The following is a 66911-nucleotide window of genomic DNA, read 5'->3' as shown; positions in this document are numbered from 1 at the left end:
ATAGTGTAAATAAATTCAACTGTTATCATCAGAAACTTCTTAAGTCCAACACTTGAATTGTACTTATAAGCATATTGGAAGCCTTATAAGTTGTCCATGCTAAAATCAGATCTCTTACTTTGTCAGACCCTGAATAAGCATTTTACCTTGTGCATCTTTCCTTAATTGCATATGTTAAAGGAATAAATAGCCAATAACATGACAAATGTGAAAATATTAAAGGATGAAGTTTAGTCACGCTTAGCCCCTTTAAATAGAATATGGGGGGCTTGGTTACATATGGCTCATCTTTTGTATTAATGCTTTCACATACTTAAGCGATACCATGAATATTAAATTAACGAAGCATTAAGGACACATTTAGGCACCACACAGTAATACAGTAACACATACAGCAGACTTCAACGCCTGACAAACTATAGTACTCCCACCCACATTTTAGCCTCTAAGTACCTAGTTAGTAGAACTTTGCTAAAATATTATTTGTACCAACTTTTTTTAGTCTCCCGAGTAGATATGAGACTATGTTTAGTTACTCACTCTAAGATTTCTTAACTAGAACTCATGCAGCCAAAAGGTAATAAAAACTAATACAATAAAATTAATATGAGAAACAGTGAGAAGCCATACGGTGTCTGATCATGCCTATCAGATAAGACTCCATTCGAGTGAGGTGCCGAACTCCTATCCTAACAAACAGACAAAACCGAAGTACGAATCAATCTGACTATACAAAATCCATGCAATGATGTCAACACCAATTGAGCACATGATAAGACACAATGCAAAACCTACCTGGTTTTGAAATTGCTCATAGATGGCCAAGTCAGCTGTGTTTTTAACATGACCATTCCCATTCGCAGTCACCCCCGAACTACTCCCATTACTCACAGCTTTATCAGTGGACTGCCCGTTTTGCGGCTCCGCCACTTTCTTTCTACCAAACTTGGCATCATAAAACAATTTAAAATCCTAGAAATACACGTAATTTTAGCTGAGATAAACCCACGAATTCTTGATTCAATCCTATCCATCAGATCAAGAATCGCAACTACTAAATAACCTCACCAAGAAAATTTAAACCAAATCTACTTGAATTCTAGCATATACCCAAATATAGAAATACGGCTCCTTCAGTTTCAAGTTCAAGCTCAGAAAAAACTTACAGCTACTCTACTCATTGTTTCCGTCAAGCGCCAACATTTTCTCAGAAATCAAACAGAAAATGATAGAGTAGTAATGAGTACCTGGAAGGACCAGCGAGTGGGTGCAGGCTCCTCGGCCATTGCTCAAACAAATCTGGAGTAGAGAAGAATGAAAAGTTGAAAAGAGGAGAAAAAGAGAGACTGGTTAGATTCCTCTCTCTCTCTCTCTCGCTCTTGTTTGCTGTCAATGTGCTCATAGAAATAGGTAGAACGAACAAGAAACATGTGTAATTTCTGTATTTAATTATTAAATCGAAAAACTTTCGCCAAACAAATTTAAAAAGTTATAATTGGAAAATTATTTGGGCCCCGGCCGAGCAAGAAAATAATTCACGACCATTATTATTAATTTATTACTGAACCAAAAATGCCCACTCTATATATTACCAGAAAAGAAAAAAAAGAAATGGCCACTCTACAGTCTCTAGACTCTAGCTAATTATACTTTTTATATTTAAAAAATTAAAAATAATTATACTTTTGCAACTTAATTCATCCATCAATAATTTTAAAATACATTTTACTTTCATTTTCTTCCTAAAACATACCTTCATTTTAATTACGTAATACGATTGTTTGCAGAGGCTAAAACCAATTAAGGTGGGCCTCCATCAACAATCTCTATCCACGACTTTATAATCAATCAATGCTATTAATGTTAAGAAATCTCAAAATCAATTATGTTCAATGACAATTTTTCCAATCTTGGTTAGTTTATCAATTTCCTCTCCTAATTCTTTCTTATTTTTGGTTTTATTCCATTACAAACATGATTTTGCTCCATTAACATAACATTATCTATATCCTCATTTCCAAAACCAGCAAAAAAAACCACAGAAGTTTGTTTTCGGAATTCAGACAATAAGACCCTCATCAATTAATTTTTTATTATAAAAGATTTGAAATATAACAGCAAGATAACCGTAACTCTTTTTTTTAATTAATTTTCTTTAATAAATTTTTTTGGGCCAAAATATTCTTTAATAATTCAAAATGGGAAAAAAGTGAGATTCAAGTGCATTAGACTATCGGTAAAAACTAATGGGCTAGAGTCAAATCTATGATACATTATGGGTGCGAAATTTATAGTGAGGGTTTTATACATGGTCTTGGTCTTTAAGTAAAGTCATATTTTTTAACTGTTGGATTAAATTGGTTAGTCTAATCTACCGGTTAAAAGATAGAGCTATATATAAAGTCCTCATTGAGCTAGAAATATGATAATTGGGCCAACAATATTTCTTATTGAGCCACAACATAGCCCAACTACAAGCAGATTCCTGACCCAAGACAAAATAAGCCCATCCCACAGGACCCAACAAAAAAGAAAAGAAACTCAATAAAACCACCTAGAAGTAATTTAAATTATAATCACCATATCACTAATTGACCAGAAAAAAAAAAATGTATATCTCTAATGGGCTGTCACTTCAATGAAACAAGTATTTTAGCGGTAGAGATCTAGAAAGTTAATTATTTTTACAAAGATATTACAAAGTTTTTTTTTTTTTTTTTTCATTCACTAGGGAGGGTGAGGGGAGAGTATTATATTGGATTGCCTCAAGATTATTTTCTACGTAAATCGAGTCCAGGTAGACACTTGTGGAGGGGAAAGGGAAGAGTTTGGTCAACAGTAGTGGAGCCAGGATTGATGTGTGGAGGGGCTGAACCGTAATACAATTATAGAAAAAAAAAATTTCAATCTTACATCAATAATATATATATATATAAAAGAAAAAATTGACATTTTTTAGAACTTTGTACTTAATTTCATGTATCAAAACGGAAAAGTCTACTGATAAAATCTCATTTCCCTTTAAACTATTTATTTTCTATTCCCTTTTTTTTTTGTCAAACTATTTTCTATTTCCTTGGCTCATCGGTTTGATTATTAGAGGATTACTACTTCCTTTTTTTATGTCATTGTGTAATGGGCCTACAAACAATTTACATATAATTATAAATGAAGTTATTTATGGATTGCAAATTGGAGGGCCATTAGAATGGTTATATGATTCGCATTGTTAAATATATGAACTAAAACCTAAGCTTTACTGTGTTGAGAACAAATTGTAGAGAGGCCAGGGCCATCTTAGGCCCTAGAGTACCTCCGCCTCTGTTGGCCAACTTTCCTACTGTAGTGCTTGCCACCCTATGTGCATTAAAAATGAATTATTTTTTCAAAGAAATTAGTTAGATAGATTGTGTACGTGTTCAATGAACTTGGGGAACCAAAAGAAACGACCAAATTTAATTGAATGACACCCAATATAAACCAAAAGTGGCCAATCTAAACTTATCATTTTTCTTTTCCCACGGCTGATTATTAAGTTCACAATAAACTTAAACTTCATAGAGATGGACCAAACAGATGGACGAACCTACCCCAATGAAGAAAGTCAAGAAGTTGAATAAAGTCTTAGGGTTCTTTTGGAAGTGATTTTGGATAAGCTATAATCATTTTTGGGTAGAAACATCTAGAAAACATCTAAAATTACTCTCCCAAATGAGAAAAAAGCACTTTCTAACTAAAATCTACTTCTAGAAAACCTTAATGCGAAGAAGCTATCTGTACCTGATTTTTAATTTTGGTCAACAGAAGCTTGGGCGCAAAAAGTTTGCATGCCTACGAAAATAAGCACCATCCATTAAAGTAGTTTAAAGGAAGCCAAAGCATTGCGCAATGTATTGAGTAAGAACCAACTCAAAAAATGGTGCAAAGCTCCTAAGCACCAAATGGCAACCTGCTGAAGCCAATACGATGTATCTGTTTTGGAAGCTCCTAAGTCCTGCGTTGTGTGCATAACATGGGTATCTATCAGTTGTGGTCATTGTGTCGGTAGAAGAAAATGACATTTCTATGTGGGGCTTGCATTATTCTCCAACATGAACTCCTTCCTTACTCATGATGTTTATGTGTGTACACTGTTACTTTTTTATCCTTAAAGGTATGTATATGTGTGTGTGATGTGAGCCCGCTTCCGTCGGCCTAGGGAATTGCATCCTATTGGGAGTGACTATTTCTCCACTCTCGCAAGAAAGAATTAGCTGTCAATCGACATGTTCGTTCCATAAAAGAAAAAATATACCCTCTTATAGATACAGAATCTCACACTATAAATAAATATCTGAGAATGCTATTTTACCAAATTGTCTGTCGGCTCAAGTTGATTTTGTCCATAAGTACTTTTTTAGATATACAAATCTGACAAGATAACACTATCCTGGATAATCGTCGTTACAAATTAGCCCTCTCAGAAGCAAGTAACCCTCAAATCTTAGCAAAACCTGATTTCATTCAAGCTTATAGGTCAGCGTGGCGATTTGTTTCTTAACAGATATATATAGTTTTCATTCCTTTCCATGCAAATTGTCTTACAATTGCTTCGTCCCTGCATCAATGAAGGTATTATTTTCTCAGGCAAGGGTGGACCTCCGGAGTGCCAAGAGAGACACAGAGACATAGCAGTGACAGATGGATATTATATCAGAGAGAGAGAGAGAGAGAGAGAGAGAGAGAGAGAGAGAGAGAGCTATTGAAAAAAGGAGCTCAAAGTGCACTCTTATTTTTCTGTTTTAAGTAACTTCAATTATTGTACTAATCGCGTGGTGATCACGTTCTTCTTTTTTCCACATCAGGAAATTTTTCTGTACACATAAAAATCTCGAATTATCTTTCACATTATCAATGTCTATGCAACCAAACAAACTTAAACACAGGAGGCAAAATTTGTGGCAGATATTCACTGTACATCTTGGTCATCATTTTGAAGGAGATGTCAGACTTTGAGCACAACTCTCCAGGATCCAACTGACTGTTGCAAATAATAAAGTCCTGTTTGATGGTTTTTGCAGTGGGGTGCTGTTAGGTTGTCACTGTAATTTTGCACTAAAACAGAATTTAAAAAAATTCAAACAGAGACAGACATGTTGACTTGAACATGATATAAAGCATATAACCCTACCAGAAAAATATGTGTAGTTGCTAGAAAGGAGAGATCATTATTGTTGATGATTAAGTTTCGCAAACAGTAATTAATTAATTAAAGGTGTATTTAGAGGGAGGAGAAACATTTACATGAAACGAGGATAGCACTATTTTGTTATTCCGGCCAATCACAGTATGCCACACATTAAAACTTTGCCCCATACAAATTTTTCTGAGAAAGGAGAGATCATTATTGTTAATGATTAAGTTTAGCAAACAGTAATTAATTAATATTAAAGGTGTATTCAGAAGCTAGGGTTTATATGTACCTGCAAGGCTGCAATTCTGCAAGGAATATCCAACTTTTGACGCATTATCGATGAAAAAAGCATACAAATTTAAAGGGTTGTCTAATTTTGGCAACCAAAAACTATTCTACTTTTAGTACTCAATGTCCCCTCAAAGCTGAAACATCACTAGATAATGCGTGGAGTTTACAGATCACATATATATATATCGATATAGAATACCATCGAAGTTTTCTTGACGCATCAAAAGTCTTGTCTAAATAATTTTTCAGACCTTGCATACGTCGCCAGATATTTTCATTTAGTTTTGTTTTAATTTGCCATTACAGCAGTGGATTGTTGTGACCACATCTGCACTCCAAATATCGTGCGTATTTAGGCAATATACATACACATTACATACGTAACTATATGTATGCGGTGTATTTTATATTGTAATGGCCGAAACGAAACATAAGTATACGTCGATCGATGGATAAAATTATTACAGCAATGACGGCATTGTGACATGAAACAAAACCAAATTGTATCCCTTAAGTCAATGTTTATAGGGTTGTGAGCAAAGATTGATGCCATAATTTTCTTATTAATATGTTTTTAGTAACCAAGATCGATCTCACATTTGTTAATCACACTAATTAAATATGCAGTGTACACAGTTATATTATGACTGACAAAATGTCGACCAAACAAGTCGAAAGGTCATTTCAAACATTTTAAAAGCTTTTCTTCAATTAAATTTTTTTTCCCTGGGTCAAGTCGGTAATGCTGCATGTTGTCATCGGTGATAAGACGCCAATGGATAGAGTAATGGTGGGTCTTATTCTGTGTGAGGAGCATCCTATTTTGATCATGTCTTGAATCTTGAATTTCTCCCCGTGAGAGATATTTTCTTTCTGATATTTGTCTAACCCAACTTTTTTATGTTGAGGGATAAGCTAGCTTTTTCAGTCTTTTACTTTCACTTCATATGGTACGAAGCTTCTTTATAGTACTAGTGCACATGCTTTTATTTGTGGTGGATGTTGACTTGTTACACAAGCTAACCAATTATTGAACAAAAGGTAGCATGGTTAATTCATACTTTGTTTGCAGATGATTGCACGTATTTAAAATATCATGAAAATGTTGCCTTGGAACCAAGAAATATCAACCCAAAGGTGACAAATTAATAATGAGAAATGGAAGTGCCTAAATCACTAGCTGGCACTTGAGCAACCCTTTGGCTTCGGGCACATTTTGGTTGAGAACTCGAAATGATTGAAATGGCATTCTGAGAGAAAAAAAAAAAAAGGGTTCGATAGTGATGTATAATGAGATGCGTAGAGCTTGGAATTGTATGGCTTCATGGCCTTGGGGCCTTGTCATCACCTTGGTTAATTTGTAGGGTTTTGTAGCTGAGATGAGAGTGAGTCCCTGAGAGTGACAAGGCTTTGTATATATCCGCAGAACTGTGTAGACCACTTCCTTAGAGAATCTTCTTATTTGTATGGGGAAGTGGGGACTCCAAAACCCATGAATTTATGTTTAAATCATTGCTATTATCCTTTTATGGGGCGTGCCTCTCCTTTTTCCTATAAATGGAAACAAAAGAGCACTAGGTTTCTTTTTCTACTTTTTCATGTTAAAAGAAAAGGTTTAGTCTGATCTCCCACTGTCAAACTCAAGCGTGAACGACTAATGAATCCAAGTGTACGTGATATGATCCATTCAAATAGTTATTTGACATATTAATTTTTTCCGAGGTTTATAGCTTCGATAGTAGATAACTTATTTCCACATTTATTATTGACTCACGTCTTCTTTATTCTCTACCGTATGTTAACACATACCCCAAAAAAAAAAAATTTAAATAAAATAATATGCATGTTGTAGTAACAAACCCTAAGCTCTGAAGGCCAGTGAAAAAAAAAAAACACAGCCTTAGCATATGGGGTTTTGGTTTGAGGCCAAACCTATGCCTATCAATCCCTTAACTTACTCACTTTTGCCCCAAATCGTGGAACGTGTGGATCTCTCGACAAATAGTTACACACTGTTCTGGGCACAATATGCATCGCATCAAGCGATCAAATAATAGTGTCAATATCATGTTGATAGTTATGGATGGGCTCTCAATGCATGATGAGACAACGCCACTACTTCTCTCTAATCTTAGTTTTTAATTAGCTTTGAACTTGGTTTATGAACCCCTTTATGTTTATGGATTCTTATTAGTCTTTGTATAAATTAATTTGCTTAAACAAATGATTGGGGTGGCCTCTCAGGCACAGCAAGGAACGGAGCTCCGAGTATTGGCATAGACTATGGACAAATGAAAAACCTAATTTACAAATAGGAAAGCATTACTTTTGCTTCCAAATGACTAGATCCTAGTCACCACTTGCATAAAAAAATTTAGTGTGTGAGTAGCTCTCGAAATTAAATATTTATTATTTTACAAAAAATAATGTGTAGAAATAATATATGTGCATCAAATGATAAAAATTAATTTAATGAACCTAAAAATTGATTTGAGAAAATGAGATACGATCTCGGTTAAAGTCTCTCCAACAAAGTATTTGTAGGCTTCAATTTGAAGAATATTGCACACGTGCAGCTCCTTGTTAATAGTATATACTTTATGTCATCCTTGCCGACCCAACTTCCTTCCTCTCTCTCTCTCTCTCTCTCTCTCTCTCTCTCTCTCTCTCTCAACAGTTTCCTCAAAGGTTCACAGTTCACCAAGCTTTAGTTCATTCACTCACCTAAAACAAAAGAAAAAACAACTCCAAATCCCCACCATAAGCTACTGTGCATTATTGACTTTCGTATATATATGATGGGTATATATTATAAGTTTTAGACCATATGAATAGAATTCACATCACATGCATAAACAGGTGCAGGACCATGATTTTATTATGTAAGGAGGGCCAAAAGTAAGACCACAATCCACAATGGGTGGAGGGACCACAGGGTTAGTTATGGATATCTCCCCTAAACTTGGCCATTTGTTTTGGCCTGTGAATAGTTTCACTTCCACCTTTCGATATAAATGAATCTCATCATTATAATATAAGGATGTTCGGTTTCTCAACTATGATTTTAATAATCGGAATCGTTTGATTTTTAGGTTTTTTTTAATGATTGTTTATGCAAAACATCAATTGAATCGGAAATTGTTTACCCATTTGATTATTCATATAATTGTTTCAGTTTTATCTAATGAATTGCATTTCTTTTGCACATTAAAGTGATCAAATAACTTCAAATTTAAATTATTTTTTGTAAAGATTACTTAAAATATACACGGTTCGAATTGTTGAACTTCGAAATAACCTCAGAAAATATATATGTGCATTTTTCTTAAAATAATGACATTTTTAACATAGAAAACTCATATATATAATGGATAAAGTTGATACATGTAAGTTGTAACTAATGGCCGTTTTGTTCCCCGTATTGCTAATGGAGTTTGCGGATTGCATTGCATGATTCAATCTTCGCTAGGAGGGCTTTTTGTTTTGGTTAGATGATGGTATTCTTTCCTATCATGGAGTTTATATTTATGTTTTGATTATCGACTCTTTTGTAGTATGTAGCATGTGTGGTACTCTTTTTATCTTGTAATTTGTTTCTGTAGTTTTTCTCAAGAAGGTTTTAACGAGACCACCGTTGACATATTGGTTTTATCATGTACATGTTTTAGTATGTGTGGTATTTTTTCCTACTCCTATCAATTTATTTAAGAAAACTTGACAATGGTATGTTCTTGACATGGTGGTGACAAACTAGCTTTAAGTATAGAAGGTGATTTTTTTTTTTTTGGTCAAGATAGAAGGTTGATTATTAAAGATTATATATTTTTACATCTCATCTCTTGAACCTATTCGTTCTAAATCCAAAAATGAAATGACCCCTCCCTCCGAATTCCTTCAGGTTGTGAGACACATTAAAATTCAATATAAGTCCCAAAAATGCAAATAAAGAAAAGAAAAAAATTAGAAAAATTAGAGGGAGGGGGCGCCCCTCTACCATATCTGTACAAATGGGCAATCCCGAGACTCAACATCTTTACATATGTGAAAATAGATTATTCAGATTTAGAATACCTTTTTTATAAATCACGACATACATGTAACACTACCAATTTCAGTTTATCTTCGGAAACTTGACTGAGTGCTTCCAACATAAGGACATGAAGATGACAAACTGGCATTGGCAGAAGGTGGTTCTTCTTGTTACATTGAAACCAAGAACAAAAGAAAAAGAAAGAAAGAAGAAACCAAGTCAAAAGAAAAGGGACAGAAGGAAAAATAAAAGAAAGAAGATGATCGATAACAACCTATTTGTTTGCCTTCTATGGCAAACTGAGCAGCTAGAGTCAACTTTTTCACAGCTATTCTGAGCTTTGAACAAAATCTACAACATTTTTTTTTCCTAAAATTGGGAATTTGACATCATTGGCACAGATTTCTCGAACAGCCCTAGCCTATAATCAGCCAGCCTTGACTTGTAGGCGGACTTTTTGTATTCACACCACGTGAACTCTTTGTACAAGCTTTCTTCTCCTTCTGCCATAAGTGACGGCAGAGGTGCTATCTTTTCACTCAAAGGTGGCCCTCCAAAGAAGATCATTGAAATCCTTGAACTTGTAGTGTCTGCCAAAACCCTATGCTTCACGCTCTTGAACCTTCCATTGCTCATCACCTGCATCAAAGCCACTTCCAAAATTAGTGAACACACATTTTCCACACAAAAAACAGTACATGAAGGGCTCGTCACCTTCCATGTGTTTCTCTATAAAATCATTTAAAAGTGATTTTGGCATATCTAGAATCACCCCAAAACACCAAAAAAAATTACCCCAAAAGAAAATGGCAGAAGAGGAAGTGATATTTTGCTGGTGGGATGTTGTGAGAGAGTGTTTTGGAAGGAAGTAAAGTAAAGAGGCAAAATGCAAGTTGGCTGCCAGAAGTTAGGATTTGACCATAATTACCAAAGCAGAACAAATAATATGTATAAAAACAAAAAGTGAAGAAAAAAACAATAATTCCATTTATATTGGTACCTGCAAACAATCACCAACATTGATGAAAAAGGAGTTCTGATCAGGCGGGACAGAAACCCAAGTCCCATCCTTGAGACTGATTTGCAGGCCTGATGTGTTGTTTGATCTCAGGACAGAGATGATCTGTGGGTCTGTGTGCTCCCCAAAGCCAATCAAGTTTCGTCCACTCAATGCCTGAAGCTCTGGGCATGGCGGATAGTAGTTTAGCCTGAAGCAACAGTCGCTCTTATCCTCTCTCAGAAGATTGCTCAGCACATTCCTTGGCTCAATCCCCAGCCCATCAACCATCAATTCCAATACCTCAAAGGTCATCTTCTTCACCGCGCAGATATAATCTAACACTGCATCACTGTAACACGAAATGAAAGCAAAACCAATGGAACAAAAGTTAGATTACTTTGTATACGTTTTTGTTTTGTTTCTTTGTAAAACAGAGGATTAAAACAGAGTGAGAAACAGAGTCCTCTGTTTTCCTGTTGAGAGAAGTTTACCGGAAAATTTCCGGGTTTTCTTTGAAAATGGAGAGGGACTTGGGGGAGATGATATCAGGATTGGTGTTGAGAAGGATGTATTCAATCCAACCCACGTCACCGTTTGGGCCAATTCTCTTGCTTCCGTAGCCGAATGGATCGGCAGGGCCTGCCTTCTCTTTCTCTGACTGGGGTAAGTTAAAGAATTTGAGAGCTTGGGCTTCAAGCGTGGTCATGAAGTCCAATGGCACTCCATGGTTGACCAGCTTGAACAAGCCGTAGTCTTGACAGGCCTTGACTATGTGGTGTTTTGCTTCAGGGTCTGAGAGGTCCACGACTGGAATTCCAGTGAACAAGCTGGTGGGCTTGCACGCTTTGATCAGATCAGATAAATGGTCTAATGCCGCGGGTTGAGAAAGAACCACCATAGCTGATGTTGCTGCACAAAGAGATGTTTGTGTTTGGTTTTAGAAAAGAGAGAGAGATGTGGGAAGAAGACGAAGAAGAAGAAGAGGGGTTTTAAAGTTTGGTTTGGTGAGAATGTTGAGAGAGGGAGGAGGGTGATGGGTTTAAATGGGGAAATGGCTTTGCTTATTATGCATGATGAGTATTGAGGGGCAGAGGCGTTAGGAACTATAAGGAGGAGCCATCTGGCTTTGTGTTGTGCGTCCGCTTGGTGTGGTGTGTTTATACTATCGAGGGAGAGAAATTGCTTTTCCCATTTCCAATTTCTGATTTCAGGAAACACAAAACAGAAAATTATTAGGGAAACACAAAACCTCTCTTTGATATATAATAATATTTACTACATAGAAAAGGACCATCCGCATTCACTTTTATAATAATTATATTTATATATGATATATACTTGCACGAATTGTTATTTTGAGTCATGAAACAGATTCATTGTTACATGAGAGAGAGGGGGATGATGCATAAAATTTGCACTCGCATGAATTAGTTTGAATTTCATTAGCCTTCGAAAATAGTATTTACTTATATATTTTGTTCGGGGAAATTTTATTTACTTTCTTACACGAATTGTACTAGTAGATTCCATTTACTCTTGTTGTAATATAATTATATAATTTAAAAGTGAAAAATATCAACTACGTCGTCTACTTATATTGTAACAGGTCTTTGTTATATTGAAGGTTTTTATATTATGTTATAATCCTTTTGGGTCTCAAAGCAATTAATCATGTGATGGTGAGCGTCTGCTTACATAGACACACATAATATAATTATTTGCTGAAAAGAAAAGATCTTGAGTTTGATACATTGGAGCGAGATTTGTGGCATGGGAACCTATTAGAAAAGAGATTATGGAAGAATTGTACCAAAAAGATTCTGTAAGAAGCTTGAAGTAACAACGACACTTCTTAATTTTCTTAACCCCAAAAATAAAAAATAAAAATATATATATATAAAGAAAAAAAAAAAGCAATGCCTCTACTTATTTGCTCTTTTTATTGTCTTCTAGCTTTAATAAGAGCTTTTTACAAAGGGGCTCATTTCAACAAGCAATAATTGTATGAGTCATTATATTATATAGTGAGGGCCTTATATATGACCTTTAGGTAAAGTCATATCTCTTAACTTTTGAATCAGCCTAATTCATTTGATCTAACGACTAACTAATTTGATTCAACAGTTAAAAGATAAGATCTCATCTAAAGGCCATAATAAATAAGGAATGTCACCAAGTCATCATTCCCAAGTTAGGAGACTGGTTAGGGTAAAGAGGAGCTAGCCTCAATTAACCGAATTTTTTGCTGTATTGCACCTAAATATGATGTGGACTTCCATATGTGAAAGTTTCCATTGCATTATATTAGTATGTTGGATGGGGAAGGCAAAAAGATGAAAGGATAAACTTTGATATATGATCGCTTAAATGCGGCATCTTAAAAGGGAAAGGAGAGCCCCATGTACTGCCTCCAACATAGATTTCCAATATTATTACTGCTAAACACTAATTAACTATGAGTTAAAACCCTAACCCTCTCTCTATCTTTTTTTTTTTTTTTTTTGTGAAAATAATAAAAATACTAATTAGTAGAGTGGTGGGGATGAGGTTTTCCAGTGATAATGGGGAACTCATGAATTATTATTGGATGGGGCATTGGCAAGTGCCCAAAAGGTCCTAATGCTATTCCTGTGACATGCATATAATTAAAAAAATATTATGAATGAAAGGGATGTAATTTTTTTTCTTTTTTTTTTCTTTTATTTCTTTGGAATGAAAGGGATATAGTTGACTTTAACAAATTGTTTTCTGCAAGGTGCTTTTCATAGCTTACTATCATATCTGCAATTGTTTTTACATATATATAAAATCAAATTAATGTTTTATGATGGTAACAAGTATCTTGGCTTGGTATTATAAATTCCAAACTGCCGAATAAGATTTATATATATGCATGAATAATTGAAAATTTTATTGTCGTTGTTTTAGTTTTCATTTTTTATTGTCCCATATTTCGCAAAATATGCCATGAATGACAAATGTCTCAAATGTTCGACATGAAAAAAAAAAAAAAAGGGTCCGGTTTTTATTTTATATATTTGATATAGATTTTGTCAGATTTTATAGAGTCCAATCGCATGACTTTCTTCAATAAATCATACATGAAACTAATTAAACTCAGTTTCTTGAATTGACAAATAATTGTATGTTTTTGTTTCTTTTGTACAGGAAAAAATTAAAAAAAAAAGGTGTGAGAGTCGATCGAACATCTAATGACGTGGGTACGTACAAATAATTGAGTTTGTGCCAACAAAGGTTGGTTGAGTTGGTAAGGATCATTCTCTTCACTATCAAGGCTTAGGTTTGAGTTCCGTTGCCGATAATCTCTTTTAATGGGTAATCTATAAAAATATAAATAAATAAAAAAGACTAAAACCTCCTAAATAAGTCCTCAAAAAAACCTTAGTATGCCTAATCTCGGAATAAGGTAGCCTCCCCTCGTCATAAACTTTTTGCCAACAGACAAATAATTGCGTTTGTTGATGTCTCTCATTGGAAAATTATTGGGCATGCATCATGCATGTGTGAAATAATACATAAAGTTCTGTAGGGTAAACCACATATAATTGATCAGTTAAAATTAGAATGAACATTACACAAATAGTAAAGCCAAATTTTCTAAGTAAGGATCAAACTTGGAAAGAATGGTCCAGAAATTGTCACGTAGTATCACCAAAAACAAAGAAAGGTCAAAATGATTGCTACGTATACATTCCGAAATTCTCAAGACAGATTTTCACTTATCCACTGACATAGTTGAACAAGAAAAAACCTATTAACTATTAGCTGGCTGGCTCCAATATGCTAAGTTGTCGACTTCATTATAGTTGAGAAAGTAAAAGTTTATTATTTATATATATATATAGCTACTTATAAGAAGATCAATATCTTGTTAAGAATAATCGACTAAAATTATTGTTAATATCACCCTTGCACATAGAAATTTGTGAACTTTAGTTTGATTCAGGTAATTTTTGTATGTTTCAGTACACACTTTCGATTTGGAAAGAAAAAATTATTAAGTTCTTTAGGTACATATTGCCAAACAAATACAAATGCATCTGGTTGGTCAAAGAACACAAGAGACCCCTTTGAGTTAATGGAAGAAAAGCTATCGTACTGTTGCAATCAAATATATTGAGGACAATGGAATAAGTACAAACATAATTTAAGGGTCGTTTTAATTTTGTTTCGTAATCGTAAAGGTTCTGATTACAGCACTGATATTCTTTGCTTGTGTAGGCAAAAGGATATTAGCGTGTGGAACAACGCCTTTTACTAAATTCATCGTCAAAGTCAAACTAAATTAAATAAAAAGTCATGATCAAACTCCTTAATTTAGCCCTAAAAAAAACCTGAAAATAGAGCTCCATATGTAAATTTTATCTAGAGCAGTAGGCTCCCATTCCCGTCACTCAGGAATCTTCTTTTTTATTTTTTCTGAAACAATAATGCAAGGCAAGAAATGACGTGTCATGAAGAAGGTGGAGACACGAGACATGAGACATAGAGATAGAGATTAAACTGCCTGCATTATGCGTATGGTTTATACAGACTTTTTCAAGGACTGACTGACTTGGATATAGACCTATCTCTCCAGTCTCTGCAGAGACTTTTTATCTGCATGAGAGAGTAGGTGGTGGAACAGTCAAGGTCCCTAGTCGGGGCAATGGACGTTAAATCTTGAGAAAACATATCGAAAAATAGTGTAGATGCAATTAACCTGATCAACTCTCACTCCTCACTGCCAAAAAATGAGAGAGAAAAAGAGCTCTGAACTATGAATCTAGACCGCATAACCTGATCCAACTATGACACTGCCCTTGGAGAAAAAGTTGGATTGTCTACCCTTTAGGTTTTCTATTTGTATCCAACTAGCTTTGGGACTTGGCTACAAAAATTAATTGTTAAATATTTATATTGTCGGACTAGGAATTTAAACCGCATGTATAGCAATGACAAACACGATCATTACTGGTTAAAATTTAGGACATAGATAATGTTTCCCGTGAGTTTAAAATACAACTGAGATTGACAAGGCGTTTGAATTGTATGGTATAAGCTCTTTACTTTTCGAATGTGATTCCTCTTGGTTTCTTTTAGGCATTGAATTGGTTTCATAGGGCATGTATGACAGTTTGAGTATGACTGTGTGACATTGACAAGCCGCTGGGGTTACAGCTGCCTATGGCCCCCGCCTACTAGATTCCCTCTTCAATTGGCAAAAAACCATAAGCCCATACATCTCCTTCTGTGCAAGTGCTTTTCTAATACTTCTCTACCAAGCTAAAGCTTATAGCTATGGTACTAGCTAGGGCATGTATCTATCAGCGGTACACGTGGTACTATTTCGAAGCTTGATGATAAAACATACTTAGTGTGCCACTGACACGTGGAGGACCAGGGTACGACTACGACTTGATTGTAGCTGTAATGGCGTCCAGCTTGGTCATCATCAGTCAGAGTCAGCATCTCTCATTAACAACGTACACACATACATATACACTCTCCTCCCATATATTCCTCTATCTCTCCTTACCGTCCGTCTCTTTTAGCTGTGAATCGACAATAATGGGAGAACCTATCTATATGTGTGCCAGCTTCTAATATGCCGCCCATGCTTTCCTCAGCTCCCACGCTTACAATGAAATACGTATGGTCTCTATCTATTTATGTTGGTTTATGTCAGTCATATATGTATGTGAGATGTAAAATATTTATCTTTCGTGTTTATGTCTAAAGTCATATATGTATGTGAGATGTAACATATTTATCTTTCGTGTTTATGTCTAAAATAATATCCTTAAGGCATTCAGAGTCCAAATTTCTAACATTTACGTTGGAATGGTGATTAAGGTGGTTCCCTAAAAAAATATATATTAAGAAAGGACTCAAATGTTATTTTGGGCTAGTAAACGTTGTTAAATACCCAAAAAATCTCATACGTCCTAACAAAATAGTGAATTTGACTTGTGACGCCGTTCTATTTAAAAAGGCAAGTCATGAGCTCAAATCAGAAGCCAGCAACCAAACCTATATTTTTTTTAATTTACCCCAACTCTTCCTCAATCGCCATCGCTAGCTGTTCTACATCATATCATGAGTAATAATTTCTTTTTCTTTATAGGGAAGGAGTAGTTACAACTTACAATGCCCACCACAAAATAAACAAAACCAAATTAATTACAAAAACAAGGAATCAACCTAGATCTACCTCTAGGAAGACAAAATGGACTGAGTCTATCGATTATAACATATAATTTATAGTAAATTAATGGCTTAGAATATCCCTCCAAGCTTAGACAATTCCCACGTACAACGATATGCAAGCTTACAAAATAATATTTAATAAAAACGTTTATTCGAAGACTAATTGATAGCAGTGGTTGATGATATAACACATACACTTAAACTAGAGGCTTAGAGGAAATGACCAAAAAGACTGAAGAACGATAGTCAAAATGCCTATTTGTCAGAGATAGCATAAATATTTGTGGTAAATTGGTCATTAACTTCATCTAAGAGACTCCAAATTGTGATCGATAATTTTCACTGGAAAAGTACGAAATTAACGCAGAATATAATTGCCAAAATATATGATTGATGTTGTCTCATATATGGGGGAAAAAAAAAAGTGTACATAGTGCCCCTGCCAGATTCTTTAGTGATTTGGAATATTGCATGGTCAGTTGACACGTGGGAACTTGGAAGAACAAGGCTATTTTGGCACGGGAATCTTACAGTTCAATTTTATTAGAACACTTTCACCTATTCTACCATAGCAAAGAGTACGAAGCAAGTAAGGATAGACACGAGAATAATGGTGTTCTTTTGCTTTCCCACTCATTGTCATGACAAGCAAAAGTGATATGATCACTTACATTTATGAGTGGTCTAAACATCGCACACCATGACTTAGAAATTATTTAATTGATATATATTCTACGAAGAAAAACATTATAAATATGTGAGTTTTGTTTTTTGGATTGATTGAATTATATTATGTGAAGTGTAAAGAGAAGTTTTCCATACAAATATAAGATATATTATGGATATACAATATTCTCTCATCTGTACAGTTGCGGACGTTAATGTAAACGGGGAGAAACTAAGAGAGTAATAATAGAAAATACATGGTATCCGCATAATAATAACATTCAGACGTCTGCATGAGTGAATTTATGAATGGGTATGTATAATTCTTTTCTGTTTATACAAAATATATCTTTTGGTAGTCAGATTCATTCAAAAATAATGACTGAGTTTTTTTCTTTCCATTTTTGGTTGGAATCTAGATTTGTTTGTTGGGCTATTACCATAAATGGTATACAGAAAAACATTTATAGTTTCCCCTCTTAAATCTCTGATTTCTCCAAGTGTAGATCTGGATTTGTGACAGGTGTTAGAATGGTTGGAAGTTGAAGACATAACCACCCACTGAAGAAGAAAAAAAAATCTGCAATTTTGTACATTAAGTGCCTGGGCGTTTGGTAGAATATGATATAAGCTCTCTGCTTCGATACCTCGTCACCCTATTATTTAAAAAACCCTAACCCTTTTGCCCTGACATTTAGACAAAGGAGACGTAGAAGGGCTAAGGCCATCACGTGTATTGGAGCAACTGTTGGATTTTGATTGGGCATTTGGCCGCTGCACCTCAGGGCTGCTGAGGCTCGACCTCATGCTCCTTTAACATTTTGTTCAACCCAAAGCCTGTCATCAGGCCCTGAAACTGAGCTGATCACCTAAACTTCTCAACAGTTATGTATTTTCCCACACATTCTGCAACACCAGACAGGGAAGGAAACCAACTCACTTCCTTGACTTCTCCTCTGCCTTCTGCATCATCAGATGCATTCGATTCTGAAACAACATGATTTTCTGACAGTGGTTACTACTAGAACTACACAAGGCCTTCCTCCTTGGATCCTCTTACATTACACATGATATATATTAGACAGATATATCTTATATGTTTCTTGGTCAACAGACATGTATTTTGTGTTACAGAAAACAAAATCCTAAATTAGTCAGACACAGTTCTGAAAATATACCAGTATAATCTCCACCAAGGAAAAAATTTAACATATATCTGTATACATATGTACACGAGTATATTCAACATCCAAAAGAAAACTATATATAGGGATACTCTTATTGAGTCTATTCTGCATTGTATTTCAATGATCCGAATTGTCTATTATTTAGATATTCATTTAAAAATTATCCCTGTAAAAACTCAATCCAAACCATTTGATCACTCAATATAATGGTTATTTTTTTTAATTTTTTGAAAGCACCGTATTTGTTTATTTTGTTGGTCACTATACCTTAATGGTTTCTAATTTGTCTATTTTTTTTTTTTTTTTTGCAAATATAATCTATGAAGTATGAATGAAGACGTGTGAAATAGACGGTCGAATCGTTGAAATGAAATTCATAGTGGACACCCCATAAGCAGAATTTGAAGAATCCCTCAATAGTTATTCCCATCAACTCTTGTGAAAATGCTATAATGAGGGGGTTGTGGGATCCCACTATCCAATAAATATAATCTATGAAGTATTAATGAAGACTTGTGGAATAGACGGTCGAATCATTGAAATGAAATTCGTAGTGGACACCCCATAAGTAAAATTTGAAGAATCCCTCACCAGTTATTCCCATAAACTCTTGTGGAAATGCTATAATGAGGGGGTTGTGGGAGGGGTTCAATCCCACTATCCAATAAGAGAGAGAAAATATTGTACGTCAACCCCCTCACCAAAATTCCCGTCATTGTAGCATCTCCCCAACTCTTGATCTTGTATTTACCATGAGGACAGCTAGCTATTTTCTCCCGTGGGTATAGCCGAGCCCATCTTTTGGTGACAAAAAAAAACACTGCAGCTGGTAACATTGCCCATCCTAAATGCCTAAAGCCCACTCCATACGTATATTATTAAACCATGCTTCTTCATCTTCATCTTTTTAATTTTGTATGTCAATGTAACTAAAGTTATGTCAGCCTTTCAACCTACCAAAATATTTAGACTTGGCACATTTTATCCAACTAACTCACAGTCTCATCCAGTTAAATTCATGATTTCAGGTTTGGATTGTGCCTTGACCATTCTAATTGTCTGCTCTACCTTTTATTTATTTATTTATTTATTATAATTTAAAATTTAAAATTTATTTAATTTTTTAATTAAAAAAATAGCCGAAGCAATTCAATTATCAGGAAAGGGTTACAACCAAATCATCATGAAGATGAGTCTCCAACCAAGGAGGAGCCTTCTCCTCCCAAATAGTAATAGCGTTACACCTCAAAGCAAAACTAGACAGAGTATATGCAACACGATTTGAGGGATGGCAAAATCCCTCTTGAGACAGTCACATTTTGAAGCTTCTTGGTACTTCCCCCGGATAAGTCGACATACATTTGCATTTGCTCATATGCTAACACCAAAAATGTATTATTGAAGGAAGAAACAAAAGTGTTGTCTTTGTTGAGTGTGTTGTCCTTGTAATTACAATTTCACAAACCTGCTGGAAAACAAGAATTGCTTTATATTTTAGAAAATATGCCATCTGAATCTTAGTGCCCGTTTGATATTGTTTATTTGGAGTAATAAGTGATTTTTTAAAAAATTTGGGAAGCCGAGACCCATTTGGTAAACTATGAGAAAATCATTTATTGTTAAAAATTGTTGTGAGAGAAAGCTATAAGGGAAAACAGCTAATGAGATGCTTCTGATTATGGAGGAATCAGTTTCGAAGAGGCGCTAGGTTTAATGATTATGCAGAAATCATTTTCTAATTATGCGGGAATTAGTACCAACAACACTTTTAACAAAAAGTTTACCAAACGTCAAACTGCTTTCTCTCACAGCAAATCTAACGGTGATTATTTTCACAGCACAACAATGCCAAACTAGCCCTTACAATTCAATTTTATTAGGCAGAATAAAAATTTTATAAATTGGTTTGGAACTTAAGTATTATTGGACATAAATTTGAAAGTGACATGATCACTTACATTTCTAATAAATAAATTTGTGGTCTTAACATAACACACAAGAGTCTTTTGGAGCAGTAGGCACAACAGTCTTGGGGCAGTAATGATTGTGTTTTTTTCCATTATTGGTTAGAATCTATATTGTTTGTTGGACTATTACTATAAATGGTATTATTTAAAAATAAAAATAAAAACATATATTTCCCCCCTTTGCTCTGACATTTATTTAAAATGCCCATCACGTTGCTTTTGGATTGGGCATTTTGTTCAACCCAAAGCTGTCATCGGGCCCCGAAACTGAGCTGCTGATCAGCTAAGCTCCTAAATAGTTATGTCATCAGACCTTGACTTATCATCATGATTTGTGACAGTTGTTAGTGGTTATTACACTGGCCCTTCCCCACGATATATACATATAATACACAAATATCTTATATGTTTCTTGGTCGATTGAGGACATCGAAGACCTGTTCAAAGATAAATCTGGTTTTTGATTCTCTTTTCTTGGTCGTTTGGCAAATGAGGTTGTGCACCGACTAGCTCGTTATGTTTTATTTAGTAAAAATAGAGTTGAGTGATTTAAGGAATCACCTCATCTTATCCTTGATATTTTACTTTTTTTGTTATAATGATAGTTCTTTTCTGTTTACTTGCAAATATATCTTTTGGGACAGTGCGCAGCACAGCACTCTTGGAATTTATTCAATTTATATAAGATTCTTTCATAAATCTATATATAATGATTGTGTTTTTTTCCATTTTTGGTTGGACTATTACCATAAATGGTCCCATCACGTTGGTTTTCTTCTTCAACATTTTGTGACAGGGAGGAAAACCAACACACACTTCCTTGACTTGTCCTCTGCCTCAGCCTGCATCATGCATTTGATTCTTTCTGACAGTGGTTAGTGGATGCCATAACTACACAAGGCCTTCCCCCTTGGAACCTCTTACATTACACATGATAACATACATATAATAGACAAATAAAGAAAGTAGAAATTTAGCCCATCCTTATTCCTAAAGCCCACTCCATGCTACGACCCCCCAACTATGGTTTATAATGTCGTACGTTTTAAAGGGGACAACACTATTTTGCAATCCTTAATTAATAACACTATGACATGCTTGATAACACTTTTACATGGCATTACATTATTGGATGGGGATAAGAAAACAGTGTTATACCCTTTGCATGTCTTCAAGGGTATGCACAAGGAACCCAAAGGTTTGACATGTAGCTTATGCCAACCATTCAACTCAAGGAGGCCAATTTACCACCCAACTACATACCAAGAAAATTTAAACCCTAGCAAAATATTTGGACTTGCACATTCATTCCGTCATATGAAAGATAATTCCTTTGAACAATTCAGTCTATTGTTTAGGGGGGGAAAGAGTGAGTAACGAAATAATGGAGATCAATTAAATTGAGGTCTAGGCAATAGAGAAAACAAATTTCATGCATTTTGAGAATCTCTCAATTAAAAAAAAAGAAGTAGGAATATTAGGCCGTCTAATTGGTGGTGGCGCCTTTCATATCTTGATCCGACCGCTGTGCTGCTTATGCTTAGACCCATGTGAAGGCGACGACATTGGATTTGGCAAACCCTCATTGTCAAGAGAGCCGATGAATGTTTCCCAGTATTCCTTGGCTTCTTTATTTTCTTCCAACATAGTATATATAATTGCCTGAAAATTTCAAAATAACAATAATGAGCTGTTTTTCTTTTTAATTACTTGGTATAATAGCTCGGAAGAATGAATGAATGACCTTATATAGATGAACCCGACCATCCGATGCGACAGCGTGGTCCTTGTTGAGACAAATCCATTTCAAAGCTTCTTGGTACTTCCCCTACATTAGCAGAAACACATTTACGTTTGCTTATATCCTAGCAAGAAATGTGAATATCGAAGAAGAAAAAGCGTTGTCTTTGTTGATTTCATACTGAATTCGGCTGTATATTTTAGTGTGTTGTCTTTGTAACTGCAATTTGACAAACCTGGAAAATGAGAATTGCTACCAGTGCCATCTGCACATTGTATGCAGACTCCGTTTTTCCTCCCTTCACCATGTTATTGTATATATCTTCAAGTTGTCTTTCTGCCCTATCACCCTTTCCACTTTTGATCAGGCCTGCTGCTTGAATCTACAAGCAGTGCACTAAGTTAGCAGTAAGTACATTATAAATTCTAGCTAGGCTATGTGGATACGACGTTTTAATCGATATTACAGAAAATGTAATGATAGTATATTTGTCAGTACGTTTTTGTTGGTGACAATGATATATCGAGAATTAAAGATATAAAGGTGAAATATCTGATATCTTAAATTTACCAATTCATTTTGCTTGCTACTTAAATTAAATGGATGTGACCAATGTTTTGTTGGTGTTATTTATGGCACCTCCGCATAGATTTCTCATGAAATAAACAAACATACAAGGGTTCAAGAACGTTAATTCTTCAAAAGAAAGGTAATTGTTCTAGCTGTGTGGCTTGAGCTTGCCTGTGAGTAGACAAGCTCATAAGATTAATGCCAGGAAAGGCAATTTTAGTGCGCATTTTTATGTTATTAGACTATAAAATAAACTAATACAAACCTTTTAGTTCTATAATTGTAGTTGTTTACCCCAAATCTGACAGTACAAACTAATAACAGTGTGTGTATGGATGGAAGAGTATACCGTAAGATCTTCACAATCTTTTATGGAAGGCTCCGGAGGCGACTTGAGATTTTTAAAATTTGGGAGAATCGAGGTTTTAGATGAGGCAACGTTCTCATTCACCATCAACAAGGATTGTAACACGTCCTTGGCGCTTTTCGGATACAATATGTCTTGCTTTATAGAAGAACGACTTGTCTGATACGGGTCCCTAACACCTGCAATGGCTCTTGGGGTGAACTTGTAGTTGCAATTCATGATGCCAAGGACACAGGCCAAAACCACAGAGGCACCGCCTATGCCTCTCACAATTAACTTTTTATCATCTTTGTCATTTGTTGAAGGTGTTGAGGGCTTGTTAAGAGCAGAAATCACAGGGCTGAAGGCATGCCCTGACACGGCACGGTGTGTGGAACACAAGGAAGAAAGTGAAAGAGGAGAAGGGTTGTTGAAATTGGGAAGGAGATTGGGCACCCTAGTCACTCGCATGGGGGAAGGCACACATAGAGCACCATATTGGAGACACAGTGCAGAATCCATGAAATAATTTGTGCTGTTTTGAGGGTTTAAAGTACTAGGTAGCAATTGTAGAGTTAATTAACAATACTAGTATTTATTTGGTCATATTCTGAAATGGCAAGGACTGAGCATGTCACGCCCCACACACCGGACCCAGGGTATGACAGAATATGAGTATGAGGGCATTTCAGGAGTGAAGTAAGGTATCACTTTGTTAGTCAAGGCAAGGCATCAACATAATGTCCTTTTGTAATACAGAATTTTTCTTTTGGCAAAAATGGGACCAACCGTACTTTGTCTAAGTACTTTGGCAAAAAACAAAATGTTTTACACATTCTTGAGGTGTGAGTAAGAATTTTTCAGAAAAAAATAGTTCTCTATATTTAGGCCAAGGTGACATAGCGAGATATAAGGAAATAGGGAGATCGAACGACAACTCTACAAGTAAACACTCCAGAATCCAACAGCAAACTGGAATCCATACTTTGTCTAAGTACTTTGGCAAAAAATAAAATGTGCTACACATTCTTGAGGTGTGAGTAAGAATTTTCCAGAAAGAAACAACAGTATTAACTGCATTACATTGTGTCTCTCTAATCTTTTTGATACAGTTCCCTATATGTAGACCAGGGCCTTAACTAGATACTGGAAAAATGCTTTGCTTGGAAGATAAGAAATCCCAATAAAGCATTGGAATAAGTTATTGCTCCTCATCTAGGAGAAGAATGAACTTCTCTAACAGCTTGCAAAATCCCACCTTGCAAGACAGAAATCAGAATGATTTCATATCTTTTCCCAAGTATCAATTACAGCTTTTCTAAATAACTTGCCAATCACACGGCACCATCCTTTTTCCTCGCATATTTCACAAATTTATGGTAACAATACATAACATAATATAAACGAAAAATCTCACTAGAACAAACGTTAACATGGTGAATTTCTCCAAAAGTTTCAGTGTTAGAACTAAATATGGAGCGATGGCAACCGTGGTTTTTGCCAGCATTTATGTTGTAGGGGCTTACATATCTCGTGCCCGAAAAATGAGCAAAGAAGAGCATCAAGGTCCTCGACTTACAAGGTCCATGTCCATAGCAGTCCTCCATGGAGGGCAGCTTGCCTTGCAGAGATTGTTCGAATATCACGAAGCTCGAGCAGACAAATCTGCAGTGGAGATAGCTGAATGTGAGCTGAAGACTCACCTTGCAGAACAACACCCTGATTACAAGAAGCTGCAGGTTAGGCATCATCTCAGAATATAAATAGTCCACAATGGCATGATTAAATTTCAAGTTTATTAAAATGTTTTTTTTTTCCTTCTCTTAATATCAAATTAAGATGCTTGAGTTTACTAGCTAGCTTTGTTTCTTTGCCTATGAAAGTCGGTTATTGGGAAGCTTGAAATGAGTGGGAAAGAAGCCCAAGCAGTTGAAATATTAAAGAATGCAACAGCAAAAGCACGCAATGAAGGAAGAAACCATGAAGCATATGAATACGAGATGTTACTAGTAGAAATGCTTATATACAAGGTAAGTAGTTGTTACAACTATTTTTACTTAAAACATTCCAATTCATAAAGAAAATTTTACTTTTCTTCTTTGGTTTTGATGGTTGATGTGCCGTAGGGAGATTTTAAGGAGGCTCTCGGCCGTGAATGCTTGAGACATGCTGAGATTTCGGATGCACGGCGTCCGCTGTTCAAGGTATGAAAAGTTCACCTTGAACTTTTCTTGGCAACCAATCAAACCCAAATGAACTAACAATAAGTTAACATGACTATAATTTTGTATTTCCATGTTTTCAGGCTATCGTTCACATCATAGAGGGCAACAAGAATGAAGGGACAAAATATTGGAGAGAATTTAACGATCTAAAAGAAGAATTCCATTGTACACCTTGTATGAAAGAAAGCATGGAAGAATGCCAACTCCATAAACTCAGTACAAATTTCAACGAGTTTGAGAAGGTCGTCGACATCCTCAAAAAGGACATAATAGAGGTACAAGCAAAAAGAAACAAGAAATAAGAGATGAGCTTTTAGCTATTGACTTTTCCTTGACTAAAAAAAGAAAGTTGGAAAAGAAAAATCGCACTCGCAAAAATATAGTTCATAGGGAATTGATTCATGTTTGGTGTCGTAGTACTAAATAAGAATTCTATAGTGAGGGTTTTATCTAAGACCCTTAGATGATGTCCTATTTCGTAATCGTTAGATCAAATTCCTTATAAAATGACTCGAGTACTAAATCTAAAGTTCATTCTAGATATCCAATGAACAGAGCATTACTTTTTTGGGTTTGAAAATCTTTATTATTTAGAAGTCCAAAGGCGAGTGCGACAACTAGTACAAACGACAAAGTATGGATAAGTTCTAGACATTATTGTTAAAGATAATTCTTTTAAAATCGCATCTCAATATATTCTCTGTTTTGATTTTCTCTGTCATGATCTTCCATATCAATCACTAATGGCAGGTCTAAAGAATGATGTGTTGACAATAGTTGGGGGTTAGGGTATATTTTTTCTTTTTCAATTAAGAGTAAATTGGGTTTTTGTTTGAAGAATGATATGTCAACTTTTAAGTCATTTAAATTAAGTTTTAATGAGATGATATGTGGAGGACAAAAATTAAGTAGATTATGACAGAGAAAATCAAAACAGAGAATATGAGTCCATTCCAATGTACAACTACCTCAACATATATAGAACATGATCTTCGGGTCCAAAATTCCCAAGGCAAAGACCAGGCCCTAAATGCGAGTCCAAAACTAGTACAAACGCATAAACCAAACTCAATTATGATTAGACGAGATCATGAAGGACCACAAACATAATTTTTTTAATTTAAAAAAAACAAAGAAAAACATTTTTATCAGCTGCTATTGATAATTCGATAAATTAGTGTCCAAATCAGACCTGCCATTAGTGATCCATATGGAGGATCAAATCAACCCTACCTTGTAGGTCATCAAAGAAACTTGATTAGTATTTTTCTTAAAGCAAAAGGCACTTCTAAACGTTTTTGTGTGATGATGATTATCCTTCATCATCTCCCTCCCAAGTCCTAAGTCTCAGAAGTCCAATGATGCAGCATTGAAAATGGAGCTGTCCACTAAATTGGGAATGCAATCCCTTGTACATTACACATAATAATAGCTTTTGAAGTTTGGCCACTTCATTAATTTTCCCCTCCTAGAAAAATTTAATAGGACTTTAAAGTTAAGCCACATTATTCTTAGTATGTGTAATGACATATTGCCACTTAATTCAAGAGTTAAGAGAACCCATTCCTTGTGAAACCAAGTACATTAAACCTTGGCAAAGCCAAAGGATCCATAGCTCAATGGTGAGAGGATTTGTGAGTAGAGAGAGAAACTCTCATGTAACGGAGATAGTACTTTTTGTTATTTCTGACAAATAATGCAATAACACGTAGGATAATTTTTTCATATGTCATTGTGTTATTGGTCGAGGATAACAGAACAATGCTATCCCCATTACATATAAATTTTTTTGACAGATTAGTAATCTCATGCTTGAATCCCAATGACATCCCCTTCCAAACTTTGAAGAAAAAAAAAATCTTACCAAAAGCTAAAGATTGTAACTAAAGCTCCCATACATCATCAAACTAGCTACTTCTTTGACCAGAAAAACAAACTAGCTGCTTCTTTGACTTCTCATATTCCAGGGGCAATTTGGGCCACTAGTTAGAAACTAGTTAACATGTGGGGATTATCTAATGTTTTTTTTAATTTAATTAAATAATAATAAAGAATCTGCCAGAAAAGAAAGAACCATAGAATAGTAGATAAATGAGGAATATAAATCAAGGCGATCAAACTTATGAATTTTATGGGGAAAGCAACGTCCACTCCTCTGCTCTTTCAATCAAAGTTGGTCTTTTTCTCTCTGCTCTACCTCTTCACCTCTCTGTTTCTAGCTATCTACACCTCTCTCTCCCAAACCAAATGCCTCTTCAGATCCTCCCCTTTCGACCCAATTCAGGCCCCTCTCTTCTCCTACCCTGCAACCTATGGAGAGCACAAGTATGCAATCCCAACCCACCGTACCACTTGCTCGTCCCCTGTCTTTTTCTCAGGTACCCTCCATTTTTTGAGCTCATTTTTCTTCAATTTTGGCATTTGATTGTTTTGTTTGGAGATTTTCGTAAATGGGTTTTTATTTTTGTGCTCAGATTATTGGATGGTCTTGAAGGAGATCCAAAATTTGTGTAAGAATTCTTCATGGTCTTCATCGGGTTTGAGGTATATGCAGGGCAAGGCTGAGACTTTTGCAGGAAATTTAAGTACCCAAGAGAGAATTCCCTATTTTGTTCATTATAATGATAGCATTGAATTCCCTTGTGGGTTTTTGAAGAAATTTCCAATTAGTAATTCTGGTTAGTTTGGTACCCAAGCAAGTTCGATAAAGTCTCAATTTTTATCTCCTTCCTTTTTAAATTCAGCTACATTTATGACTAAGCCTATTATTTTGTATGTAATTCAGATCGAACAGATATGGAAAACTGCAAAGGAGTTGTAGTGGTCTCTGCGATCTTCAACGACCATGATAAAATTCGACAGCCCCGAGGCCTCGGATCGAAAACCCTAGACAATGTATGTTTCTTTCTGTTTATAGATGATGTAACCCTCAAAGGACTTGTCTACCATAGATTAATTCCGAGCAAATCCAAAAACTATAAGATAGGAGCATGGAGGGTTGTCAAGGTTTTGAGCAAGGGATTGTATGAGAATCCAGCAATGAATGGTGTCATACCAAAATATTTAGTCCATAGGCTCTTCCCAAACTCAAAATTCAGCATTTGGATAGACGCAAAGTTGCAGCTGATGGTTGATCCGTTGCTGCTGATTCATTCACTTGTTGTGTCTGAGAATGCAGACATGGCAATTTCAAAACATCCCTACTATATTCATACCATGGAAGAAGCAATGGCAACTGCAAGGTGGCAGAAATGGTGGGATGTTGACGGCTTGAAGAGGCAGATGGAGACTTATTGTGAGAATGGTTTGCTTCCTTGGAGTCCCAGCAAGCTCCCCTATCCCTCAGGTATACCACTTGCAGAAAAGTTATTAGATTTCAGACGTCACTTTCAACGCTTTTGGTGTTGTTTTCTTTTGAAAGCTTCCATCAGGCGGTCATTTAATGATACAGCTATATTGCAACTGTACACATACTTTAGGAACTATAACCTGTGATGTCTGTACAAGAGGTAGGTGCCAATTTTACAGGATAGCCATCAAATTACTGGTTTTGGTGTTTGAGAATAAGCTCTAATCTGGGAATATTTTATTTCTTGTGAGAGGAAATTTTGAAATTTCTTCTCTTTTGCTCCTTGTTACACCCAATCCATCTTGTAAAAACGAAGATATTTGAAGAGGTAGGTGCACTTGGTGAAAGCTATCTGTACAACGTGGTCCAGAAATAAAAAAAATAGTGTGATCCAATGTGGTCCAAGCAAGCAACTTGCAAATCATGGCAAGGTAACACAGTTCGCAATGCATTGGGATGGGTGTTTCAAGGGCAGATTATATTACATTATGACTTTGCCTACAGCAACTTGATAAATTAATTCATTGGGTCTTTGCGTATTTTCTTCTCTTGGGTTTACTTGAATTTTGCATGCACTGCATGCCGATCGACTGGAGGAGCTAATGACTTTGGTATTGGTATTTGGCAGATGTACCAGACAGTGCTCTAATTCTGAGAAGACATGGATTGAGGAGCAATCTATTCTCCTGCCTGCTGTTCAATGAGTTGGAGGCTTTTAACCCAAGAGACCAGTTGGCTTTTGCATACGTGAGAGATCTCATGAGCCCAAGGCTGAAGCTGAACATGTTTGAAGTGGAAGTCTTTGAGCAGGTTGTTGTTGAATACAGGCACAACATAAAGCGTGGAGGTGGGGCCAGTGGCAGACAAGAGGTGGGGCTCAAAGGACCCAAAAGCAAAAAGACCAAAAGGGTAGGCCCTGATTTGTTGTATGTTAACGGCAGCTGTTGCGGCAAGTGCCAGAAGTATCTTTTGGAGATGTGGGGTGAATCCGAGAGTTAATTTTTTTTGTCTCTAGTCTGCAAGCCTGCGCGTTCCACAGAGAAGGGAGAAAAGAGACAGAGAAAGAAGAGAGAAAACAAAACAAAGCCTAATTAACAAACTTGGAAGAGGCTCTCAATGATTAAAGCCAACAAACAATAAAGGTGGGCAGGGCTTTTTTATTCTTTGAGTTGGTGTTGACAGATCCTTAATTTAAGAGAAAGCATGCAATGGGGCCTCAAGACAAATCTTTGAAGTGGTAAAATTACAGGCATCAGTTGAGAAACCGGCTATTTATCTGCCCTTTTTTTTAATATTTTATTTTACTGCGCATATCAACACCAACTCTCAGGCTTCCAATAAGTAGAGTTCAAGTTTGTTTTTTAAAAAATTTTAGGATAAGCGATAATCTAAACTACATAGAGGAGGATTTATCACACACATATTTATGATGTCATGAGAATTCAAACATGAGACCCATGGTCTGCAAAGCAAGTCTGATTTTAGATTTGGAGGAGAAAATGGAGTTTTTATAGTTTTACCCTTTAGTTTATTTGCTGCCCCTCTTTTTCTTCTTCTTTAATTTTGGTACATAAATTTTTTCCTCACTTCCTTCAACACTATTGCTGAACTAATAATTGGATTGGAGGTTTGAGGCCATTTCTCCCTTGTTTCAATTGATTGATTTAGTAACATTTTTGGGAGAAATTCAAATGTACTCTTACTCTTATCTAAATTATACAACTAAAAAAGTGAGTGTAGTTATTGTTACATTTCACGAGGAAGATAATAAATTTCATCCAGATTAATCTCATCCCAAATTGTCCAAATTAAACAAATGGTGTTTCTAAATTATGTCAATCATTTATAGTGTTAGTATTGATTTGATTGAGTCAAAGATCCGAACAATTCACAGTATTTTATTGAGACTATTAGAAAATATTAAAAATTAGATAGACCGTTAAAGAAAGAAATTTGACTTCTATCAGAGGAAAAAAAAAAAAAGTAAGAAGGAAATTTGACACTTCAAAAAGAAAAGAAAATTTATATTTCCCATGCATGCAAAAACCTGCCCTTAACCAGAAACAGCAATAGTAATCGATCGATCTCCACCACTTCCATTTCCATTCCTAACTTTTCTATACAAACCCTTCTCTCTCTCTCTCTCTCTCTCTCTCTCTCTCTCTCTCTCTCTCTCTCTCTCTGTGATTACACCCAAATGTCAGGCCAACAAATCGATAGCCACAGAGAAGACGCCGAGATCTATCACGGCGAAGCCCTATGCAAGCAGAAGTCCCACGAGCTGCTCGACAGAATGAGCCTGCCGCGTGCTCTCCTGCCCTTAGACGATGTCCTAGAGTTCGGTTACAACCACACCTCCGGATTCGTATGGCTCAAGCAGAAGAAGAAGAAAGAGCATCGGTTCCACGCCATTGGCAAAATGGTGTCGTACGACACGGAGGTGACGGGCTTCGTTGAAGAGCATCGGATGAGGAGGCTCTCTGGGGTTAAAACTAAGGAGCTTTTGATTTGGGTCTCGATTTCGGATATCTACGTGGACCCGAATTCGAATCCGGATAAGATCACGTTCGCCAACGGCACCGGGATCTCAAGGTCGTTCCCTGTCACGGCCTTTGGGCTTGAAGAAGAAGAGAAGAATGCTGATGGGAAAAAATGAAAGCTTTTCTCTTTTTGGTCGAATAAAAAAATGAAATATTGAATAACTTTTATTTTGTTTTTTTGTTTTCAATTCATTTAATATGTGATTACTTGTTACAGTTTCATTTCATTTTCTTTATTATTTGTTTTGTATTGTATTGGTTGTTTTGGTGTTGAGTTAGGATGCCCTATGATGCAGAAGAAAAACAGAGAGGTGATGCAGTCAATTGTTTTCTTTTTTGGATACTCTTGATGAACAACTTTTTAAAATATAGTTCTGTGAAAATTAAGCTTGTGATAGTCAACGGTTGTTAATTGTTAATCTTTACAAGGATTGGGGCACCGCCGAACCTCAGGCTTTGTGCGGCTGAAGCAGAAGAAGGAGCGCAAGGTTAAGAGCACCGGCAGGACCATCGTCTAAGATGCTGAGCTCACAATGCTGGTTGAGAACGGTGGGATTAAGACGCTCACTGGTTGTGCCAATAAGGAAATGTTCCACAGGATCGGCGTTTGCTAAATCTACTTCAAAGATTTCTCTTCAAACAAGCTTACCCTTAAAACACCCCCCGGCTGGGTGGAACATTCCCAGCTTCAGCATTTGAGGACGAAGATGATAAGGATGGCGGTGATCAGAAAGAAAAGCACTGAAGTCTTTGCTTTTACCGCTCAGCGCTTCAGAAAAGTCTAAGCATTTAGCATAAATATAATGAGGGTCAGCATGACAGAATAAAACCGCATACCCTTGGTTCGTATAGAAAAACAGCATCAATTTACCACCATGCATGACAGATCTAAGCAGACTTCTATACTTAGATGTTCATGGAACAAAACATCAACTATACTCCACAATACCCCACTTGTGTTCCATATTTGACCATTGTTCTTCCCCAAGAATGCCAACCATCAACAGCAAAAGCTTGCTCCAACTTTCTTCATTTTCTGCTGAGGCCAGTTCATAAATATTCCTTTCTTGATCCATTTGATTTTATTATAAATACTAGTTCTACAATGAGTCCGGGGTCCATAGAATCGTCCAAAGGAGCTTCACTTGAGTCTTTTATTTATGCCACTTCAAACCGGACAACTGGATTTAATTCCAGGAAACATTTCTTGCTCCACCTGAGGGCAGATCATTGGACAAAACATTATCCATATCATTGCCCCAAATCACTATGCCCGAATTAAGTCCTTTTCTTGCTATTCTCACTGTCATATTCCAAATTTCAGTCAGTCTAAATACATGGGCATGCGTATTCCCTCCCCCTTGATTAAGCAGTCCCGCAACAATTAGTTGACAAACCTTTCATGAAAATTGACAATGCCCATAAGAATTTCAAGCAGGTGTCCTACCCCGGTCAGCAATCGATGAAGTTCCATTTTCCATTCCATGATAGAATTCATCATGTGCCAGGCACTTCAAATCAATCTTTCTTTGTTTCTTTTTCTTCCCTATGCTTATAATTCCAAACCCCAAGGGTTTTGAAATCCCACAGAATTTCAGATATCTCATCTTGAGGCAAACTCAAACCATCTCGTTTAATTGATCTATGCAAGTCACAGAAATATTTTGGGTCTTCAAGTCTGATGTAGTCACGTAAGAGCTGCTCATGATCCGGGATCCAATTTCTAGGAAATGGGGAGTAATCACAAGATGGAATCATAGACATGTGTGAGAACCGAACGCCTTCGATTGCATCAACAAGACCCACCCTCAATAGATCAGAATATTCAGGTGCAGAGTTGTTACTGCTCTCCCTCAGTGGACGACTGAGATCGCGTGAAGCTATTCCATAAACCTTGGCTCGTGATTTCAGTCTATACCTTGCAGCATACAGTTTAGCCAAAGAGCTACGAATCACATAGGCACAAAAACCAACAACTTTCTTGCGATTATCAGCATATTTGTACCAATCAGCCATGGTCTCCAACAACTTATTCATCTGGGAATTGGTATGAGCTTGACCAGAGTAAAGCATAGGAGTGCAGGGCAGTGGCTCAGGATCTTTATCACCCTTAACAAATGCAAGCCGCCTGAATTGGCGAATACATTGTTGTAAGCTAGCAGTAACAGAAAGCAGAGTCCCTACACCTTTTTGGCTCACCACATTACCTCCGGTCGCCGTGTACCTAAGGGTAGGGTGTATAACCCTGCGGCAAATTATATGGTCTAAGAACTGAATTCCCCTAGTTATGTGTTCAATATCCACCTTGGAGTTATCCAACCTTATCCCAAATCTTCTCTCACAAAACTCAATTATTTGCTTACGAATGTCGACTGCATCCTCTCTAGGCCCTCGGATCCCAATCAAGAAATGACCCCCATATCTAATATAATCCATTTTTCTAGTTTTCTCATTGCCACTAGAAGGAACAAACTCTGGCCAAGCCGGGTTATGACAGCCATCGTTTATCGAATTCTTCCAAATTGAATCAAGACTAGATGGCCTAAAAAACTCAACTATCTTATCTTCCATAAATTTATCCAATTCATTAAGACATACATTAGCAAGTAAAGGACTTAAAATTCCACAATGACCATAAGAAGGTACCTTAGCAGCCTCTTCAGGTGCAAAATTGAAGAACGTTCTCAACCAATACGGGTCTGGCTTCGGCTCCTTATCGTTCAAAATCTTCTTCTTCTTAGGCGCTTTCTTCTTCTTTCTGTTCTTTGGCCATTCTTCATAACCATCACTCTGTTTTCGATTCGGCGCTCTAACCGCGCATTGGATCAAACCCAGTATTTTCTTGTCCCTCACGGCCTGCTCTAAGCAACCCATCACCATATTCCTATCCACATTGTCAAAAATTTCACTGATATCGCCTCTCAGAAACCACAAGTAACCGGCGAAGTTGCTCCGAATAGTCCGAATAACCGTGTGGGCGTTCCTGCCGGGTCGAAAAGCGTGGGACTTGGGCGAGAACCGGGCCTCGAAAACAGGCTCCAGTATCATCAACAAGACCTCCTGAACGACCCGGTCCTGAAAGCAGGGCTCGTCGGACTCGAGCATAGCCTGGAGCTTACGCTTGGAGAGGAGCTCGATACTGGTCTTGTCGTTGGGGCTCCGAATGAATTGCTGGGTCTTCTTGTTCCAATAGAAATTGCCGCGAACGACGGCATTTCGGAGGGAGAGGAGGTCATGGAGGACGTGGGAGTGGATGGCGTTGCGGGGAGGGAACGTGCCGGTCACGTGAGCGCAGGAGCGTTGATAGGCCAGGACCCAGAGGTCGAATTTGGAGAGGAAGCCGGTGAGGTTGGGGAAGGTGAAGGTGGGTGGGGAAGAGAAGGCCTTGACCCACAGAGCCGAGCAAATTTCAATTGGGTCTTGTTTGAGGAGCGAGTATGGGTCTTGCTGGTCTTGCTTTGAAGGCGGTCGCTTTGGCGACGGTGGTGTGGAGAGGGACCATGAGAGAGTGCGAGTGAGGGTTTTGAGGTAAGGGAAGTGGTGGCACTGAAGGTGTTTGATAGTTGTTCTCACTGACATTTTTGTTGGGTTGAAGACGAATGTTGAGGGATAGAGAGTCCGCAACCCTCTTCTCCCCTTCAATTTTTGCTGGTTTTGGACCGTTGGTAGTTTTGCTATTGAGGCTTTGTCTTCGCGCTTTTGAGATTGGAGGGACTTGGTCTTGGGTTTGGGGTTGGCCTTGAACCTCACTGTTTAGGTTGGGTCAATTTCTTATCTTCATTTAGAGTGTAATAAAGCTTGGGCCTAGTACCTAATTGAATCCGCTAGGCCCGTAAAATGAATCGGGTCAGACTGGCCTAGTCCTATGAAGGAGAAGAACTTCCTTGCACCGGGATGTTATTGTGGCAATATTCTAAGTTAATTATTACACACTATAATATGGAGAGTTCAATAGCATGATAGTGTGAGATTGATTTGAGATACCACCACAATGGCATCTCCGTTGTAAATAAAATTTTCTCCATTCTTTCGTATAAATTATGTACGGTAGGTAACTAGAAAAACCTAAATGGTTCGCTTCCCCATCCTCCATAAGAGTTCAAAGCAAACTCCAACTACTTGCAAGCACCAAAAGGAAAAAGCAGAGGGAGACAAGGCCAACATTTGAACCCAAATTACCATAAGATACATACAATAGGAAAGGCTAGTTATTTTATGCAACCTATGTATAGATTTGCGCACACATCGCAAAGAGAGCCCATACTACCATTCCATGCATGGAGTGCACGCTACGAAAACTTGAATAACCCAAGAAAATACGTGCAAGTGCAGTGCCCCCTCATATTATACAAGTAGAGTTTATTATACATCATCACATGCCTCTCTTCCTATTTTCCGGCTTGAAATCACACCTACTAACACACACATTGACTTTCTGTATGTATGAGGAGAAATGAAACATACCCAAATCTGCAAATGTCAAAGCATTAACACACATCTCATTAACATCATGTCTCAACATGCATAACAGAATTTTATTATTTAATTCATTACGAAAGAAAAAGAAAATTCTGAAGCATTTCCCTAATGGGTTTTGATATGTATGCATCGAAATAAAAATACAGAGAGAAGTATTGAAACTTATCATCATCAAATGGGTTTTGATCACATCTATATATATATCTGTCCTTTATTACATGGCTAACAAATAGTTTACAGTTGATCTTGTGCCACCTTTTTCATACGACCCATAAGCTTCAAGAAAGGTGGGTGAAATGAAAGATCTGAAACAAAATTCACCAAGAAAGTACAAAAACAAAAAGAAAACAAAAAATATCGTAACCCATCGATCTTGATCATCTGTTTTCATTATCACGAGACGCGCACGTCCAAGAGAACAATGAGCATTTGGACTGAAGGATCCTTCTGGTGTAGGCTAGCTAGGGTTTTGCAGTGGTGGGGGCAAGGTCGCAGAAGAAGACGACGGAGTTGGGGTAACCATTGTGGCAAGGGGAGGAGCCGGAAGGAGGGACAAAACCCTTGGGCAGCATTGCGGAGAAAGGCCTGCTGTTGAAGTTCTTGTTGGTTTTCTTTCTCCTCTTCTTCTGCTTGTGCCTCATCTTTCTGTGCTTCTTGCTCAGTTGATCTTGTTTGTCCAAGGGAAACGGCGTCTTGTTCTTGATGTAGAACACTCGGTATTGGGCGGCGGTGGCAGTGGATGCGTCTGAGGGCGGTCTGTGTTGGATTTCATGGGATGATGATGAGGAGGAGGAGGAGGAGGAGAAGGAGGAGATGAGAGCAGAAGAAGAGGGGCTGTGGAGGAGGAGGAGGAGGAGGAGAAATGTGCAGAGCATGAAACCCATGAGAGTTGAGAGGTTTTGGGTTGCTCTTGCATTTATATAAAAATGGAAAAAATGGAATTTTGAAGAACAAAAGTTGAAATGAAATTTGGAATTAATCAGATTATGGGATTTTGATCAGAATGTGAAACTATTTATTTAGGTATTTGGTGTATTTAGTAAATTCATCAACTTTTCGTTGGGGTAAATAGTAATTTCCTAAACTTTATTTAGACACCCCAAGTGTTGAATTGAATTTCATTGGTTGGTTTTGGTTTGCACAAAATCTAAACCCAATTGATTTGGGCCATTTTCGAATTGGACTCTAAAATTGATGTGAGGATTTTTTATTTATTTTTGGAAAATCAAGTCGTCAACCAAAAAAAAAAAAAAAAACTCGTGGACTTCCTCCTGACCCAACTCTCTCATAATTTTCCGAACAAGTCCAAGGCCTTAAATGGAAATTCTGTCGATGACGTGTTTCTTCGTGTATTTCTCCTCGTCGTGAGTCGTGTTTGTCGAATGGTCAACAAAAGCTCTTTCTCTCAAATTTACAGACAAAGAAATACAGGAGAAAGGAGTGAAGCTCCTGAACGATCGGTGGTATTGATCGCCATTCAACGTTCCCGCGAATCCAATTCCGCGCCCAAAACACACTAACCCAACCAAAATTTTCCATCACTTTCTCGGGAAAATCTCATCCAACTCGGCGCACGGTGCATCTCAGCCTCCGACTGTAGAGGCGGAGCTGAGCAGTGAGAGCGGAACCCTAAGGAGGCGGCGGCGGCGACGACGGCGACGGTGATCGGATCGAGAATGTCGTCCAAGTCTCTACCTTACTCCAAGAAAGATGTCCATTATGACAACGCTAAGTTCCGCCATCGCTCCTTCGTCAAGGTCCTGCATTTCTTAGATCTCTCTCGATTCTGCGCTTCTAGTTCTAGTCAGTTGGATTCACTGTTCAGATTGCGCTTAATTCTGAAAATTGATTAAATTTATTGTTTTTTTCATATAGCTGAATTTCAGTTTTCTTACATTGGAGATTAATTAATTAGATGATGATGCTCTAGTAATTAATTATCATATGTAAGATTGTATGGATAGGATAGATCAAAGATGTGATTTAAAAAATGTAATTTTTTTGCATCCTCATTAGTAGTTTTTCTCTATTAATTTGATTTAGCACCTTGTCTTATTTTAAATGACATAAGTTTATATGTCTTGTTTCCCAGATGATATCTCAGTCCTTACACACCAGTAACGTAAAGCATCACTGTATGAGTTGCAGCACAGGAAAGTTTCTATTTTTAATAATGATATTTGGTGTAGCATATCTTATGCTGACACACACAAGTCCCGCGAATTCTGTTACTGGTGGATTTGTGAAGGGTAGTAAGAACAATTCAGTTGAGCACATTACAGGCGGTGGCATTAGATTTGGAAATTTTTTAAGAAAACCACCAAGGCTTCCTCCTCAATTACCACCTGATGAAAAAGGTAACGGTAACCTTGTTCATGAGCGTAGGAAGTTAAATTCTGACCCAAAATGGATAGCTAGGCAACAGGATGTTAAAAAGGCTTTTATTCATGCATGGTCTGGTTATAAAAAGTATGCAATGGGTTATGATGAGCTGATGCCCGTGAGCAAGCATGGAGTTGATGGGTTAGGTGGTCTAGGTGCCACTGTTGTGGATGCCCTTGATACTGCCATGATAATGAGTGCTGATGAAGTTGTTTCTGAAGCAGGCTTATGGATTGAAGCACACCTTTCAAATAGGATTAATCAGACGGGACAAGTTAATTTATTTGAAACTACAATACGTGTTTTGGGTGGTCTTTTAAGTGCATATCATCTTAGTTCTGTGGAAAAAGGGATGGACTCAACACATAAAGGACCTAAACCAGTTGTTTATCTGGAAACTGCTAAAATCTTAGCTGATCGTCTACTATCTGGTTTTACTTCCAGTCCAACTGCTATTCCCTTTGGTGATGTTGTTCTTCGCGACCCTTCAGCGCATCCAGCTCCTGATGGTCGTAGTAGTACTTCAGAAGTTTCTTCTTTACAGCTTGAATTCAATTATCTAAGTTCAGTTTCTGGTGATCCAAAGTACAGTGTGGAAGCTATGAAGGTCTTGGAACACATGAAGACTCTACCAAAGGTGGAAGGACTGGTTCCTATCTTTATAAAGTATGAGCCTTACATCTCAAATAATTTATTAATACTTACATCATTATTCTTTTCAACTTCTTAATTCTTGCTTATAAGTCTAGCATCATGTTTACATTTTCCTTGTACCTAGCAGCTCTCATTAGGTCTACAGAAAATGACTTATACTATACTTCTATGATTATGATTTGATTACATACATTATACTCCATTATGATATGTTCGGTCTTATAAATAAAAACATAGAGTTGGGAATATGAAAAGGACCCCCTTGTGCTTATCTAAGAACAAAATATATGGGTTTGGGACCAAAAAAATGTTTGCTCTCAAAGGTGGGGAAGAATACCTCTTTGTTCTTCTATGAGAAATGTTCAACTTATGTGGTTGAATTCCATGTGGCCTTGATATAATTCAACCATAATAACTTCCGTAGAAGAATCTCTTAAATAATCTCTTCTGCTTCCCTTTTTTCTACAAGTCTATGTGTTAAACTCTTATAATACGAGTCTTCTTATTGAGGGTGGTGCTGAAAGGTTCCTGATTCTAGGAGTTCCCTCCCTTGGTCTCTTGGATACAATTATTGGTGGATATTTTGATCATTGCTCATTTCTAAAACCGTACTTGCACAAATGTATTTATTTATTCTTGTGAGTGTGTGTGTGTGTGTGTGTGTTTATCTTTATGTTTCAATTTTTTTAAAATGTATTCAGTAGTCTGCGTCTCACATGTGCCTTTTTTATTTTCTCTTTGTTGATGTTGTCTATACTGTATGCAGCCCTAGCACTGGTGAATTTAGTGGAGAAAATATAAGACTGGGATCTCGCGGTGACAGCTACTATGAGTACCTACTGAAAGTTTGGCTTCAGAAAAATCAAGAAAGTAATGTTACATACCTCTATGATATGTATGAGGAAGCAATGAAGGGTGTTAGGCACCTTCTTGTTCGGAAATCAATCCCAAATGGATTGGTTTTTGTAGGGGAATTGCCTTATGGATCCGAGGGTTCTTTTAGTCCCAAAATGGATCACCTGGTAAGTAAATCTTTGGCATTTAGATAACTCATAAGTTACTTGTCTATGCTATTGCTTGCTATAAGTTCTTCAAAGTCAGAAGGAAAAGGCCAACTAGGTGGACATCATGTTGCTCCACATAGGGCAGTGAAGTGTAGGTGGCATTGGATATGCTTAATCAAAGTTTTAAAGTCTAAATTTATTAATTGGCTTGTATTTTGCACAACCACAATGTACATGTATGCTTAACTTTTTGTGGTATCCTTGATAAGATGTATTTACCTGTCACTGCGCCAAGCTCATACTTGCTCATTTGGAAATGATTCTTAGTGTGACATTTTGAACTGCCGTTTGCAGGTATGTTTTTTGCCTGGTACTCTTGCACTTGGTGCCACGAAAGGCATTACCAAGAAAAAAGCAATGACAGATAGTGTGATTAACTTTGAGGACCTAAAAAATTTGAAACTTGCAGAAGATCTGGCTAAAACATGCTTTGAGATGTATTCAGTAACCTCTACTGGTCTTGCTCCAGAAATTGCTTACTTCCATACAGAGGTTAGTTTTGGATCTACATGAGCTATATTTTTTGGGAAAAGATCTGCCAAATTTTCACAATGGTCATTAAAGTAACATTTTTTGTCATCATTCCAAACTTTCTATTGTCTATATTGTACCTGGTAACTTGACAATTTCTCTAATTGAAGCAGGAATTTTCTGAAGGAGGTCTTGACGGTGGTAACAAGAGTTCTGAATATGTGAATGACATAATCATCAAACCTGCTGATCGTCATAATCTCTTGCGTCCTGAAACTGTGGAATCATTGTTTGTCTTGTACCGCATCACAGAGGATCCAAAGTAAGCTTTTAATTTCCTCGTTATGTGTCCATCAGTTTTATTGCCCCATAAATAACACACGAGTAGAGGATAAGTCATATCCCCTTTTGGAGCACTTTCACTTATTCTTGGTACTTGCAGATATCGTGAATGGGGTTGGCAGATTTTTGAAGCATTTGAGAAATATACCAGAATTGATACTGGTGGATACAGTTCCTTGGATGATGTAACTGCAATTCCTCCTCATAAAAGAGACAAAATGGAGACGTTCTTTTTGGGCGAGACACTGAAGTATTTGTACTTGCTCTTTGGAGATAGTTCCGTCCTTCCATTGGATAAATTTGTTTTTAACACAGAAGCTCATCCTATTCCAGTAGAAGGCACTACCAAGAGGGGTTAAAATTTTGTTGCACTAAAGCATCAATTCAAAGGAAAAGGAAGTAAAGCATGTATGGACAAATACGGTAGCAGATGTGAACTTGAATGCTCCTTCCGGACTTGCTGGTGTTCATACATTTAGAGTATATCTGATTCCAGAAGACAGTAAATACCCTGGTTAAAGTTAGAGGCGGCTTAATTTGTTTCTCTTCTTGTGCAATTCATTACGTGACAAACCTACAGGACGGAGAGTTTTTCCAGACACCCCTGTACTTGGGGGTGCACCAGATAATGACAAGATTGTATTATGCACTAATTGCTATTTTACAATTTTGATTAATTACTTAATGGGGTTTTGCCCATCAAAAGTATGAAAGTGCCATATTCGGTAATCAACTATTTTCCACTTCTCCGGTAGTATTACTGGATTTGGGGAACCAAAATCTTCAACTGGTGTAGTCACATCAAAATTTCTGTTAACATCTTATTTTACATTGCCTAAAAGTTACAAGCCATCTTCACCTCTACGTAGTTGTATCTAAATAATATTAAGTCACATCAGAATTCATATTATCAGAGTCATGATGAAGAAGAAACAGGTGATCACCATCTCGAACAACACTTACGTCATCTATTTCTGCATTCTCTGCATTAATGACTTTTGTAGGTTTGTAGCCTCCAAACTTCTCACCTGCAATGTCATAAAGTGTGAGGACAAAACTGGGCTGTTATGGAAACTGTATGCTGATCCTGTTAAGCTCTGTGTTGTTGAATATTTTCTAATTTATAAGAATTTTTAGTTCAGGTTTGTTCCTAATCTACTCTTTGAGTTAAAAAGGAAAGCTTACTGGCAACTCTGAGCAGCTCTTCCATCGAATCAGGTAGGATTATTAACTTTGCAAGCTGCATCTCTGATGCACTTCCATTTTGAAAATGCATGTGGATAGTTACTCTCTTGTTGATTGATCTCATCCCTTCTCTATCTCTTGCAGGGCTAGAAGTGCCTGAGTAGGACTTCATGGGTTTCTTTCTCAGGTGAGAGTGGAAAAACTGGGTGCCCTCGTGTCTTTTGGAATTTCCTTTACAATTCCTGGTGCTTTCAGGTGTTTCTGGCTCACTAAACTCTATTCTGTGTTCATCTATTCTCCTATTCTCATAACTTCGTAAGAGGTCATTTATGCTCTTGTTTCCCTGCCGTTGTGCCAGAGCTTTTGGCGTCCAACCTCTAGTATCCGGTTTGTTTACATCGGTTCCTCCTTCAAGCAAAATTTTAACCATTTCCTTATGTCCCTGGCTAGCAGCAGAATGAAGAGCCATTTGGCCGTCCTCAGCAGCGATGTTGACATCCATTGCACATCTAGTTAAAATATCAGCCTTGCATATCTCACTCTTCTCTGTAGCCTCTGGACCTGTAAACAAATCATTCCTCGCTTCCTGCATCGATGGATCTTGATGTGAATTATCTTTGCATTGTGCTTGAGAACAGCATCCTTCTATTGGATCTGTATGTGGATATTCACAGCCCAACCCTTCTTGCCCCTTCAGTTTCTGTAAAGTAGAGTACAGACTATCAGTCTTTGGAAGAGAAGGGTGGTGTGCATGACTGCATTTACCTTTTTTCTTTTTGAAAAACAATATTGTTTTAGTACCATAAAAATGTTGTTCATGATAATTTGCTCATCTTCCTTATTTGCTTGTACAGTGGCCATCAGGGAACTGCTGCGGAGTCGTAAAATCTGAGAAAGTTCGGTGGTCCGAACGGTGAAAGGCTGTGGCATATTACATAATACTCCTATTTCTCCCAAAGTATCATCAGCAGTTGCCTTTCCTACAACCTGTTTGGAGCATGTGAAGTCAGATGTTATCTCTATGTTCTCCAATCCAGAGAGAGTATTTTGAAATGTCAACAATCATATTTGTATCTGTGACTTACTTGCTCATGCTCATCAATATTGCATATCAAATCCTGCAACGATGGAATTTTCCCAATTGAAATTTTGTTCAGAAAGCTTTTGTAAGAATAATATACGAAGATCAAGTAAGAGATAAGAGTTAAGCTGGCGCACCACTGCACCTGAGACCAGTATGTAAAGATCCGTTGGAGCCTCATTTTGTAGAATTACATCTTCCCTGGGTGGAAAATACTCTGCATCTATTTCTGATACCTTAATAAAAGAATGCATGGTTTTTAGTAATCTCGGGAGAAATTTATAAGAGAAGATGAAGGGCCAACGGGGTCTAATCCAGTGGAAAAGAACCTTGACTTGCACCATGGCATCTTAGTTGTGTGTGTGAGTTTAGACTATCACTTGTACTCAAAAAAAAAAAAATGAAGGTGGAGGAAATAAAATAAAATAAAAATTTACCAACTGAAAGAGGAAGTCATGAGAAACTCCTTGAAAGAGATAGACTTTTTGAACAATGGAGAAGAAGAGATGTTGTGCAATGCTTGAACGAATTGCTTTTGGCAAACCATTTAAGGTCTCTTGCTGCTTCAATCCTTCTGTCTTGAACTTGAGGCATATGTGTGACAACATTTGATCCTGAATGCGTTGGGGCAAGTCATTTCTTGCTGCAAATTCCGTAGCAGCTCTCACTGTGTCCCTCTATAAAACACCAAAACCAAAGCTTCATCATCTAATATTTTATTTTGGAAAAAAAAATTATAAAAAAAAAATTAATATATTTTTTAGTTGGGTTTCGATTTGAAGAAATACTCTCAAAATGTGGGGTAGACAAGAGAGCTCACAAAGGAACAGATATTTGGACCTTTTTCTAAAACTTTGATTGTGACTGGGGGATTATTTTGGTCCATTTACAACCTGCCTAGTGCCTAAACTTTGGGACTCTCTTAGGACCTGGTTCATTACTTTGAGCTGTAGTTGTTCTCTAGAAAAGGGACTTTTACTTACAAAGATTCTGGTTCTGCTGGTCCAATGAACCACAAGGTTTGTCATGTTTCCAATGAGGTAAGATGTCAATCCCAAGTTGAAGAGCATGTAGAAAATGTCAAACAGCATCTCCCTGGGGTTCTCAGCATGCAAGTCCCCATAGCCAGTTGTTGTTAGTGTTGTTATAGACCAGTATATTGCAGTCACATATCTGTTCCAGAGACTGTCCTCTTTGAAATTTGGGTACACTGCACCAATCCAGGTTCGTTTCAGGTCAGGATATCGGTCTGCGATCAGATAGTTGAAGCATCCAGCACAGTGTACTGCAAAAAGGGTTACCTGCAATTTGGATGCCGCATAAATTCAGAAATGGTGAACAGCCAAAATGACAAGAGAAGAGTTATGGTGCATGCGTTGGGGTTTTTGGGGCTTACAGATATGAGCTTTGTGCACCGAATCCAGAAGTAATTGAACCGAATGTCCTTCTCAAGTCTGAAGGGAAAGCAAACCGGCTAGTAAGTATTGTGTTTGTCAATACTTGCATCAAAACAATTGGAAAATTTGAAGAAAACCAAAGGCAAAGCCATAGGATTAGGATGGAAGAGTATGGTGATGAACCTTGCAAACAAGAAGCTGACACGTCTGAGGCGCCAGAGCCTGAGCATGTTGAGTAGTTTGAAGCCAAGTTCGCTGCCATGATTTGTGAAGAGGAGGCTAATTGACTGAAATGGTGCAGTGGAGCACACATCGAAAATGAACCAGGTTGAGATGTACCTGTTGGTTGTGTGAAAGAACAAAAGAAAGAGGATTATTTATTCTTGTAAAGAAACTAAAACACATCTCCTGGTTGTTGTAACTCAGAATGTACTAACGCACCTCATTGCGATTTGCTTGGGATTGTCAACGAGAAGATAAGAGCGGCTGTCGAGATAGGCAACAAAGAAAGTGAGGAAGATGTCAATGGCAAAGAAGCCATTGACAATGTTGTCTAGGACGAAAAGAGCATCTTGCTTGTAAGGCAGAAATGCAAACTCGAACGGGCAAATCCAGGAGGAGTAAATGACTAGAAGAACAAGTAGCATCTCCCAAGCCCTGAAAAATGAGGATCATATTTAGAGAGAGGGCATGAATTTGATGAGCAGCAGCAGCAGCAGAGTAGAAAGAAACAAATAACATTGAAAAAGAAGAAGTAATGTGACAAAGAAATGAATAACGATCATCACCTATAGCGAGGATTGTATGGGGATATAATGTATTTCCTGAGCTTAGTTGACTGGTTGATTCTGGCTCCAAGGGAGGGCAGAAGATCACTAGAGAAGAAGCTGCTCTGAGCAAAACTATCTATTTGATATTCATCGATACAGAACCTCTTGAAGAAGTTTTTTGTGCAGGAAAGTGACATCTTTTTTTCTCTTCTTTTTCTTTTTTTGGTTTTTCTGGTCTTTGCTTAACTCTTCAAGATTTGTAAAGTAAAATGGTTGGTTGGTTGGTTGGTTGCTAACTTGCTAGCTAGCTAAAAGATTTTTGGGGTATTAATAGTAAGGCCACTTGGCTTCGGTGACACATCTCCTCCTTCCCCCGTAGCCTTTTTCGGTACCTTTTCGGTACCACACCTGTGACATATTTGCTTTGAAACGAATATGCTGGAAGCTTAATTGTGCAGGTGGGCTAGTAGTGCTGGTTACGGATGGGAAAGCTAGAAGCAAAAAGATGAAAGAAGACTTTCCATCTTGTTTGAGTAAGAAAGGTAAGGAAATACGAACACGAAAAGAACAAGTTGAAGAGAGAGAGAGAGAAGAAGCAGGGGAAGTGGCAGACATGAGCAGCGTAATTTCTGTAATGCAGCAACAGAAGCAGGAGCAGCTGCAGATAAGCTCTTGCTAGTGATAGAGCAACAATAAGGAAGATGATAATGGTGGTTTTTGTTGTGTAAAGGTGAGGGTGGCGGGTGCGCCATCATTGATATACATGTGAAGTTTTGCTCCAACAGGCTGTTGCTCAGCAAGGACAGATTTCACTTGGGTTTTAAGCATTTTGGCAATTCCCCTAATTGGTGTGTCAAGTTTTTTTTTTTTTTTTTTTCAAGTATTCATTTCAAAATGTGAGAGAATGGACCAGAGGCTGATCTGGTGCAGTTCACTTCATGGATGCCACGTGGACCAATCAGAAGTTGTTGAAGAGGTGGTGACACACTTTTGCAAAAATCCTCCAACAAACAAAACCCAAGTTTTTATTTTTTATATTTTTTAAACTCATGATTATTTAGCTCCCTTCATATTCATATTAAGAGGCCAAGAGCAGACTTGCTTGCTGCTGAGGTTGTTTGTATACGCAACTCAATCAGAGCCATAAAAGTGTGAGATGGATTGGTGCCATATATCCAAATTCCTATATCCGTTTTCTTCTAATTTGGTTTTAGCTCAACAGGATTCTCACCGACTAGTTTTTTGTGTGGCTGCACTGCATGTTGTTTTGATTTAACATGCATCTGATCTAGTTTAATTAATTAATTAATCAAGGATTTCATTGGACGGTCAGGATGAGGTAATCTTTTTGAGTTCGAATGATAATCTCCCATCTGCAAATCTCCAACTCATCATGTAAATGTAATGCAGATTTGCTGGCTCCATGAAATCCTTTTGAGTGCATGAAATTTTGATGGCCAATGTGGCATATGGGATGTTGGCTTTGTATTTATCCTGGAAAAGCATATGACTGGTTGTCAACAAAAAGTTGAAGAGACAACATATTTGCATGTCTTCAATCAGAATTATCCCCCTCTGATTTAATTGGCTGCAGATACTAATTACTTGTGCTGATTGTTTTCTAATTCTTTACAATAACCTTTTATCACAAGTTTTAGAAGATAATCAAGGTTTAGACAAGTAACCCCTCCATCTCTCAAGGACTAAACCGTGTCATTGAATTAATGATGATGTGATTATTGGCTTGAAGCCCACTTGGTGCTGGACAACATGTGACAAGTTCTTGGGTCCCGTGGGTGGACCACTTCACTCCTCCGGCTATACACTTCACCAAAGGGAACCTCCTATATTTGGATAGCACTTTGTGGAATCCAAATATAGGAAGGTTCTCTTTATTTGTGTGTGTGGCCGGACGGATAATCATGGTCGATTTATCAAACTTAAATATTTCTCTTGAATATATTGATGTCTCTTTAAGCTTAAATTAAAGGCACGTGAGTGACGTGTGCGTGTTTGGGTTTGATTAAGCAGAAACCCCACCACTCTTTCATCGTTAGTGACTATGTCTATAGCAATTTGTGTAATTATAGGGACTCTCTCTCCTCATTGGACCTCCTTATTTCTGGGGAGCCTCTCAATGACAAGGACTATGTGGCTTTGTATACTTCCTTTGCCTCTCTCTCTCTCTCTCTCTCTCTCTCTCTCTCTCTCTCACACACACACACGGAAAAGGTGTATTGGGTTGATCGTGAAAATTGTGAAGAAAATAAAGCAATTGTTTTTAGGGTTTACATGCCAATCCTATTCAAGGTTTCTCATGAACATGTACCGCATAAACCAAACATCAGTTTACCAAAACACCATTTGAGGTATATTAGAATTAAGGAAGACAACTCTCACACCAAATAAGAGTAATTAACTAAATTAATTAGGCAATATTTGGCGGTAATGCATGCGAAATGAAGAAGAAAAATCGTGAAACGTAACGTGGCCAGCATATATAGCATTCAAACCAAAAGTTTCATGTGACCATATCACATATAATTAACAAGTTTGAACTTTTTTGGTGCCACACATGCTTCATGGCCCATGATGCATATATCTTAGGGTTGAAAAATGGAAGAAGTAATCAAGTTAAATTATGCAAAAAGGAGAGAAAGAAGTTAGTTCCCGTGATGGTTGGTTGGGTTGGGTTGGGAGGCCAGGGGCAATAGCCAATTTTGTGGGAAAGTTAAAGGTGGTCCAGCATCTATGTAAAATGATGGTTCTTCTCATAAGATGGCTATAATCAATACTTGTACATCATGTGGTCCTTAACTGTGTTTCAGGCCGCCTTGGAAACTAGTGTACTTCAACTTTCCAGCATTATACCCGATTAGGTGCCTAGCTAATATATTTATAACTAATGGTGCTGAATGGTGTGATTAGGATGTTTATCCGTAGGGAAATGTTGTTTTTCCAGACTTGTCTTGCATCGTAACTAATGGTGCTGAATGGTGTGCCTAGCTAATATATTTATACTACTCTTCAGATTGCTATGATTATAGACAAAGACACAAAGGAAAAGAGCATAGCTTTTGCTTTACATTTCTTATATTTTCAAGTAAATAAGAGGTCCTTAATTCGTAGGGTCACATTGCCAAATTGCCAAGTCCCTTAATGGATGCCTTTCCAAATGCGGGTCAGATATCAGTCCTTCAATTTATCTTAAACAAATAGCTCCACCACTAATCTAAGGTATCGTTGATCATGTTGACTTAATTAGTTTGACCACGCCCGGTTAACCATTGCCTCGTTGATGACGTTGACGTCTTTGTGGGTTTGACCGGTGTAGGTATCATGTATGTATGCATGGAAAAGCGTTTCAGAACTTGTTCGCAGCTACTTTTGCCTGTTCTCTTATTGTGAAAATGATGTAGAACATGTTCCAAACCACGTAAAGTGAGCAGCCAGCTCGACCCATTACTTGGTTTAAAAAGAGGCGCACCCAAGAAAACTGATGACCACATTGCCGTGAAGAGACGAATGATGCTTCCATTTCATTTTGATGCACAACGTTTCTTCTAAAAATTTGGTGCAAGGCCATCTTCTCATCAATTCTCCCATGTGAAGAATTGTTTCATGGTCCACAAATATTTTAGGTTGATGGCTGGCTGGGAGTTCGTACTTATCTACTTATCCCTGGGAGAGTTAGAAGGTGATATATGATGATCAATTATAACTGGACCAACATTAGAAAGGGATATAGCAGAATATAATATGAAATTAGATCCCCTAAACCCCAATCACATAAGGCCAAATGTGGATGATTACAGAAAACGGCGTTTTGTTGTTGTTTTATTGATGAGATTCATATACATGCACGAAACGGAATATTGTTTTTGGCAGCTGGGGGAATATTGGAGATGGCAATTTTACTTTGAATTGATGAAAAAGGAACTTTGGGCTTTGAAAGTTAAAATGGTGAGGTAAAATGTCGTCATATATACAGGCATGCTTATTAATTTCTAATTATGTGATGAATTAAATTGAAGATGCTCTTGCCAACATGTGCACCAAGACAAAGTAACAATCAAACTATATTACTATGCATATATGATATCTTCACCAAATCCTTGGGTTGGGGGAAAGTTGAGGGGTCTCACTCACTCACTGCAGCAAAAGCCAAATGCCCTGTGGTCCTTTTTACTCAATTATATATAACTTATTATTATGCACTTTTAAGATTAAAATTAAACCCAATATGGGCCCCATATATATACATATATTTTCTTCACAAAAATCTCGTTAGTTATCAATATGGAGCTTAATGATATTGGATTTTTAAAAAAACTATGGAGCTTAACAATATGATCTTTTCATTTTGTGTGTTTGTTTGCGGATATTGTACGTGATTTACAACCAATTATATATTTATTTCTCGTCACATGACTTATCATGTGATGAGAAAGATAGACACATATGCGATTTCACTATAATTTTCAGGAAAAATATTGCAGATAAAGGAAAAGGAAGTGGTGCTGCACCAGCACCATATTATGCAGTATGTGTTGGTGAATTTCACTGATATATTCATATGCAAATGGACTCATGGTCACACGTGCTCCACGTCACTCAAAATGTGTTGTCCAAGTGTTAAGCTTGAAAATTCGTCACAAGTGTGGGGGTGTGTGAGAATGTGAAGGAAAAAATTCTCACATTGGAAAGTTGAGAAACCTAGCAAGGGCTTATAAGGAGTTGGGCTACTCCCCCCATTGCTAATTGATTTTGGGGTGGAACCTCAACTTCCTTCGTGGTATCAAGTTTATCTCAAAAAATCTCGATACAATTTCATTGATACACACCAATCTTTATATCGCAGTTGGTTGGGAAAAAACTGGCACCTTTGGTAGTGCCCCTCCCTCATTCATTCCCTCATGTCACATGTGCCTCCAGCAATCTGTCATATCAGCATTAGCTACCTTATTTTCAATTTCACCATCTAGCAAATCTTCAGTCGCATTCTTTTGATGTATCTGAACATATATGCATGCCAATTGTTAGGACATTTCCTTGGAGGTTTTCGGAGGCAAACTCTGTACTGGAAGTTTGGGGTAGTGGGTTTCCATCGTGTTTTACAAAAACGCAGTCTTGTCGTGTATGCCATTGCCAAGCATGCGTGCCCTACGCGATGGTGGCCGAGAGCATATATATATATATATATATACACGCATGCTATATGGTCTGACTAAAATAACATCAAACACTCAGATATGTAAGTCAAAAACAGACATCAAAGTTTTTAGAAGGGTCTTCAGGAATCAGGATGACAATATTGATAATTGCTGAAAATCGAATCACGTGAATATTGTTTGCCAAATATCTCATATCCCCTGCATATTCTTGGACACTACTCATGACTATAATGCAAATGCAATAACATGCAAGTTGCAACATCACTAACTCTGCATCCATCTTTTCCCCACCCCGAACCCTGCAATCCAACGAGGAAGTGGGAACGGGGTGTTCGAACTTTCAAGACTCTTGTTAAAAATGCTCTCATATCATGTTAGACAATCACTGACTTCAAAAGTTTAAATTTTCAGCACACATCAATATGCAGAACATCCGAAGTGAATGTAAGGGATTCTGGAGTTTATACTAGGCCTCGTTTATTAGAGAGGATTAGACTAGACTAACAACGTGCCTATATTTCATGTGCAAGTAAGGCATAATATGAATATTGTTGTCTAACTTGAAGGATGAAGGAGGACTAATCTTAAGAGGTTGATGATTAAAACTTATACCTCCTAATCCCACCATATGCAAGGGGATTAGGAGGGATAACCTCTTATAAATAGTCCCCATTTTTCCTCCAAGTTAAACAACATATCCATATTATGCCTTGAATGCACATGAAATGTAGGCATTTTACTAGTGTAGTCCTCCCTATCAAACAACCCCTAAAACCATAGATATTGACATAAAAGTCATGTGGGTAATTGGTGGAACCAATATTTGAAATCATATCTTTTGATTTTCCCTGAAACTCCCATAGGATGTACAAAGTCCAGTGTTGGTTATGATCAACAAATCTAGCACCATCCTAATTTGTTTGGACTCGGGACATGTGCATGATGAACATGTGGGAGGGGGCTAAACCCTGTAGATTGATATTAAACATGAGCATGACACAAAGTGGAGCTTGGTTATCTTGAATTTGATCATTGAAGCTATGGAAATGGAAAGATTGCCTCCCTTCTTGTCTGCTTTTCTGTGTGGGTGATGTTATTGGCACTCCGAAAAAGAAAAAAAAATCATTTTAGTACATGTGTGCTTTGGGGTTACCCTAAAAGAGATTGAACTTTTGATTAATTCTAATTCAAACTGGTTTTCCTTCTTTTGATCCAACTTTTGATGCTCTCAAGCCATCCTGCTTAAGTTCTAAGCATATAGTTTCGACCCCTTGGAGACAAAGTTTGAGAGAATTGTTCTAAAAAAATTTGGGTGCTTTCCTTCTCAGCATGCTTTTTGAAGAAGTTAGAAATCCAAAACATCCGGGGTGAGGCAATTAACACATTAATTTGAGTGCCATATAGTGTAGCTAGCCTTGTCTTATTGAATCATTTATGGAGACAGAAATGACTCGCCCTGGTATTTTCATTTAAAAGTTGTGTGGGACAACTTGCATCAATGCTATCAACTGCTCTGCTAGTGCTGTGCTGAGAGACTATTTCCCAGAGATGAGGTTTGGACAACCACTATGTTGTTTCACAATACAAAATACATTCAGCATCTATTCGTTAAAAACGACCCGAATGGAGAATAAATCCGGCTGCATTTCTCAACACTGACTTTATCAATAAGTAACTTGTATTTTTTCGTGTCTTGGTAGGTTACAAATCATGTTGAACAAACAAGAAGAAAAAAAAAAAACTGAACCTACATCCAAGCGTCAACAGAAACTCATAGAATACATTACTTCTGACAAAGAGAGCACAACTACGAAAACAGATTAGGCCTTTGCTTTTCCAGCCTGGAGAGATTGAGCCCTCTGTTGTAATTTTAACATCTGCACGACAACATATCCAATGGAAGCAATTAATATTGAAATATATGTCTACATTGGTTAAGAATGGTGTTAACTTGTAGTTATGACCCTTTGCAGCGTACACCCTAGTCAACTTCAATACGCGAAGGTGAAAGGAGAGACACAAAACCAATGCAACAATTTAATTGTACACTTTCTGAAATTAATTCTTCAAATACTAAATACTATAGATATATTGCCACAACCCAATCAAAGTCGAGGCTGTACGAAACGGCTGTGGCATTATACGAGAGCATTTAAGATACACAGAAACAAGGAAGAATACAAACCGTTTCTTTCTTGCTATTTTGCTTCTCGTCCAAATCTTGAAGAGTAGTATCAAGCCGCTTCCTGTTGCACAGAATAAATACCAGTTTCAGTGTCAAACATATGCAACAAGTTTCGCATGAATATGATTATGATGATCAAGAAAAAGATAGGAAAAAAAATTTGAGATATCTATGGTCTGGAAAAGCATATAACTGGTATGAAATCCATCTAACAATTCCCACGAAAAAGGTTTCTCAAGATAAGCTTATGCACAGAATACACAGCTTCAGAGAAAGACACACCAAAACCTGGTTATAATTGGACTCAATACCCAATTTATTCATTCCTCTCCACTTTTTTTGGGATTTAACCAAACAATCCTGTTTCTTTAGATATTTCTTAGGCCCACAATCACGTATATGAAGGTAATAGGCATATGAATACATTGAACATCCTCTTATGAAATAATGGACATCCTTCTCAAAGAATGTGAACATAACTCATTCCAAAGAACAGAGACCCCTACGCATCATTTTGTGAAAACTCAGAACTAGTACGTCTTGCTTTATAGTAAGCAATTCAACATCCATGAAATTGACAGCTATTAGATACAATTACAAAAACTTTGTTCTAAAGAATTGGTTTTTGAGAATGCAGAGCTTCATTTTTTTATATGCTTTTGCACCCTTGGTCCTTCCCCATCTGGTGGGCAGAAATTTGCCCTCAAAGAAGTTTGTTGATGGTCTGACATTTATACAACATATCATAAATCGTATAATTTGATATGGAAACAGTGTACCATATGCAGTTTCAGAAAAGAAAAAGCTTTAGTTAGATTCATTACGTTCCATTTAAAATTTTCACTTCCCAGCATTAAGATCGATGATCAAGGCCTATCATTTAACATAGATTAGTTAGAATTTTAAATTGACCAAAAAATAATCAAATTGGTTTGACCAATTTCAACATTCGATCTAAACTACTTTTCTCACAACATTCTGAAATTGTTCCCACAATCTAGGTTAAATAACTTCTGTAAATTTGATCTATCGTACAATTTTTTTATAACTCCGATACTGAACCGCATTATTGAAGTTAAGAAACCTAACAACAATAATCCATGAAATTAAAATTTGAAATGATAAACTAAACTGGTGCAGAGTACATATATAAACAAATGAAACAGAAGCATACAGTTCGGCAGAGATGTATTCGATTCTCTTGCGCACATTGGCCCTAGCCTCTGCCAAATCCTGCTTCACAAGAACCGGACCGATCAATTTGAAAACATTGGCGTCTTCGCTCAGGAGATCCAATTCCTGCAAACACAAGCAATCATATTTGTATTCGATCAAATAGTAAATCACTAACCAAATAACCATGAGATTATGAACACTACAACAAAGCCCACTAGCTTCCAACTAAATGAAAATTTTGCATATATATCAAATATCAGGTAATCAATTTAGCAGAAAAGCACTTCAAGTATTCTGAAAAAAGAAAAAAGCTATTTAAATGAAATTTAGCGTCTCAGCTTATGTGAAATTCATAACAAGAGCTGACTTCGTTTTCCCGGTAACCAAACAGAAAATAGAGAAAGCACAATCGAGACAGAAGGTGACCTTGAGAACAAGCTCGTTCTCGCCCAGCTGAATAGTGTACTTCTTTCTCACTTGATGATTCTTTGAAATATCTGAAAGAGCAAATGCCATGTTAGGGTTTTACATATTCAAGTATAAGTGTATATACATACAGCTACGGCTTGCCTTTTTGGATTTTGCTGAGATCGTTAGCTTTGGCTTCCAATTCGCGCTGAAGCTCCCGAAGAGCTGACGACGACGCCATTGCTTTTGCTGCTGTTGTTACTTGTATTCCTTCGTCTTCGGATCAGTAGCAGCTTAGGTCTCCCTCCCTTTTCTTTGGTCTCTTTATGTTGGGCCTTAATTCAATTTTTAAGTTTTTTAGGTCCAGATCTTCGGCTTGCCTCCTTTAAAATTGTTGGTTAACATTAAACCCACTTGAAAAAAAAAAATTTGAGAGCATGGACCATGGAGAGGTGTAAGGGCGATCTCCCCGTATCATTTTAATTTTCGTCCTCGTTGTTGTTGCACATAAAAGTTGGCCGACATTTCATTTATTTATATATTACAATGTCAGGGGTTGAGCTTAGATTAATCTTAATCCATTTTCTCGCTCGCTCTCGTAAAGTTACCCCTCCGTAGCAAAGTTGTCATAGAGATAATTCGACAACATGCCTAAAAGAGGTTGAGACAAACCAGGGGCAGCTAGGGGAAGGTGGCCTACGAGTTTTAGTCTTGCCCTTACAAGCAAATGTTCATGGATCCAATATTGTAAGTAGGTACATATTCAAATGGAAATATGTTTGTATTTCTAAACCATGGATCTAGGTCATTTATATGTTGACCTCAAATTCTTTTCGGACAACTAGGATGATTATTTCAAATAAAATAATTATTAGGCTGAACGGATTTGGGAACAAAGTTGTCCTTCTTTGGTGTGAGCGATATGTGCAGTGTGTCAGTTGTCACGGTCGTTGACGACCATGAGATCGAAGAGACGATTTGGGCCAAGTTAGGAACCATTTCTCGACTGTTGGGTCCTTAGCCTTGGTGACAAGGGTACTTGTGTTGTGTCATGCTCGATGGAGTTGTGCTTGGTAGTCAAATGATCTCTCAAGTCCTATTTGAATCAAACTGAAACAAAGACTAAAATGAAAACTCTGAAGAACAAAGCTGTTTGTTAATATATTAAATGGAAGATTACAATGATGATGATGCTATATTGAATCCTAGGAAAGCAATAAAATTTATCAAAGTCTAGTTTAGGGAATACATTGAACAACATTTTGGCTTGGTTTTTGTTGAGAGATTGAAGGTCTAAAAATGAAAATTGTCCTACTATTTATAGGCAAAAATTGCCGCCTTCAAAAGCGTCAAGATATACGGTCACTGCCCAAGGTTTACTTGCACTGCTCTCCTATTGTTACATCATGCCTCGATCACTTATCCAAAGGTACTTATTCTGATTATTCCTTCTCTCTGATTTCCAAGGACTCCAATCTCTAAGTAGCTCAACGTCCCATCATTCATTTTGCTATGCTATGTGGTGCTCTTATTGAGGTAGTGCGTGTGAAATCCTTGCCTCAGTAGACGCTCGTGCTTTTTACTCGACCGAGGAACAAATGCCGAGCATTGACTTTGGTGAAGTCTTTGCTACGTATGAAGGTTTGTATTAGGCCTTAAAGCTTGGGCCAAAATTTCGATCCATGACTTTTGGCCCAAGTGGACCTTTATTCAATTTGAACTTTGGGCCTGGGTTGGACCTGGACCAAGTCCGTTGGTCATGAGCCTCCTAGGTCTGACCCTTTTTCTTTTTACTTTAAGCCTTAGCTTCTAGGCCCAAAATATTGGCTCAATGGACCCTTGCCACTTCATTTCTCCTTGTGGAGCTAGGGTGAAAATTTTAGGTATAAACATCATTATCAAGATAACATGTTAAATCATATATAAATATGTAGCCTAAATTCACAATCAAACAAACAAAGGAACTTACCTTTATATCCAAAACACAAGTTCATCAAACAAAACAACCTACCTTATATTCAAAATACTCGGAACTTAAGTTTGCGAAGGAAGACTAAAAACAACCTACTTTCTTCTTCTTTTTGGGCGAAGGAAGTAAATAAACTCACGAGTGCTTGAAGACTGTCAAAGTAGCATGAAATGGCGGAACGTCAGGGGCCCGCCGCAAGACCGCGATTCTCAAAACACGGCATTACAATTAATATAATAAATAAATCATCAATAATTAAAAACATATCCAGGTGGGAACGGTAGGACGACTTTTTTTTCTATTTTCTTTTCTCTTCTCTAATTCCAAAAATAAAGAAAGTTGAAGCCCTGCTCTGCTCTTTATGTCAAATTAATCATATCAAAGTAAAACTTTGATTAAATAAAGTAAATCCTTCTTATTAGCTAAAGAATAAAGACGATTGAACTGGAATCTTTTGAATAAAAGGACACTCTCACTCCCCTCTTTCCTCTGTCCCTATAAACTCAGTAGAGAGAATAAGAGTGAGAGAGAGAGAGAGAGAGAGAGAGAGTTAGTGAGAGAGTATTTGGCTAAGAAAATGGCTCGGAGCCCCACATTCCCCAAATGGGTCTTACCGATTATGCTTCTTCTTGGCCGTTTGGCTACTAAAATCTCAGCAGAAGATGGTACGCTTTCTGGGTTCTCTGTCTCTCATTTTCTTTCTCAGTGTTTGAAAACATTTGCTGCTCTCTCTTTCAGTTTGCGTTTCAAAATTACTTTATTTTCGCTGTTGGTGCGTTTCAGTATGTTTGTTTTTCTGTCCAACTGCTGAGATGAGATCTGATTAATAATACTCCAGTCCCAAACTGATAATGAAAGATTAGTTCTTGCTTAGTAATTAGGCTATTAGCTTTCATGGGTTCGGATTTGATTTGCAATTTCTTGCTTTGTGTTTCTGCATTTTCTCATTTTCTTGAAGCTTTTTGCCTGCAATTTTCTTCTTGAAGCTTGATGTCATTCAAAGCTTCCATTTTAAATGTGGTAATGTATTAAAATTTATGGTATTTTGCTAATTCCGAGCATTTCAATCACACTATTTGCCAAGACTCTTGGTTTTCATCCTTTTTTTGCTCTGACATTCATGGGTCCGTTTGAAAATTTCCCATCAAAACATGTATTCTCTGTCTTGATGTAAATTTCATCACTTGCCACCAAGAATTTTTGGTAAATTCTATACCCAAAAAGAAGAATAAAACTGTTGTAAAATTAATAAATAAATAAAATTACTGTGAAGAAAAACTATAAGTGCATAAAAAGTGAAGCTCAAGGGCCCTCTAAAGCTAGTTACCCTTTGGTCCATCCGAATAATGGGGTAAAAATGTCAAAATGACCTAAGTGGACACAAATCTTCGCGCCAAATGTCCTGCTCTTTTTCTCCTCACATACAAAAGGACAAAGCCCCTTTCCGTAAAGGTAACTGACCCTATGACATAGTTTATAAATTGTCCTTTAGATCACCACCCCCCCATTCGCCGGCCACATGGTGTTTGGTGCACGTAAAAATACGGAGCTGTAGGGTCCACGCGTTCATATTAGGTTTTTATTTTTCACTTTTTTTATAAATTTTATTATTCTTAATTTGATATGATTATGGGCTTACAAACATTTGAGGCCCATGTATGGATAAGGTTATCCAAGATTGGAACTTGGATTGGATAGATCTTTTTGCTCGCTCTCTGGTAATTTGGGAAATTGGAGCAACACAAAATTGAAGACAAAAAAACAGAAGAGCAAATGGTCGATTTATTTCCAAAAACAAAAACTAAAGCATTTTACATATTTTTTGAATTGAAAGCAACACCTTGAGATTGACAATTTTTTCTCAACTTGTTTGATATTATTAATTTCTAAAGGGAAAAATATCAGTAGCCGACGCAATTTTGTCATTGAGTGGCCAGTTTTTTCCCCACTGTCATGTCATGATACAACATATCTGACTGTTTTGCTGTCGCGTTGCTTCACATTTGAGTTGAGATCTGGAGGACCATTTCTTGACCAGAGAGCGTGCATGGCTGAATCTTTAATAATTCATTGCCTGGCCCTCCTTTGAGATAGGAGAAAAGCTAAGGCAAAAGAATTTTCAGCCTTCGTATGACCATGACATACTTGCCCTTTTTAGGCAATAGAATTCCCAACTGATTAAGAACAGTTACCTGCGTATTTGAGATTTTATGTTCGAATTTCTCTTCCTCATTATCGTTTGTGTAAAAAATACAATAATTAAATACCGAATTTGAAGTGTAAAATAGTTACTCTTAACCACTTTAGCGATTAATAGCACTCATAAAAATATACTATTTAATTGAATAATGTTACTCTTACCACATTTGTGTAACATATTCCTATACTGCTTTATGTGAAAGTCGAGATGGACAGTCACATCTATTAAAATTATTTAATAATTTTTTTTTAATGATTAATTTTAGTATTTGATTTTTTAATTTTTTAAATTAAAATATATTTTATTAATTTAATTGATGTGTCATATGATATAAACATATCACATCATGTGATATAGAATTATAGAATAAAAATATGATAAGCATATCATTACTCTATTTAATTAGGTAAACACTAATCCTTACAATTTTATGATGGGGCAGGGCCAGTGCCAAATGGTGATTTTGAAATGACCCCATCAGGCGGCTTTTCAAACGAGGCTATAGTAGATGGGCCCATGGGGATCCCCAGCTGGAAATCAAACGGCACCGTTGAGCTTGTGGAGTCGGGGCAGAAACAGGGTGGGATGATCCTCATCGTACCGCAAGGTAGACACGCAGTGAGGCTGGGAAACGACGCCGAAATAAGCCAGCAAGTGAAGGTGGAGAAAGGCTCCATCTACTCCGTCACGTTCAGTGCGGCTCGCACTTGCGCACAGCTGGAGTCGTTGAACGTGTCAGTGCCACCTGCATCGCAGACGATAGACCTGCAGACCTTGTACAACGTGCAAGGGTGGGACCCTTACGCGTGGGCTTTCGCGGCTGAGGAGGATGATGCGATGTTGGTCTTCAGGAATCCCGGCATGGAAGATGACCCCACCTGTGGGCCCATCATTGATGATGTTGCTATCAAGAAGCTCTTTACCCCTGATAGGCCCAAAGGTAAAAATTATTTTCCTCTCACTTGTCTTGACTTCTTCAATTCAAACCCTATGGGCCCATTAGATAATTAGGTGAAGTACTAATTTTCTTTGAGCGGGTAAAATTATTTGACGCTTTTGACCTTTGACCACCTAATCAAAGAAATGAGGATTTATAAATTGTCCCAAGTGAAGAGTTACTATTTATGGACTTCAAGTTTAGGGTATGGGACCTTCTCAATTTCATTATTTAATAATATCATATAAATATATGATTTAGATTCACAGTTAACTAAGTAACATTGATTTGAAACTCGGCCGAAGGTACACACAAAAAATGCTATAAGATTTCATGTTTGCCATATTTTGTGCAGACAACGCAGTGATGAATGGTGATTTTGAGGAAGGTCCATGGATGTTCGCAAACATCTCGCTAGGGGTGCTGCTTCCCACCAACCTCGACGAAGAAACATCCTCGTTACCCGGTTGGATCGTTGAGTCCAACCGTGCTGTTAGGTACATCGACTCCTACCATTTTACTGTGCCGCAAGGCAAGCGAGCCATTGAATTGCTATCTGGGAAGGAAGGCATTATTTCCCAAATGGTTGAAACTTCCCCAAACAAGCCATACACCCTAACCTTCTCTTTAGGCCATGCTAATGACAAATGCAAGCAGCCTCTTGCTGTCATGGCCTTTGCTGGTGACCAAGCCCAAAATGTCCATTATACCCCTAATTCCAACAGCACATTCCAAAGTGCCAATGTGAATTTCACGGCCAGAGCTGAGAGGACAAGGATTGCATTCTACAGTGTGTATTATAACACCAGGACTGACGACATGAGCTCGCTATGTGGGCCTGTGGTGGATGATGTCCGGGTTTGGTTTTCTGGGTCTTGGAGAAATGGGTTTGGAGGATTGGGAAGGATGACACTTGGGCTTGCTTTTTGGGTGCTTGTTTGGGTTTTGGTTTAGGGTTAGGGTAGGGTATGTTTGTTTGGCTAGAGAGCTTATCATATGTAACGTTTTTGTTTTAGTACGTCTAGCATGGGATTGTTGCAAACAATAGTCCCAAAGTACTATAAGTTGTATGTCGTCTTTTGCTTTTATAATTTTGCTATAAGAATGCGAATGTCTTTCCCTTTAATCAATATTTGTAATGGTGAAGACATACATAGGATTCTAAAAGCAAAGCTTTAGCAGTACAACATTTATCCACTAATAGAATTACAGTTCTTGACCTACACGAAGTGCCAATCTACGTGTGTATTCATAATAATGCGTACGGTCGAATGACCAAAATCAAAATCAAATATGTAAATCAGGCCACATAAAAGGAAAAACAATGTCATCAATTCGTATCTGATGGTAAAATTAGACTACTACCAAAAAGTTGAAATCCTATCAACTCATAAACTAATAATCAATAAATAATGAAAAATAATCTACTTCTTTTGCATATGAAATAGATTTGTTTTCCACTAAGTAAACCAGCTAAAATGACTACACCCGATGCCGACAATCCTTTTTAATGGATAATCTATAAAAACTAAAAAAATTGACTAAGATTCTCAAAGAAAACTTAGTACGCCCTGACCTTGGAATAGGTAGCCTTTCCTCCTCCTAAACTTCTATTATTCAAATAACATGTACGCAATTGACATATATGAATTAAAATTTTCTTCGAACATTGCACAACTATAGGGATAAAATAGTTAAAATCAAATTTACAGTATCATACTCCACTAGAGCCTGATATTTGTTCAGATGCGTACAAGGAAAAGTTACATAGTTTCAAAATAAAAAATAACACAAACTCAATTGAAATTCCCATATATGGGTTCATGATTTCAAATCTGAAAATTGAGTGAAAAACTGAATAAGAACAAGAAACTGACCTTGTTGAAGTGCGAGGGAATAAGTCGCTTTGGATTTTCGCTGGCTACGCCGGAGTCGGAGTTGTTGTTGCTGCAACAATGGGAGGAAGCAGAGCGTGGGGGCAGCGGGAGGAAGAAGAATAGATTTTGGGTTTTTAGTTTTTAGTTTTTTCTTTTTTTGTTAAGTGAAATTTAAAAGGTAAAAGAAAAAAGATATTTTAAAATAAATTTTGCTTAACCCTTAAATTAAATTTAAGAATAAGTAACCACAAGTCTCTTGAACCCTAAGGTCCAAGAGAATGGAACTGATATGAATTAAAATTTTCTTCGAACATCACACAACTATAGGGATAAAATAGTTAAAATCAAATTTATCTGAACTTTAGTGAAAATGAACAGAACTACATGAACTATTTTTGTAATTTACCTAATGAAAATATTGAAGTGCCCGAAATGACCTCAATGTCCTCGGAGGACGTCTTGCTCTTGCAATTCTATTTAACGGAAAGGAGAAGCAACCAGAAATTAGGAGAAGAAAGAGCGGGGACCTGCCTTCGTTTTTGAAACCTTTGAAGGTTCTCTCCTCTCCTCCTCTTTGTTCTTTCATAAAATGGAAGGCGAAGAGGGGCCCACCGTAACCGTCGCCGCCCCCACCGCCACAGCCGTCATCAGAAGCACCGACTCGCCTCCGCCGTCTCTGACGGACGGTTCTGATGTCTCACCCGTTGGATCTCCCGATCGCGTCTCCTCCGAGATTCAACCACAGCCTTCCGACGATGACCCTGATCAATCGTCTGGGACCAGCGGTCTCTCCAATGACCTCAAACAGAAAATTATTAAGCAGGTAAGATCTCTCTGTCTCTATCTCTGAATATGTGGATAATGAACCCTAGGAGCTTAATATCTGTTTGCATTTAAAAGGAAATATGATTTGGAGCTGATATTCTGAGGTTCGAAGAAATTTATATTCTGTGTTTTATTGATTATGAACCCTAGAATCGCATGCTCCCTCCCGAATGATTGAGTAGCTTTAGGATTTTTTGAAATTATGTTCCAAATTTGTATTTGTTTTCATCTGTATTCGAGAACCCGTCTAGCAATGGTAAAAGAAATTATCAAAGTTATTTCGGAGACAAGTTGCTTTCCTATGTGTTATGCATGCGATAAGTGAATTTGAATTCAGTGGTTATTTGAATGCACTTTTTAAAGCCGTTTTATGTGCTAATTTTCTGGTAAAGAAAGTAATGTGCTACTTTATTTACTCACATTGTTCACCAACCGTTGCACTTATGAAAACCTAAGATAGGGGTTAGATTAGAAGCTTGGGACCGCAGGGGAGAGAATAACGAGTACTTTCAGTGTTGTTGCTCTCGAGCTGAGTCTAAAGTTTGACTCATGCCGAGCTTTAATCAAATGGGGAGGTTAAAGTTTGATTAGTAAGTAAAGCTAAGCGACAATTTGAATTAAAAGTGAAGGGAGAACAAAAATGAATTATTTGTCATTGACATTGTAACGAATTAATGCTGTATTAAATCAAATTTGTCATGTAATTCTTTTTTATTTATTTAATGTTCTTTGTGGTTTTGCAGGTGGAATATTATTTCAGTGATGAAAATTTGCCCTCTGACAAGCATATGTTGAGTTTGATTAAGAAGAACAAAGAAGGTTTTGGTGAGTAGTTGGTGTTTTTATTCAACGTAGTTTTTAGGAGTATGATGTTTTGTACAGAACTGAAACTTGCATAACTTTTCGTCTGGTCTGATATCCCCCTTACATTATACCAATCTTTCCCGTGTCCCACAAGTGGCTTCTTAATTTTTAACTAATCTTTCCCTATGCGTTATAATTGTTATTGCTAGTTTATTAGTATTGCGGGGGTGCTTAAATTGTACAGTGTCAATTATGTTAATATTATCTGGCAATAGTAGAGTAGAGAAGATGAAGGTGATGAGTAAAGCAGGTACTTCTGACATGTTGCCTTGCCTTGGTGTTTTCCTGGTGCAGCTAGATTTAGCTGTGCCGAGCATCTGTGGTTGGTTTTGAATGACTATCAAACTTACTGCTGACTGATTCCTTCTCTATTCATCAAATTCTATTGCGAGAGCAGTTTTAGGAATTAGAAACTGATTCATTCCATTGGTTATTCCTTTTTTTCAATTTAGTGTAGTGTTGTTGATTTATCTTTCTGAGATAGGGGGTGATTGCTCCTCTAGTGGCAGCAAATGAGAACTGGCCCTCTTCTCTTTCAGACTTCCTTATCTTGTTCCTCCATGTGTGTTTGTGTGTGAGAAATCTTTTTAATACAACTAGCTGCAAACCTGTGTGTTGCACTGTTGTTTTGTATTGTTCAATTTGTTTGTTATGTGGTGTTCAAAAATCTTAATTTTAACAACAAAACTCGGTTGTCTCCTTTCCTTAACTAGTAATATTTATTTTGTTTTGTAACAATGCTCTAACTTTTGGACATATCTTCTTGCAGTTCCTATTTCAGTTATTGCTTCTTTTAGAAAAATGAAAAAGCTCATTCGAAACAATTCACTAATAGCGGCTGCATTGAGGGAGTCTTCCCTCCTTGTAATATTTCTTCTTTTGTTCTCTTGTAACAATGTAAGTGCCTGTGGGATGATGAACATGCTAACTTATAAGCATTAATTTGCCATATTGTAGGTTGTGAGTTCGAATGGGAAGAAGCTAAAACGGCTTCATCCTCTTCCATTACCTGAAAACAGGGATGCAAAGGTATTCTCCAGAATTTCGTTTATATATATGCATATGTTTTTTTGAATTTGGATATATTGTTTTTAGAAATCTTTAAGCATCTGATTTTGGGCATTATAGTGCACTGTTTTGGTAGAGAACCTACCTGAGGATCATTCAGTGGAGAACCTCAAAAAAATATTTGGTGAAGCTGGAAAGTATGTTTTATTTTTTTCCCTTTTCTTTTCGTGCTGTCAGATTACCGTTTTCTTCAATATATGATTAAGCATACTTTTTAAATTTCCAGTATAAAAGATGTATGCATACTTGACCCCCATGCCATAGAAGCATCAACAAAAGGCAGCAAGGCTGAGAAGCTGATCAGTAATAAGGTATGGTTTTTAAAACATATGTGCATGCTAGTTATGAAATCTGGAGAAATGAGGAATTGATGAATGTCTTGGGTGTTTGTGATTGGGTGGTGAATGCCTTATGTTGAATGTGTGGGATGGTTACACCTAACTGTTTAGGTCTAATGGGATGGTTACACCTACCACTGTCTTTATACTTTGATTGAGGTCTTTTTTTCTGAACACATCATGAGATTTCTTGGCATCCTTTTGTAATGTGTCTGATTCTTTACTGAAGTTGCATGCTCTAGTGGAGTATGATACTGTGGAGGCTGCTGACAAAGCTGTAAGTATCTTGTTCTTTCCATCACCATCATCCATTTGCATTGGGCTTTATAGCTTGGATATTTAGTCTTTACATTACAGTTTCTTTCCTGGTGATTTGCGTTAGGTCACAACTTTAAATAATGAGGAGGACTGGAGAAATGGCATGCGGGTGAAGCATCTTAAGCAAATGGTAAATGGTTCTGTTATTCATTTATTTAAAATATTTTTTATTTTTATTTTTAACATTTCGTTCAGGGCAAGAAGAGGAATTAATGTTTGTTTTATTTGCATCAGGGGAAGTATGGACAGAGAAAACAAGCCTGGAGGGGTTTTGACTCTGAGAAGAGTAGTGGTAACAGAACTTCTGATCAAACAGGAGGTGAGGAGAATCATAATGCAAGTGAGCATCATAATGATACTCGGACACCTGACGATGAGGTAAAGTGGTGTTGAATTCTCTCATGAGCAGTTGTTCATATTTACTTTCTACTGGAGTCCTTGATTTTTTATTTTTTTATTTTCAAACTACTGGAGTTCTTGATTGAATTATGAACATGTGGTTTTCAGTTCTAAAGTTCTTTTTGCTTTTACCATTCTAGGATGGTGAGAGAGTCCCCAAGGAGAAAAATGGGCATAGAGGTCGAAATCGGGGCCAATCAGGAAGGCAAAAATACCGTGTCACCAATGGGTTTGGTATGTTGGTGAGCTACTTTTTTGAATTGGTTCCTTTCTTTGGGCTAATCTAACTTAAACGTTTGATATTTTGTTCCTCCCTAGGTCACGGAACCAGTTCGGCTAATCATGGGATTGAACCTTCAAAGCCACCACCTGGCCCGAGAATGCCTGATGGAACCAGGGGATTCACAATGGGGCGTGGTCGGACTCTGGGCGCCAACTCCAATCAGAGTTAGCAAGTGATTCAATTACCGGATCTTTGAGCGATTTTGTGTTTGACAACATTTTCCGATGTATGTGTGGTGTGTGTACTACTGGTGCTGGCGGGCTATGTGAATATTTCATCAATCGGCACACGAATTTCTGTTGAATTTTAGTTGGGTTTGTGAATGAAGCAAGTATTAAGGTGGGTAAATGCAAAACCATTGTGGTCGTGTTGCACGCTTTTCATTTTGGAGCCATTCCAAACATGCAAGACAAATCAAAGATTGGGTGAATGTCTCCTAGTGAGAGAATCTATGACATCATATGTTCGAATCAAACGTTTACCTAATCCACTGGTAAACTGGGTGGGACTGAAACTAACACCATGACGCATGGATTGACAACTGGCCAAATTGAAAGGAAATTACACCTACAATAATTGAATTTCTTTTCTTCACGACAAATAAATTAACTCAAGTTGGGAAACAGATTTGAGTGCTTATGATATTTTGGTAGTATTTGCGACAAAACTTCCTCTATTTTCCTAATTTTAATCTTTATGATATTTTGATAGTATTTGCGACAAAACTTCCTCTATTTTCCTAATTTTAATCTTTATGATATTTTGATAGTATTTGTGACAAAACCTCCTCCATCTTCCTAACTTTAGCAGAAAATAGCACTCAAATTCGTTTCCTTGAACCCAAATTTGAATTCACTTCATCCACTATTAGAGTAATTTAAATGATCGGCTGTATGAAAAAATAAATCAACTAGAAAGTGACATTCACAAATTCTCTCTCAGGTGCCACCTGGCCCACATCTGATACGCCATCCCAGCTCCCACGCTCGACTTGGCGCGTCAAAATAGTCAGATTAAAAACAGAAAAAACGTTGCGAGAATTTCAAAGTCTGTATTTTCACTTTTGCTTTCCCTCCGGCCTAAAGCTACAAATAGTTTCTTTTCGTTTGGTATAAAATGCCTGAAAACTCGAATATCCCTGACTCCAGTTTTTAATGGCCTTCCCAACCTCTTCAAGATCTGAACCATCTCTCCTCCTTCCATTCTCATTCTCACCAGCTTCTTCTTCATCGTCGTCTTCTTCTTCTTCTTCAGAGCCATGACATCTTATTCTCCGACTTTCCGCCATCTCTCTCCTCTCCAACTCTCTCGCTCGCACAACTACTGCTCACTCTGTACGGTCCCTCGTCTTGGATCCGTTTCGGCCTTTTCGCCCCAGAGTTACGATCTTAAGGTCTGTTAATTTTTTGGCATCGCCGATTCATTTCTTTTTTGTTTTCTTTGGTTCAATTCGGAATTTAATTTCCGTTTGGCTGAGAAAGTCAACTTTGAGGATTTTCAACTGTGAAAATTTTATTAACTGGTGCTCATTTAATAAAATTGTATTGCAGTTGATTGGACCAAGTTTCCGAAGGCATGGGCGCCGCTATCGTTATAGTGATGTTGATTTCGGGGCCTTTGATGCGGTGAGCTTATAATTCATGGCCCATATGCTAACTGACAATGATGACTTCTTTTTCTTGTTTGTTCATATTGGGTATCTTATTCTGTTTACATTTAGAATCAACTATCAAGTTTCTTTCTTTTTGGAAGGTTTTCAATAAATTCTCA

General features: G+C 37.3%; 13 protein-coding genes across 19 annotated transcripts in view; 7 read left to right on the top strand and 6 right to left on the bottom strand.

Moving 5' to 3' along the window:
• LOC117626081 (katanin p60 ATPase-containing subunit A-like 2) overlaps window positions 1-1417 on the bottom strand; it is a 4974-nt gene extending 3557 nt beyond the window's left edge. Inside the window, exons 1-3 of one of the 6 annotated variants that reach the window (XM_034357724.1) lie at window positions 1248-1417; window positions 796-937; window positions 631-689 (exon numbers count right to left, since the gene is read on the bottom strand). In XM_034357724.1, the coding sequence (XP_034213615.1) occupies window positions 631-689; window positions 796-937; window positions 1248-1402 (356 nt within the window). In that variant the 5' untranslated portion in view covers window positions 1403-1417. Of the gene's footprint in view, window positions 1-630; window positions 690-795; window positions 973-1247 lie in introns of those variants that run through there. The other 5 variants (XM_034357725.1, XM_034357727.1, XM_034357728.1 and 2 more) reach the window with 5 other exon arrangements.
• Window positions 1418-9516: 8099 nt separating this feature from the next.
• Window positions 9517-11674, bottom strand: LOC117623793 (gibberellin 2-beta-dioxygenase-like). The gene is made up of 3 exons (XM_034354774.1): window positions 10986-11674; window positions 10495-10843; window positions 9517-10133 (listed from the first exon to the last, which is right to left on the bottom strand). The coding sequence occupies exons 1-3, from the start codon at window positions 11390-11392 to the stop codon at window positions 9864-9866; spliced, it is 1026 nt and encodes a 341-aa protein (XP_034210665.1). The 5' UTR covers window positions 11393-11674; the 3' UTR covers window positions 9517-9863.
• Window positions 11675-21837: 10163 nt separating this feature from the next.
• LOC117625991 lies at window positions 21838-23732 on the bottom strand. The gene is made up of 4 exons (XM_034357602.1): window positions 23185-23732; window positions 22501-22647; window positions 22269-22352; window positions 21838-22186 (listed from the first exon to the last, which is right to left on the bottom strand). Exons 1-4 carry the CDS (start codon window positions 23701-23703, stop codon window positions 22031-22033), a joined length of 906 nt encoding a protein of 301 aa, XP_034213493.1. The 5' UTR covers window positions 23704-23732; the 3' UTR covers window positions 21838-22030.
• Window positions 23733-24557: 825 nt separating this feature from the next.
• LOC117625975 lies at window positions 24558-25968 on the top strand. The gene is made up of 4 exons (XM_034357583.1): window positions 24558-24920; window positions 25065-25211; window positions 25308-25385; window positions 25487-25968. Exons 1-4 carry the CDS (start codon window positions 24615-24617, stop codon window positions 25706-25708), a joined length of 753 nt encoding a protein of 250 aa, XP_034213474.1. The 5' UTR covers window positions 24558-24614; the 3' UTR covers window positions 25709-25968.
• A 1565-nt stretch (window positions 25969-27533) lies between these two features.
• On the top strand, window positions 27534-29913 carry LOC117625037. The gene is made up of 4 exons (XM_034356601.1): window positions 27534-27784; window positions 27881-28084; window positions 28192-28752; window positions 29384-29913. Exons 1-4 carry the CDS (start codon window positions 27538-27540, stop codon window positions 29752-29754), a joined length of 1383 nt encoding a protein of 460 aa, XP_034212492.1. The 5' UTR covers window positions 27534-27537; the 3' UTR covers window positions 29755-29913.
• Window positions 29914-30812: 899 nt separating this feature from the next.
• Window positions 30813-31429, top strand: LOC117626634. Its single transcript, XM_034358414.1, has one exon. The coding sequence runs from the start codon at window positions 30953-30955 to the stop codon at window positions 31409-31411; it is 459 nt and encodes a 152-aa protein (XP_034214305.1). The 5' UTR covers window positions 30813-30952; the 3' UTR covers window positions 31412-31429.
• Window positions 31430-32096: 667 nt separating this feature from the next.
• On the bottom strand, window positions 32097-34939 carry LOC117626633 (nuclear intron maturase 1, mitochondrial). The gene has a single exon (XM_034358413.1). The coding sequence runs from the start codon at window positions 34872-34874 to the stop codon at window positions 32814-32816; it is 2061 nt and encodes a 686-aa protein (XP_034214304.1). The 5' UTR covers window positions 34875-34939; the 3' UTR covers window positions 32097-32813.
• Window positions 34940-37052: 2113 nt separating this feature from the next.
• On the top strand, window positions 37053-42947 carry LOC117623865 (mannosyl-oligosaccharide 1,2-alpha-mannosidase MNS3). 2 transcript variants are annotated; one of them, XM_034354873.1, is made up of 8 exons: window positions 37053-37531; window positions 37867-38822; window positions 39577-39832; window positions 40169-40366; window positions 40519-40667; window positions 40788-41905; window positions 42017-42127; window positions 42727-42947. In XM_034354873.1, exons 1-6 carry the CDS (start codon window positions 37451-37453, stop codon window positions 41044-41046), a joined length of 1899 nt encoding a protein of 632 aa, XP_034210764.1. In that variant the 5' UTR covers window positions 37053-37450; the 3' UTR covers window positions 41047-41905; window positions 42017-42127; window positions 42727-42947. The 2 variants fall into 2 exon arrangements, with proteins under 2 accessions (XP_034210764.1, XP_034210763.1); XM_034354872.1 differs by having other exon boundaries at window positions 42017-42947.
• On the bottom strand, window positions 41468-45922 carry LOC117623864 (potassium channel KAT1-like). The gene is made up of 11 exons (XM_034354871.1): window positions 45139-45922; window positions 44792-45007; window positions 44534-44689; window positions 44350-44407; window positions 43937-44254; window positions 43391-43630; window positions 43091-43189; window positions 42958-42990; window positions 42674-42859; window positions 41873-42572; window positions 41468-41715 (listed from the first exon to the last, which is right to left on the bottom strand). The coding sequence occupies exons 1-11, from the start codon at window positions 45315-45317 to the stop codon at window positions 41573-41575; spliced, it is 2328 nt and encodes a 775-aa protein (XP_034210762.1). The 5' UTR covers window positions 45318-45922; the 3' UTR covers window positions 41468-41572.
• Window positions 45923-51896: 5974 nt separating this feature from the next.
• Window positions 51897-54544, bottom strand: LOC117624959 (prefoldin subunit 6). Its single transcript, XM_034356499.1, has 5 exons — window positions 54226-54544; window positions 54082-54152; window positions 53654-53778; window positions 52480-52540; window positions 51897-52171 (listed from the first exon to the last, which is right to left on the bottom strand). The coding sequence occupies exons 1-5, from the start codon at window positions 54302-54304 to the stop codon at window positions 52115-52117; spliced, it is 393 nt and encodes a 130-aa protein (XP_034212390.1). The 5' UTR covers window positions 54305-54544; the 3' UTR covers window positions 51897-52114.
• A 1751-nt stretch (window positions 54545-56295) lies between these two features.
• Window positions 56296-60299, top strand: LOC117625816. Its single transcript, XM_034357383.1, has 3 exons — window positions 56296-56697; window positions 58675-59172; window positions 59525-60299. Exons 1-3 carry the CDS (start codon window positions 56610-56612, stop codon window positions 60121-60123), a joined length of 1185 nt encoding a protein of 394 aa, XP_034213274.1. The 5' UTR covers window positions 56296-56609; the 3' UTR covers window positions 60124-60299.
• Window positions 60300-61458: 1159 nt separating this feature from the next.
• On the top strand, window positions 61459-65524 carry LOC117624144 (la-related protein 6A). Its single transcript, XM_034355282.1, has 11 exons — window positions 61459-61869; window positions 62615-62696; window positions 63505-63599; window positions 63693-63764; window positions 63864-63940; window positions 64030-64114; window positions 64371-64418; window positions 64524-64589; window positions 64694-64837; window positions 64999-65092; window positions 65177-65524. Exons 1-11 carry the CDS (start codon window positions 61636-61638, stop codon window positions 65308-65310), a joined length of 1131 nt encoding a protein of 376 aa, XP_034211173.1. The 5' UTR covers window positions 61459-61635; the 3' UTR covers window positions 65311-65524.
• Window positions 65525-65641: 117 nt separating this feature from the next.
• LOC117624143 (phospho-N-acetylmuramoyl-pentapeptide-transferase homolog) overlaps window positions 65642-66911 on the top strand; it is a 4716-nt gene continuing 3446 nt past the window's right edge. The window contains exons 1-2 of the mRNA XM_034355281.1: window positions 65642-66534; window positions 66692-66766. Of these exons, the coding sequence (XP_034211172.1) occupies window positions 66400-66534; window positions 66692-66766 (210 nt within the window). The 5' untranslated portion in view covers window positions 65642-66399. The remainder of the gene's footprint in view (window positions 66535-66691; window positions 66767-66911) is intronic.

This window comes from Prunus dulcis, chromosome 4 (assembly GCF_902201215.1).
Source record: "Prunus dulcis chromosome 4, ALMONDv2, whole genome shotgun sequence".
In the NCBI taxonomy this organism is placed as follows: domain Eukaryota; kingdom Viridiplantae; phylum Streptophyta; class Magnoliopsida; order Rosales; family Rosaceae; genus Prunus; species Prunus dulcis.
Note: the sequence above shows the minus strand (reverse complement) of the source record. Positions and strands in the feature narration are given on the sequence as shown.

Excerpts from the sequence above, each read along its gene's own strand:
- LOC117624959 (XM_034356499.1), bottom strand. The coding sequence starts at position 54,304 with ATGGCGTCGTCGTCAGCTCTTCGGGAGCTTCAGCGCGAATTGGAAGCC. Across the intron at positions 54,153-54,225 it reads TCTCAGCAAAATCCAAAAAG|ATATTTCAAAGAATCATCAA; the intron begins GCAAGCCGTAGC and ends TTGCTCTTTCAG. Across the intron at positions 52,541-53,653 it reads GAATACATCTCTGCCGAACT|GAAGCGGCTTGATACTACTC; the intron begins GTATGCTTCTGT and ends TCTGTGCAACAG.
- LOC117626634 (XM_034358414.1), top strand. The coding sequence starts at position 30,953 with ATGTCAGGCCAACAAATCGATAGCCACAGAGAAGACGCCGAGATCTAT.
- LOC117626633 (XM_034358413.1), bottom strand. The coding sequence starts at position 34,874 with ATGTCAGTGAGAACAACTATCAAACACCTTCAGTGCCACCACTTCCCT.
- LOC117623864 (XM_034354871.1), bottom strand. The coding sequence starts at position 45,317 with ATGTCACTTTCCTGCACAAAAAACTTCTTCAAGAGGTTCTGTATCGAT. Across the intron at positions 44,408-44,533 it reads GTCAGCTTCTTGTTTGCAAG|ACTTGAGAAGGACATTCGGT; the intron begins GTTCATCACCAT and ends CTTTCCCTTCAG. Across the intron at positions 43,631-43,936 it reads CCAGCAGAACCAGAATCTTT|AGGGACACAGTGAGAGCTGC; the intron begins GTAAGTAAAAGT and ends GGTGTTTTATAG.
- LOC117623865 (XM_034354873.1), top strand. The coding sequence starts at position 37,451 with ATGTCGTCCAAGTCTCTACCTTACTCCAAGAAAGATGTCCATTATGAC. Across the intron at positions 37,532-37,866 it reads GCCATCGCTCCTTCGTCAAG|ATGATATCTCAGTCCTTACA; the intron begins GTCCTGCATTTC and ends CTTGTTTCCCAG. Across the intron at positions 40,668-40,787 it reads CGCATCACAGAGGATCCAAA|ATATCGTGAATGGGGTTGGC; the intron begins GTAAGCTTTTAA and ends TGGTACTTGCAG.
- LOC117625975 (XM_034357583.1), top strand. The coding sequence starts at position 24,615 with ATGGTGAATTTCTCCAAAAGTTTCAGTGTTAGAACTAAATATGGAGCG. Across the intron at positions 25,212-25,307 it reads TAGAAATGCTTATATACAAG|GGAGATTTTAAGGAGGCTCT; the intron begins GTAAGTAGTTGT and ends GATGTGCCGTAG. Across the intron at positions 25,386-25,486 it reads CACGGCGTCCGCTGTTCAAG|GCTATCGTTCACATCATAGA; the intron begins GTATGAAAAGTT and ends CCATGTTTTCAG.
- LOC117625037 (XM_034356601.1), top strand. The coding sequence starts at position 27,538 with ATGGGGAAAGCAACGTCCACTCCTCTGCTCTTTCAATCAAAGTTGGTC. Across the intron at positions 27,785-27,880 it reads GTCCCCTGTCTTTTTCTCAG|ATTATTGGATGGTCTTGAAG; the intron begins GTACCCTCCATT and ends TTTTGTGCTCAG. Across the intron at positions 28,753-29,383 it reads CAAGCTCCCCTATCCCTCAG|ATGTACCAGACAGTGCTCTA; the intron begins GTATACCACTTG and ends GGTATTTGGCAG.
- LOC117624144 (XM_034355282.1), top strand. The coding sequence starts at position 61,636 with ATGGAAGGCGAAGAGGGGCCCACCGTAACCGTCGCCGCCCCCACCGCC. Across the intron at positions 64,419-64,523 it reads TGGAGGCTGCTGACAAAGCT|GTCACAACTTTAAATAATGA; the intron begins GTAAGTATCTTG and ends GATTTGCGTTAG. Across the intron at positions 65,093-65,176 it reads CCGTGTCACCAATGGGTTTG|GTCACGGAACCAGTTCGGCT; the intron begins GTATGTTGGTGA and ends GTTCCTCCCTAG.
- LOC117625991 (XM_034357602.1), bottom strand. The coding sequence starts at position 23,703 with ATGGATTCTGCACTGTGTCTCCAATATGGTGCTCTATGTGTGCCTTCC. Across the intron at positions 22,353-22,500 it reads TAGCAATTCTCATTTTCCAG|GGGAAGTACCAAGAAGCTTT; the intron begins GTTTGTCAAATT and ends CTGCTAATGTAG. Across the intron at positions 22,187-22,268 it reads GTCGGGTTCATCTATATAAG|GCAATTATATATACTATGTT; the intron begins GTCATTCATTCA and ends TGAAATTTTCAG.
- LOC117625816 (XM_034357383.1), top strand. The coding sequence starts at position 56,610 with ATGGCTCGGAGCCCCACATTCCCCAAATGGGTCTTACCGATTATGCTT. Across the intron at positions 56,698-58,674 it reads TAAAATCTCAGCAGAAGATG|GGCCAGTGCCAAATGGTGAT; the intron begins GTACGCTTTCTG and ends ATGATGGGGCAG. Across the intron at positions 59,173-59,524 it reads TACCCCTGATAGGCCCAAAG|ACAACGCAGTGATGAATGGT; the intron begins GTAAAAATTATT and ends TATTTTGTGCAG.
- LOC117623793 (XM_034354774.1), bottom strand. The coding sequence starts at position 11,392 with ATGGTGGTTCTTTCTCAACCCGCGGCATTAGACCATTTATCTGATCTG. Across the intron at positions 10,844-10,985 it reads GAAAACCCGGAAATTTTCCG|TGATGCAGTGTTAGATTATA; the intron begins GTAAACTTCTCT and ends TTCGTGTTACAG. Across the intron at positions 10,134-10,494 it reads ATGTTGGTGATTGTTTGCAG|GTGATGAGCAATGGAAGGTT; the intron begins GTACCAATATAA and ends GCTTTGATGCAG.